Source organism: Bos indicus x Bos taurus, chromosome 2, assembly GCF_003369695.1.
Source record: "Bos indicus x Bos taurus breed Angus x Brahman F1 hybrid chromosome 2, Bos_hybrid_MaternalHap_v2.0, whole genome shotgun sequence".
Classification (NCBI taxonomy): Eukaryota; Metazoa; Chordata; class Mammalia; order Artiodactyla; family Bovidae; genus Bos; species Bos indicus x Bos taurus.
In genome coordinates this window covers 20,571,492-20,639,168 of record NC_040077.1, presented here as the reverse complement: position 1 = coordinate 20,639,168, position 67,677 = coordinate 20,571,492, and the positions used below count along the sequence as shown (strand labels likewise).

The following is a 67,677-nucleotide window of genomic DNA, read 5'->3' as shown; positions in this document are numbered from 1 at the left end:
GGCAGTGGCGGCGCCGGGGGCTACGCTCCCTACTACGCGGCTGCTGCTGCGGCGGCGGCGGCGGCGGCTGCGGCCGAGGAGGCGGCCATGCAGCGCGAGCTGCTCCCGCCCGCGGGCCGCCGGCCGGACGTGCTCTTCAAGGCGCCCGAGCCGGTATGCGCCGCGCCCGGGCCGCCGCACGGCCCTGCGGGCGCCGCCTCCAACTTCTACAGCGCCGTGGGCCGCAACGGCATCCTGCCTCAGGGCTTCGACCAGTTCTACGAGGCTGCGCCCGGGCCCCCGTTCGCCGGGCCGCAGCCCCCTCCGCCGCCCGCGCCGCCGCAGCCCGAGGGCGCAGCCGACAAGAGCGACCCCAAGACGGCGGCCAGTGGCGGCGGGGGAAGTCCCTGCGCCAAGACGACCCCCGGCTCGGAGCCCAAGGGGGCGGCAGAAGGCGGCGACGGCGAGGTGCCCCCGGGGGAGGCGGGGGCTGAGAAGAGTGGAGGCACAGGTAGGCACCGGACGCGGGGTGGGCGGCTGGGCTTGGGGGCCGTGGGCGCGGGGGGGCGGAGGGGGCCTCCCTCTGCTTGCGCCGTTTTATGTGCTACTTTATAAGCGTTCGAAGGGGTTTATACATCCTATAAGATTTCCCTGGCCGTTGTAAAGCGTGTTTACGATAGGAAACCAATTTAGGTGGGCTTAAGGTAGACTTCGAGGGGGACATTAATCGCTGCAGAGAGCTTTCCCCCAGTTTTGTGCGTGTGTGTGGGGGTGTCCTAGAGAGCGTGGAGGGAGGGAGGAAGGGAGGGGAGATTTCAAGCCAATTTGTGAGTGTGGACACTCGAGCCTCCTGCTTTTAAAGGAGTGGGGGGTTGGGGAGAGTTTGATCCTTGAACTGGACTTTATCCAAGCCTCTGCCTGACGCACGCTGCTGGCTGGAGTCGAGTAGATGCCCGGCACGCTCGTGTTTCTCTCCCTTCTGAGTCCAGCTCAGAGCCTGCCTCCCTCTCGCTCTCTGCTTCCCACCTCGATGCCAGGCTGTGTGTGTGTGTGTGTGTGTGTGTGTGTGTGTGTGTGTGTGTGTGTGTGTGTGTCGGGGCGTGAACATAGGTCCACGCCCGCACTCTCTCCTGTGCCCGCCCATATATCATCCCCCACGACGCAGGCAGAGCCTTTCAGCCCTAGCAGGGACGTCCCCAACCGGCCGAGGCCTGGCCCTTGCGCGGCCCGAGCGGACAGCCAGGGGTGGGCAGGCAGTGGCCTCTCTTACCCCTTGGTCTCTTTAACTTGCAGTGGCCCCCCAGCGGTCTCGGAAAAAGCGCTGTCCCTACACCAAGTACCAGATCCGCGAACTGGAACGCGAGTTTTTCTTTAACGTGTACATAAACAAAGAGAAAAGACTCCAACTCTCTCGGATGCTCAACCTTACTGACCGGCAAGTCAAAATCTGGTTCCAGAATCGCAGGATGAAAGAAAAGAAACTGAACAGAGACCGTCTGCAGTATTTCACTGGAAACCCCTTATTTTGAGAGCTCCAGGAGCACCCCTCTCCCCTGAGCCCCACGCACCCACTCTCCTCCCCACCAGCCTGCCCTGAGCAGGCCCAATGTCCTTGGGTTTAATGACGCCTCTTCTCTGTGGAACTCCACGATTCCTTCCCACGGTCAACTCGGGACCTCCCAGCGACCACTGCAGCCTGCGGACGAGGTCGGGGACTTGGCCGAACGGATCCTAATAAGGGGAAAATGGTAAATGCAAACGTCCCTTTACAATTTTACCGCCAATGTGCTGTTGTTGTTCCCTCTCTCTGAGCTCCCGTGGGGACGCTGTGGGATCTGTAGAGAGTTAGGCCGAGGGGCTGGAAGGCACTTGTTTTTGTTCTGAGTTTAAGGGACTGCATCTTTTCCCCTTGGTGAATGCAGATTATTTAAACTCTGGGAAATGTACCTTTGGTCTATCCTATCAAGGCACGAGTCACTGTCTTTTGTGTGAATAAATGGTTTCTAGTAAAATGGAGGTTATAGCTTCAATACACTGTATGAATTTTCCTCTTTGAAGAAGTTTAGAGTCTGATTAGGATATTTTTGTGGCCAGAACCTTCTCCCCCAAGCAACTGAAAATCAAGTGAAAAGCTTTATAATCCCGCTAAGATAAGACTTGTTCTCTCCCATCCCTTCTAAACTACACTGGCATTAAAAATCACTTTAGGGATGACTCGCTGAATTGAAGATGTGACCCAGCCATGCTGGTGCTGCCTTATCCAGGCAATGAGGCTGAGACAGCAGGAACCTAAGAAACAAGTCTCCTTGCCCACCTCACCCTATCCTATACCCAGGGTAGTAAACTTGGAATTCCTTAAAAAAAAAAAAAAAATGGGTAGGAGATACAAATTCACTCTTAATAAGATGTCAAGGAGTCAGGGTCCCTTAAAAGAAGAAATAATAACTAGAACCTTTCATTGAAACAAAACTAATTTTCTAAAGGGACGGTGGAGAGGGCCTGGGTCCTTGCTGCTGTCACAGGGACCTAGAGCAGAGAAGGTCTCCCTCACTGCCCCGCCTTGGAAATAGGGCCCAGGACTGGCAGACCACTTCTCACAGCAAATACCGCTTCAAGTTAAAGAATGTGGTGGAGGCTACACTGCACTTTATGTTGCAGGGCCAGGCCAGGCTGTTTACAAAACCTTGAACTGTCTAGACAACACCATAAAAGCCAAAGTTCTAAATAGCTTAATTGGGTTATATTATACACCTTCTGGTGGGCCCAAAAGAGATTTCCGCAATGTGCAATAAACTGGAAGAGTGAGAAAAGCTTCTCTTTCTCTGAAAAGAGTAAAGTGAATCTTATGACTCTTAACCTCTTATAAGTCCAAAGTCAAAAAATAAATCCATGAGCTATACAGCACCCCATGCATCTTCCAAGGAGGCATGCATTTCCAAATGCAGAATTTTTTTTTAATTATCAAAGCTTTTGGAAGGAAGGAAAAACATAAGTGCATAAGTGTATGCCTTTGAACTTCCAAAATGTCAAGGTCATCACCTTTAACCTTTCTGAATAATTAGGCGCCTTAAGGTTCTTCTGTGATATTCAACTGCCACCCACTCTCACACACACATGCTCACACACATCCAGAGCCCCACACACATTTATGACCACACAGAATCATATCGAGGGCTCACCATAAATCTAAGCAAATTCCTAATTTCAGGATCAATAACCTTAATTTCCCTTCAAACATTTGTGTAATTCAGTACCAATTGACTTCTTTTAAAAATACTGGTTATATTAAAATGTCTACCAGCATGCTTTTACTACAACTAGGAAATGCTGGTTTGTTTGTTTGTTTGTTTTTGCTGGGAGGGAGTCATAGATAGCAGTCCATTAGCTCTAATGAAGAAACGCGATTTTGAAAGTAGGCATTTGAAAAGGACAGTTCTATTACAGACTTACTTCGTTATATTTGGAAAAAAAAAAAGAAGTCACCCTGTCAAATAAGTTACTGTACTTTCTATGATATGGAACAAAAGAAAATATATTGTTTCCAAAAGCGTCCCTCAACGTTTGGTTAAGGATGCGATAGAAACAAAGCCTACAATTGAATAATTTCGTTCAGAAGGGGACTCCTTTGTTTGGAATCCTGGGCATCCGTTACAGTGTCAGTGCCGTAGTAATGCGATCATTCCAGGAGGCTAAAACTGGTTTATTTTCTTCTCTCTCCATCTCTCTCTCTCTTGCTCGCTGGCTTGTTCTTTTTAAAATGCTGCGTCTAAATGCAGCAGCTTGTATGTCCACCACCTTAGTTAAACCGAACCTAGAGATACCATTTCGCGTTTGCATGGCCTTGGAGAGCCACACGGGGGCGTGCTCACGTTCCAGAAGCCTCATTTGTCAGAGAGGCCGCGGTACCGTATCTTTCGGATACTGGATTCTAATATGCAATCTTAACCGGCTAGAAACCGCTAAGGTGTTTGCTTGCTGATTGTTTGTTCTCAGTAGCCGTGAGGTTGGGAAGTTGTATAAAGACAGAGGAATGCGAGCAGATTCCTGAAATAAGAGATCACCTAATCGTTGTCTTATAGATAAAGCTGTTGTAAAGAATACTTCGGTATAACCTGGTGGTGTCGAAGAGAGGTTTTTAAAAGACAAATATGTGCATTTCAAAAAATAAGCCATGCCACTTTAAGTTATTTAAATTATGGAAATCAATTTTCTTGGTTTGCGTGTGGAGAGCGATAGGAAGGTAGGACCACCCCTGCCTAAAACCGCGTCCGCCTTGCACGCTCTCCGACCGCCTGGGGTGATTAAAAGGCTTTTGTTTAAGACAGATCAGGGCGCCGGCAACTTAACTGAGTGTGGTCTCAGAAAAATGAGACGCGTCGAGACCTAGCGGGTCGTTCTGCACCAGGGACCCCCACCCCCACCCCCACCCCCAGTAGTGCCTCACGCTCGGGGCTACCGGTAATGACCGGGAGGCGCAGGCAGGACTGAGTTGGGGCTCCCGGCCATACTGAGCTAGTGTGGCTGCGGGGAGCGGTAGACAGTCCCGGGGAATGTTTATACTTCAAGGTGTCTTGGAATGGTGTATGCATTTGAAGCAAACGGGGCTTTGCGTTTGACAGAACCCTGGCCACCCTTCCAAGCTGTCTGCTGGCTTTGAGCGTGGAGTTTGATTTTGGCACAAGCTCCTGAAAGCAGTTTTCTTTCCGTATGCCCTCCTCAACCCCATTCCCACCCCGAAAGCCCCTAACATTGCGGAGGGCCTGTGCCACCATCCAAGGACCGAAAGAGAAGTTCCAAAATGAAAGGTGCCAGTCCCTTCTTTCCTAAAGTTCACTGTAAAGCACACGCAACCCCGGAATTAGTGAGGACCTCCTCAACTTCGATGTCTTTGCCCCCTCCCTCCAGGCCCCAGACTAAAGATTCTGGGTCCACCCCTGGAAGTTGGCATCGGCTTCAGTGGAGGCTGGGGGCCATGAGTCTCCCCACCCCATGGGAGGCGCCAGCCGGAGGCATTGATGTTCCCCGCGGGCACCCTGGCTCCTGCCTGTCTGACTGTGGGTCCAGCTTAGCTATTGTGAATCGACATTTCCCGGGGCCTAACCTGGGCCTCAGTCCAAGTGGGGTGAGAGTCCTCCTCCCCAAATGTCGTTGTGTTCCTCTTTAGCCAGCTCCAGCGGGGGCGCTTGTGGCCTTGGAGGGCCCCTTGGCCTTGGCTGGCAGCCTCTCCTAGACCACGAGTGCTCAGCAATCTGTGGTCCCTTTCCTCTCGGCAGCGCCCAAGTTGAGTCTAAAAAAGACCAGGGAATTGGGGAATTGGACCAGGACTTCTCCGGGCTGCAGACCTGACCTTTCTGGGATCATTCAGGGCATGTGGGGCTCATGGAGCATGGCCCCAGCATCTTGAGTCACTGAGGTCTCAGAGCTTGAAGTGAAGGGAGATTGGAAGAAGTAGGAGTCTTTTGTGTCTGCAAAGGGAAGAGGTTCCTAGGCTGCTGGTCCTTTTGCAATGTCTCCCTAGACCCGTCTTTGCATTGGTGGCGGCTTCTCTGGCCTCCCCAGTTGCCCTTTTGAGTTCTTTTCACATCGGCTGGGAGGTGCATGGTGCAACCCAGAAGGGTGCTTGGAGGAAGCAGCTTTTAAAATTTGTGCCCATCCATTCTGCCCCCCAAAAGTGGCACATCTCTGAGAGGTCACTCAGGGCCCAAAATCAGTGGATCCCCAGGTCCGCCCAGGCCCAGGGCCGCTGCCCTTCTTCCCTGTGACAGGAAGCGCAGATGCAAGTCACTTCTTGATTACAAATGCTAATTTCTTGCTGAAGCGACCCTTTTAATTTTTCTCTGGAAAGAACTGTGCCAGGGAGAAGGATGTCTTGATACAACTGTGGATATTCATCTCCTTTATGGTGCAATATTGATTTATTATTAATGGTAACTGCTCCAACTGATCTAAAGATGATCGAAAACAGCAGCTATGGAGCTACCTTAAATACTTGGAAGCAAAATAAAGCCTGGCCCTGAAAACCCAGCCTTTTCATTCCATTTGCTTTATCTTAGCCTTAGGGTCTTAGACAAAGTTTCTATCCTCCCAGGCTCAGATCATTCTCTTCCTTGTATTGTTTCTATTTTGCTTGATTTTTATAATAAAATTCCTCCAAAATATTGGCAGTTTCTGGCCTCAAGGAGCTGGTCTGAAGATAAAAATTTGAAAAAGAATAAATAGAATTTTGTGATAATAGATTCAAAATTATATCTGATACACATATTCCACCCCCTCCGGTGAGTGAAGATGACCTATTTAAAACCAAATCCAGTGTGGGAGTGACTGAGCCTGAAGGCGAAGGGAGCTGAAACAGAAAGGCTCCCCAAATTCAGGAGGCAGAGGTCCTGGTTAACGGCAGATATACCCCTTCGGTGAGGAATTGCTGGTTTTTAGCTTGGATGTTTTCTTCATGTATAAATAAAGATTATGAAAGGACATTTGATGGGCATAAAATTTGTGATGAGGTTGAACACTCTTGCCTCTCTTGTGGGATAGGGAGAACTGGACAGCGGAGTTCCGGGCAGCTCCCTTGGTCAACAGGCAAGGGAGGACAGTACTGGAGCGCCAGGCTGGCGTCAGGGCGCCTGCCGAGAGCGTGTGCAGCGGGCACTTTGTCCAGCCCTGGGCACGCTTAGCTGTGGCTGAGATCATGATCTCCGCCTTGAGAGAAGGCAATTTTCGGGGTGCTAGTCCGTGGCTGTTAGCTTTGAACAGGACCTTAGCAGACTTGAGTCAAAAGTTGGGTTTTTTCCCCTGCCTTCCTCACTTCCCCACCCCCAAGCCTAAAAACAGCCACCCCTGCCGAAGGTAATGTTTAAACCTCCGCTTCCTTAGCCGGCATCCCGCAGCCGGAGCAGTTAGAGGCGCCAGGCTTTTAACCTGACAATGATGTTGTATTTGAACAGCTGCGTAAAGGTTTAAAAGGTCTGTCTCATTGCCACCGAGGAGTTTTTTTAAAAGGGGTTATTGTTTGGGCGAGGGCACTGTGAGGGGACAGCCGAAGCAGTCCCAAGGCCGAAAATAATGTCCAACGACTTTTTCCACCAGGCCAGGGGAGATTCCTTTTGGGGAGGGCTGGACAAAGGGTTTGCTGGAAAAGGTTTTTGTGAAGGAGTGAGCGGGCTACTACATCCACCAGTAGGCTGAGCATCGGCTCCCAAAAAAAAAAAAAAAAAGGGCAAGGCAGAAACCCAGTTTGCCCACAAGTTCAGTCTCTGGGCCTGAAATCCAAGGCCAGCCCCCGTGACAGGAGTGTGGGGAGAAGAAAACACGGATGCCTCCCCAGACAGAGAACTGGTTTACGATCAGAGTTTCCGGGGCCCATCTCCTCTCTCAGATGCAGGAAAGGGGATCCAGGAAGCCTGAGAACGGCTCCAGTGCCCTGGCCGGGCCCCTCACCCAAGGCAAACCTTTGGAAATCAAGTTTAAAGCTCCCTGCTGCTGCCCTGAGGCCGCGGCTTCCGAAGGACTGCTCACCGCCTGCAACAGAGAACGAGGGAGGAAGTTGTTGAAGAAGTTTCTCATAAAACTGAGTTTCCATGGTGGTGATGGTGGTTGTTCTTTTAATGAGGTCGACCACAACCCCAGACCAAATCCTTTTTATAGAACTTTCCCTCACCAAAGGAAACAGAAGACTAAGGTTCTCTCACCTCCTTTTTTCCCTCCCTTCCCTTATCCAAACAAAACCTTCTCAAATAATTTTAGGAATTGCCCAAAACTGTAAAACTCAACTTCTGACAAAAGTATAGCTTTTAATATTTGACAATTTGTGTTAAAACAAAAATTGACCTTCTTGGTTAGTAGCAAGGGGGAAAAATCAATAGTATAATTTTCAATAATTCATAAAGCGAACGCCATTATGCTAAATCTTAACTATTAATCTTATCCTTTACAAAGTCTCGATTGATTTGTTAATAAAATATCTTCCCGTGTGTGGCAACAGCGGGTATAACTCTTTAAAAACCTTCAGAAGCAAGAAAATTACCAAGTAGCCCAAGAATGTAGATGAGAATTTTATTGATCGCCCTGATTCTTCTTAATATGTATTAATAAATTCCACAACCTTTTGTACCTTGCACTTGTCAAAAACCAATGCTTTTACAAAATCCATAAAAGGAAAACATATTTTTCTTTGCAGAAGAACCATATGACACCTTTGCATCACTCTCTCCTGCTTGGCCCAGTCAGTTTTCTAAAACTTCTGGAGTCAGAGGGTGAGAGTTTCCCCTTCCTAGAAAACATTCTTTTCTCTCTTCTTCCTTCCTTCCTCTTTGCCCTCTATTTTCAGGGCGTGTGGGGAGGGAAACCTCGGTTTAGTTGGTTTAGTTCTTCCGCTAAGAACCCGGGGGTGGGGGGACGCTTTCGCGGATGCCGCGCTGCTGGCGAGGGACTGTCTCCAGGCTGAAAGCTCCCAGCGGCCCGGCCCGCAGAGGTCGGGGTGTGGTTCCCTGAAGAGCCGAAGGCTCGAGTAGCCCACCGGGGCGCAGAGGCGCCGGGAGCTGGGGCGGGCTGGCGGGCCGAGGCAGAGGACAGTGCCGGGGCCGGGCCGGTCCTCGGGGCTCCGCGGTGCTGGTCAGCTGCGTGGCCTCTCGGCCCTCGCGGCCCTTCTCGACTCCACTCCCCAGGATATCTTGGACGCGTCTAAGGCGCCAGAGCTCTTTCCTGTGGACTCCTGGGGTGGGATGTCTCAGAGTCTGGGGAGTCCAACTCACCTTCCCAGGCTGTCCGAGACAAAATGAACCAGGCTGGGCCCCCACCCACCGCCCTGGCCCCGGCCCTCTCGGGCGCCTTCTGCCTGGGTGTGTGCGGGGAATGCTTCTGTGTGCTGGCGCCACGGCGCCCGGGCTGCCCTCCCCGCGTGTGTCCTCCCGGAGACCCCTCGGGCCGAGCCTTTCCTTCCGCCTGCGGGCCCAGAGGCTGGAGTGGGGGACGCGAGTGGGGCGGGCGGGCAGAGCGAGCCCCGCGAGGCCGGCGGGCGGCGGAGAGCGCTGCGCCGGTTGTCTCCAGCGCGCACTATCGCGGGCGCGTAGTAGATGTCGCTGTTGTCCGCGCTTACGCGGCCGGCTGGCCGGGCTCTGGAGCACGTGACCTGCGAGGAGGCTGCGGCTCAAGGCCATTTTCAAATCTCATTGGCTTGGTTGTCATGTGGTCGGCAGAGGCATCCACAATTACACGGGGAATGTTTTCCTAGAGATGTCAGCCTACAAAGGACACAATCTCTCTTCTTCAAATTCCTCCCCAAAATGTCCTTTCCCAACAGCTCTCCTGCTGCTAATACTTTTTTAGTAGATTCCTTGATCAGTGCCTGCAGGAGTGACAGTTTTTATTCGAGCAGCGCCAGCATGTACATGCCACCACCTAGCGCAGACATGGGGACCTATGGAATGCAAACCTGTGGACTGCTCCCGTCTCTGGCCAAAAGAGAAGTGAACCACCAAAATATGGGTATGAATGTGCATCCTTATATACCTCAAGTAGACAGTTGGACAGACCCGAACAGATCTTGTCGAATAGAGCAACCTGTTACACAGCAAGTCCCCACTTGCTCCTTCACCACCAACATTAAGGAAGAATCCAATTGCTGCATGTATTCTGATAAGCGCAACAAACTCATTTCTGCTGAGGTCCCATCGTACCAGAGGCTGGTCCCTGAGTCCTGTCCCGTTGAGAACCCCGAGGTTCCTGTCCCTGGATATTTTAGACTGAGTCAGACCTACGCCACCGGGAAAACCCAAGAGTACAATAACAGCCCCGAAGGCAGCTCCACAGTCATGCTCCAGCTCAACCCTCGCGGCGCGGCCAAGCCGCAGCTCTCGGCCGCCCAGCTGCAGATGGAAAAGAAGATGAACGAGCCAGCGAGTGGCCAGGAGCCCACCAAAGTCTCCCAGGTGGAGAGCCCCGAAGCCAAGAGCGGCCTTCCGGAAGAGAGGAGCTGCCTGGCAGAGGTCTCCGTGTCCAGTCCCGAAGTACAGGAGAAGGAAAGCAAAGGTCGGTATGAGCAGAGTTGTCACCCCAGCGGGGCGCGCAGCCCTGGAACCGGCAGAGAGAGGGAACACCCGGGTGCCCAGTGCTGAACCGGCAGCCTGGGGCCCCGACTGGCAGGTGCCTCTCCTCCCGTCTTTTAGAAGGGCAGTCTTAATCCCGAGATGGTTTTCTCTTCTGCCGCGCTGCCCTGACCCTCCTGGCTAGTCCTGGCCCCGTGCTGATGGCGCCTGGACAGAGGAAGGGCTTTCCGGGTTTATTTTTCCTGAGCTAGACCTGAAATGCAACAAAAGAGCGCAAATGAGACCTGAGGCTGGTAAACGCGGCCCCAGAACCTCCTTTCTCCCGCTCAGATTTGCAGTCCCAGCCATGCCTTTCACTCAATGATGATTTTAAGGTGGTCCAAAGTACCGTGTTCGTGTTCAAGTGTATGCACCCCGCATCCTGCGAGCTTGGGGACAGCAAGGGGAACGAGATGGCTGGACCAGTTGGTGCTTGGGCTGGAGAACAGGGCTCCCTGCCTCTGCGGGGCTAGGTAACCTTGGCTTTGTCTGGGGAAAGTGCGGAAAGCTTTGCAGTCCTTTTGCAAAGGGAGCAAAGGCATAAGGGAGGGAGAATGGAATGTACATGGCCCACCCGGCAGGGCCAGCCTTAGGGCTGGATAGGGCAAAGAGCCAGGGGCTCTGGATTTTCTGCCCCTGATCCTCTGCCCCAGTGCTCAGAGTTGGGCCACAGCAAGGAGCTACATTTCTCATTTCTGGGAGAATGCTTTTGTGTGGGGGCAAGAAAGCACAAGAATTCAGGAAATTCTGGGGCATAAAACTATGCCCAGGCAGGGCGGAGAAGGTGTACTTGGTTCCTCTGGTATCTTTTGAAAGAGAACTGGTATCTCTAAGCCTGGCTGTGGGGCTCCCCGCCTGCCTGGGAGAAGTGGGGAAGAAGTGGCAGGTTTGGGGATCCGAGGCAGCAGTGGGATTCGTAGGCTTGTCAGACTGTGGTTTGCTTCTTCCACTCTAGCCCTGTTGTGAGATGATCATTTAGAATGTTGCTGGTGAGATTCTGAAAGTTTACTATTGTACTAATATTTTGTGCAGGTCAGAAAGTAGAGAGAGAGAGAGAGAGAGAACGCTGACACAGACGGCAAGAATACCCACCCATTTGTGTCATTTTGGGTACTTTAACTAACCTGGCATCATTTACAAATATCTTTCAGGGCCCACCTCATGTGAGTAATGTTTAATGCAAGCATTTCCCAAAGTGGCCTGGCTGCCAGCGGGGTCATGGCCAAGGGTAAATTTGAACAGATTGAGAGAAAAAAAAAATTCTTGATTTTTTTTCTTCTTCTCCCTTTAATTTTGTTAGAGGAAATCAAGTCTGATACTCCAACCAGCAATTGGCTCACTGCAAAGAGTGGCAGAAAGAAGAGGTGCCCTTACACTAAGCACCAAACGCTGGAATTAGAAAAAGAGTTCTTGTTCAATATGTACCTCACCCGCGAGCGCCGCCTAGAGATCAGTAAGAGCGTTAACCTCACCGACAGGCAGGTCAAGATTTGGTTTCAAAACCGCCGAATGAAACTCAAGAAGATGAGCCGAGAGAACCGGATCCGAGAACTGACCGCCAACCTCACCTTCTCTTAGGTCCGAGGCCCGTCAGAGGCTAGGATCGGAGAGGGGCGTCGAGTTCCAGGGCCGAGTGCTGGAGGACTGGGAAGGCGGAAACAAAACCTTCAATGCTCTTTGTTTTTTGAATTTTTTTTTTTCCTGCTAGAATGTGACTTTGGGGTCATTCTGTTCGTGCTGCAAGTGATCTGTAATCCCTATGAGTATATATATATATATATATATTAAAAAAACTAGCACGTGTAATTTATTATTTTTTTTCATCGTAATGCAGGGTAACTATTACTGCGCATTTTCATTTGGCTCTTAACTTATTGGAACTGTAGAGCATCCATCAATCCACTCGTCCGTCCAGCAATGTGACTTTTTCATGTTTTTCCTAACACAAAAGGTCTCTGTGTGTGGTTAGTCCATGAGCTCATGGCGTTTTGAATACATCCAGTACTTAAAAGTACTTAAATTACATATATATTTAAAAAGATTAAAACCCACAAGCTTTGGGGGGAGGGGGACTAAAAAAGCACATTACAATGTATCTTTTTGCAAATGAGTTTAGCAGTTGTCCTTGGTGAGATGGAATATTGACTGACTTTGCCTTGTAGCCTTTCCCTTGTGGTGCATCTGTGGTTTGGTAGAAGTACAACAGCAACCTGTCCTTTCTGTGCATGTTCTGGTCGCATGTATAATGCAATAAACTCTGGAAACGAGTGCACTCCCTCTGCTTTCTGAAATGGAAATATGTTGTGATGGAGATGAAAGACTTTGGTGAGATTATCTTCCTGTTAAATTGCTTGTTTGGGGCAGTTGCGGGGGTGGTAGAGAGTAGGGGAAGGGATATGGGAGAGAAAAGCTGAAGGGGGCCTTTGGTGCTGAAATTTTTGGCAGTGGTGGGGGAGTGATAATCCAGGCTGTGCCTGCTGTTTTCCTAGTTGGGAAGAAGGAGGGTCCTGTCTTCCCCTCCCCTCATGATAGTAACATAATTAATTTGTCAGTGGTTGTGAACTTTCCTCTAGCCTGAGCCTGGTAAGTAAACCTGTGCCCAAACCGCATTTTCCTCGAAGCTCCCCACTTGTGTGTCTTCCTTTCTTTGGTTTTGGTTGTGTTATTTTAATGCTTTCAGTGGAGTCTTGGTGATTTCTAGCTGTGTACCATCGTCAGGGACTAGGTCGAAATCAGTCTTGCCCACCTGGAAGCCGCGGGGCCTCCATTACAGGAGCAAAGACAAGCAGCAGCTTAGCATTGCATCGGATCCATTTCTGCTCCCCTGTTCTTATCCCTACCCCCATTCCAAGCACAAGATAGCCAGGCCACAGTGAAGCCAAAGATGAGTGAGTTTTCTCATCCCACTTTGCCGTGGTTTCCTTGTAGAAGGATTTTATGTTCAGTGATTACCTTTTGGTGGCCTACATGAAAAAAAAAAATTGAAGGAAGGAAAGCCTTTCACCAGTTAATTCTCCCTCCATTTAATTACAAACTGCTGGTTGGAGCCATTATATCTGGGAGGCAAGAAAATGTACAAAAGGTGACCGAAAGAATTTGCAGATGAACATGACTTCCCATGAAGTCCAATGTTCCAGTTGTTACCATGGCCCAGAAAACTCCAGCTATCTTTCCCCTGTGTATGAGTGTGCATATAGATAGATGGATAGATACATAGATTGACTGATGGATTGCAGGATCCTCAGCCCACGAGAGTCAATACTTTTCTAGTCCTGACAGGGAGAAGAGGAGAGGCCTTGGGGGGATGAGCTAACAGAGAATTCGTTACCCTAGGTTGTGCTGTGGTTTCAAAAGGTCTCCAGTAGACTCAAGCAGCTTCCTTGACAAATCCTTGGATTTATCAAAGGGCAAATGAAAATGACAAATCCTTTTCGTGTCCCCCCCCCCAACTTTTCCGCTAAAAACAATCTCTTTAAGGGGGCCTCAGCCTTAAAACCCTCGACCAAGAGTCCTTGGGAGACTCAGTAATTATTCAGAGTTTTAAACTTCCCTGCCGAAAACAGAGATTATTTTCCAGGTCCAAGACAGAAAGCTTTAGGGGAGCCATTTCCTAGGGTGGAAGATGGCTGGCATCAGTGCCAGGTTGGGAACACTGGAATAGATCTGCCCAGACCTCCATTGGTTGGGCAGGAGAAGGAAGGCAATTTTAGCTTCTCAGTTTACCTCCTGCGATGTGGGGAGCACCATTCGTTGTTGACAAGGGGTCATGTCTCAGAGGAAAATCTGGGCTACAGGCAGAGGCAGCTCCTCTGGAATAAAATCAGAGAGCCTTTGGCAAAGGCAATCAATCAGACCATAAGTAGCCATTTCCCCCTTCCTTTCAGGGGCTCAAGGTGGGCTGGGAGCCCCCCAAGGGTGCTCTGGGCAACTTGTAGAGCGAGGAATATATCCTCCACCCGCCGACGCCCGACTGCTTTTTGTCTCGGCTCCCAGCCGGGCTTCCGAGGCTTTGTACCATGGATTTGGGAGTGACAATGGGCATTTACCTCAGATTCAAGGCTGCCTAGCCTTACCTTTGGAGACTGGGGGAAAAAAAGTGGGGAGGAGGGAGAGGAAGAAAGAAAAGAATTCGTAAGAGTAGCCCAAGGACCAGGGCATTTTTTAGAGATCTCTGGAATTCACTTGGACGCCTCCAAGTGAGAACCAAGGGGAGCGGCCTGGCCCAGGGAAATGCTGTTCCGATGGCCATTCTTGAGGCACGGTCGGGGCGGCAGCGGGGTGCGGGCCTGCGCTGCCATTTGGGTTCTGCCCTATGGCGTGTTCTCTTCCAGGACCTTTCCAGAAGTCCCGGAGAAGACAAGGCACCCCGGCCGCCACGGTCCGCGCGGTGCTGACTGCCAGCTTGCGGACACTTCCGAAGGCAGAATGAGCCCGGGCGGTGGCCGCCGGCCGCGCCCAGCCCAAGGGCCAGGCCGCCCCAGCTCAACCCTCCAGCCTCGGCGTGTGCTCAGCCTCACGTCGAGGGTGTGTGTCTGCGCGGGCGTGTGTGAGTGTGGTAGGGGGAGGGGGGCCTTTCGAGCTGCTCCATCCGTCCGTTTTATTAGGGACACATTAATCTATAATCAAATACACCTCATAAAATTTTTATTGAAAGGCATAATATCATTACAGAGGTCTTCCACCTGTTTTAAACAACACGACAAGCTGTGAGAGAGCGTGTGTGGGTGTGCGTAGGCAGGGGTGGGCTGGGGCCGGGAGAGAAGCACCGGGAGAACTCCCCTCGGGCGCCAGGGGGCCGCCTCGGAAGGCCGGCCTGCCTCTGGCCGCACAGGCTCGCGCTCCCCGCCCCCGGCCGCTCTGGGCTCTGCCAAGTGCTCGGTGCGCCCAGAACTCACGGCCGGGAGCTCGGAGCCCAGACGCTTCAGGAGGCAGCCCCAGTCCGGACTGCAAGACCGAGGGCGGCAAGAAGAGGCGAACAAATAGTCCCCAGCGCCTCCTGCGGCCGCGGTCGGGGCGCGTGGTCCCAGTCGCCACCGGGTTGGCCGAGTCAGGCCGGGCCGAGCTCGGCTCACGGGCCGGGACCCGTGGGCTCTAATTGTTGCTCTTATGTTGATGATGATTTTTTTTTTTTTTTTAAATCACAGCAGCCCCCAGTTTAGCGGACTGATTTACTCCTGGTATTGGTAAATATGATCACGTGGGCCGCGCGACCAATGGTGGAGGCTGCAGCCTGCGAACTAGTCGGCGGCTCGGGCGCCGGCGGGGAGCGGCGCCGCGGCGGGCAGTGTAACCTTGGGTGGGAGCGCGGGGCGCCTCAAAATGTCCTCCAGTGGCACCCTCAGCAACTACTACGTGGACTCGCTCATAGGCCATGAGGGCGACGAGGTGTTCGCCGGGCGCTTCGGACCTCCAGGGCCTGGCGCGCAGGGCAGGCCCGCAGGTGTGGCCGACAGCCCGGCCGCTGCCGCCGCCGAGTTCGCCTCGTGTAGTTTTGCCCCCAAATCGGCCGTGTTCTCCGCCTCGTGGTCCGCGGTGCCCGCCCAGCCCCCGGCGGCGGCGGCGATGAGCGGCCTTTACCACCCATACGTGCCCCCGCCGCCCCTGGCCGCTTCCGCCTCCGAACCCGGCCGCTACATGCGCTCCTGGATGGAGCCGCTGCCCGGCTTCCCGGGCGGTGCGGGCGGCGGCGGCGGCGGCGGCGGCGGCGGCGGTAGCGGCGGTGGCCCGGGCCCCGGTCCCAGCCCCGGCCCCAGCGGCCCACCCAACGGGCGCCACTACGGGATTAAGCCTGAAAGCGGAGCGGCACCGACCCCCGCCGCCGCCTCCACCACCTCCACCTCCTCCACTTCCTCGTCTTCCTCCTCCAAAAGGACTGAGTGCTCCGCGGCCCGAGAGTCCCAGGGGAGCGGCGGTCCCGAGTTCTCGTGCAACTCGTTCCTACGGGACAAGGTGGCAGCGGCGGCGGCTGGGGGAACCGGGCCCGGGGCGGGGATTGGATCCGGGTCCGGGGCAGGCGGCACATCGGAGCCCTCAGCTTGCAGCGACCACCCGAGCCCGGGCTGTCCGCTGAAGGAGGAAGAGAAGCAGCATTCGCAGGCGCCGCAGCAGCAACTTGACCCAAGTAAGTGCAAAAGAAATTGCCCCCTGATTTATTGCTGAAACCTGTAAGGCTCGAATGTGCAAAACTGATAGTTTTACTAACCTATAAAAACGTCTAGACGCCTACCCTAGCCTGGGCGAGCTACACGCGTCCATAAAAAAAGCGTCCCATAACCACCTACCCTGGGCACGCGGTTTGTACGGTAAACAGAGCTCGGGCATTAAGGCTTTTTATGATAATTCCCCCCCAAGTTGTGAAAACCGGCCATCCTTGGTGAAATTAATTTAACGACCTTTTCTCTCCCCCACCCCGTTGTCTCTCCCTGCCTCCCCTCCGCCCCTCGCTCCCCTTCTTCAAACCCCCCTCTTCATAGACAACCCCGCAGCAAACTGGATCCACGCTCGCTCCACCCGGAAAAAGCGCTGTCCCTACACCAAATACCAGACGCTTGAGCTGGAGAAGGAATTCCTCTTCAACATGTACCTCACTCGGGACCGGCGCTATGAGGTGGCAAGGATTCTGAACCTCACAGAGAGACAGGTCAAAATCTGGTTCCAGAATCGTAGGATGAAAATGAAAAAGATGAGCAAGGAGAAATGCCCCAAGGGAGACTGACCCGGCGAGGCGCCAGCAGGACCACTCTGCTTTGCAATGGCAGTGGGGTTTTTTTCTTTGTGGGTGCTTGATTTCCAGAACTTCTCCAGCCATTCGGACATTCCCCCCACCCCATTTTATGTAGAAGTGACTGTGTGGTTGGTTTCTGTGAGGTAATTTGGGGGACTCTGTATTTGCTCGCTTATGTGTTGGAGAAACCAAGTGGCTTTGGGGTTTTGCCCTATCCTGCTCCCCTCTTTTCCTGTTCCGTTGGTTCCTTAGGAAATGCCATATTTTGTGAGTGCACGCTGGTTTGAGAAGTCCTCTCCTGTGTAAATGTCTCCTATATTTCTGAAAAGTGCTGTAGTTTAGCCCCGAGCGCTGCTTAGCGCTGCTCAAGCAGGGGCCAAGCGCACCCAATTTCCGAGAGCGAAGGCAGAGCGACGACGGTGCGGAGGCCCGCCCGGGCCGAGCCGTGGCCGTGTTGCCCACCGGTTAAGAAAGCCCCTTTTCCTCAGGGAGGCCGCGGTCCCTCCACTGAGATCTGGAATGAGGCTGAAAGAGGAGCCCAGGGCCGCCGGTGGGTCAGGGGTTTCTTCTCAGTGCACTGGAGGAGCCGCACTCTCCCTGGGAGGGTTTGGCTCGCGTGGGCGGCCGCGGGTGTAGGCCCTCCCGGTTCCTGCCTGAGGACCAGTTGTAAATGCTACCGCTTCCTACCAATAAATGCTGACCTAATCAAATGGAGCCCAGACGCTGGCCCTGAACACTGTGTGCTTGCTTTCTCTGCCTCTTTGCAAAATATCACCCTTATGGGACTTCTTCCCCATCTTGGGGAAGGATACTCTGCTAAAAATCCATGGCCCTTCCACCTGAGAGGTCTCTGATGTGCCTCTGAGCCTCGCTTTGGTTGGGCAGACTGCAGCATAGAGCACAGCCCCCCCTCCCCTCCCCCGGGGGAGCCCTAGGCGGTCTTGTCCCAGCCTGCTTCCAATGCCTCGGCGAACTCTGTACCGGGACCCAGTGTCAGCATTGCAGCAGAACCGGCAGAGCCGATGGACCCCAGAAACCAAGGGACCTTCTTTCTAGGGCTTTGACATACCGCACCCCATGTCTCCCTCAGCTCACGGAGTCGCAGCCATCAACACCCCCGCTTCCCCCCTCCCCCCTACGCAACCAGGGAAAGGCCAACTCAGCACCCTGGGGCAACTCCAGTTGCGCGGGGCTGGCTGGCTCCGGGAGGGCTGAGCCGGTTAGGCTATGAGCTTCCGCCCCTCCCCACGGGAGCCCCGAAGTGACCTTAGAAGATCAAAATGGTCAAGGCTCTCCTCCGCAGCTATCCCCACCCCGCTCCCCCCTCCCCCACCCAGTTTCTGTGTTTAGCCCCCAGCTCGGCCCTCCGAGGGCCGCTTTCAGAGGCTAAAATGAAGGTCATTGTAAGTGAGGATATGGGCCCAACACGGCCTTTGCAGGCCCGAGAGGCGGCGGCGCCGGGTGGCCTGGGCTGGGCGGAAGGCGGGGGCGATGGCAGAGTTTTGGGGGGATCCGGATGAAAGAGGGGACATGAAGGAAAAGCAGAGGGGGGCAGGGAGGGAAATCCAAGGCCCAGATCCGGCAGAAGGTGCTGCGTACCCCCCGCCCCTGCGGCCAACCCGATACCTTGGGCTCTTTGAAAACAGGAAGAGACAAGGTGTCATAAAGCCATCGAGTCGGCGAGACGTCTGGAGGTAATGAGTTTACAACAGGCCCGGCGCTTCGCTTTGAAAGCATCTCATTTTGATGTTTGTGTTTGTGGGAGGAAAGGAAAAATGCAGACAAAACTGGGTCTTAAAATCTGGACAATAAAATATAAACAGGACTCCGTTGGACTAAGAAGACAGGGGCTGGGGAGCCCCGAATGAGGTGTGAGCACCTAGGAAATAAAAATGGGGGCAGTAGGAAGGAGGAGACAATACAGTTCTGATTTTAAAAATAAGCTGGGTATAGAAGTAGCCAGTGGGTGGCTCTCAATAATATTTGACTATGGCCGCCGTTAGCTCCTTTTTAAAAAAGGAAAATACGTCTGTTATTTGGGGGTTGGGAGAGTTAGTGCTCTTGGGTCGTTTACTTAGGCCGAGCATCTCCCAGCCGCATGGTCGAGGGAAAGAGATGAAGTTACCACTTAAATGACCTTTCACAAAAATATCTAGCCCTCCGCTCCAAACACAGAGCAAAAATATTGTTGGAAATTATTTGTTTGCTTATAGATAAATTAATCGTTACAGCTGAATTGGAGGAAAGCATTTTAGAAAATGAGAAAAAAAAAAAAAAAAAGATCAGCCTCTTAGGAAACACCTAAACTGATTAAAGTCTTCGCTTTTAAAAAAAACTCAAGTGGAATGCTCAGCCAATTCATTTTGCTCTGTGACTTTTGATATACATTTAATATCTCATTTATTGTGCTTAGAAGTTCCAATGAACACACCCCAACGGGGCCTTTCCAGACAGGCATTCAGAGATAAATCAAAAACGTTTTTAATTTGCCTTCTATCCCCACCCCCATTGTCCAGTGAAATGGGCCTGAAGCATTAAAATTACGAAGTAGCTAACATTCAGGATTTAATGCTACATGTAAGAGCTTTAAAAGAAAAAATGAACGAATTTAACTTCTGTAATTTCTTAGCTTTTGAAGTCCGTGGCTCCACTGTTAAAAAAAAAAAAAAAAAAGGCCTATAGCAGTTGATATTTAGAAAGTTATGATCTGGTTGAATCTTGCCCATCCTGTAATTGTGGGCGATTACAGAATGGGGACTTACTATGTCTGGCAAAAGAAGGGCTGGAAGCTTTTGAAAAAGACACTACTGGAAGCTCTCGGGAGCAGAAATATCTTTGGCATTCAGGAGCCTCAGTTTTCTGCACTTGACTTGTCGACAATCAAAGAGATGAAAGCATTATTAGTGTCAGCGATCCAAGCTCCAGTCAAACTAAAGAACAAGATTGGAATTGGTTTGAGTTGAATAAAGAGAAGTTAAGCTCTCTCTGTTAGAGGTGGCATTTGGCCACTAGAGAGCGCCGTTGCTCCATTTTGTGATCGTAAAGCTGGCGTTGCGGTGGAAGAAGGGCTTGATTAAAGATACTTACAATCCTATGTTAGATTCCAAATTAGGATAAATTTAACCAAAAAGAATCAATGTGCACTATTACATTCTCCAGAAGTATTTATTATGTATAAAATTTTGGCTTAGGATTTCAGAAAACTTGGACTGTGGCACAGTTGAAAACGTTACGTTAATGCATTGTATCAAAACAGAAAAGTGTAAAAGAATACATGTTTACGAAGTTAATCGCACTCTGTTCCCATTCAGATTATAAACGGAATGCTTGAAGGAAAAAAAATTAAACTGTTTTGTCCCAAGAGGAAATGTTGTCTTAAAATGTTTTCGTAATTAGGCCAGAATGTGTGTAGAAATGACTTTGTAGTGTTTGTGTTTCTTTCTCGCCCCCTCAGGAATCACAAAGTTCTAGAAAGTGCTTTGTATTATTGACATCTGAACTCTCTCTTCTTTCCCCCCATTCCATTCCAAAATCCACTCTCGAGGGTTTAAACACGCGCGCGCGCGCGCACACACACACACACACACACACTCCAAACAGTGAAATTAAAAGGCATGATTACAAAGTTTGTTTCAAGGCTTTATTGAAAATAATTACTCTTTTAATTGGGTATTTGCAAGATTGGAGTACAAATCGTTAACCGTCCGAATCAGTTCCTTCGCCTAGGGATTTAAAGGAAGTTTTTAACCTGGTGATAACCGGCAGAAAACAACAACAGCAACAAAACCCGGACCCCTCACCACTCACACAGCAATACTAATTTTAAAATAAGACATGCCTTTATAATCTGCAGATTCATTAGCAAACCGTTTACCTTCACTATTTTCAGCTATTCCCTGTACAAATAAACATTATCTTGTTATGCCTTTCCGTCTCGACCTTATTTTCTCCATTTGCAAAATAATAATATTCTGTCCACCCGGACTAACCTCAGGATCTCACCCACGAGCTGGGCCAACCCACAAGGGGCAAGAGGTAGTTGAAATCAGTCGCCTGCTACGCCTTTGGGAGCTGTCTGGGGGTTTTTAGACATTGTGATTTGTCGTGAAAAGCCAGTAAGGTGTGTTTAAGTTCTAGCGGGGGCGTCCTCGGTGGGCTGAGAGAGTGTTTCTGAGGTCGGCTCCCGTGGGCCGGGCGCCCTCAACAACAATGATTATCCCAAGAAAAAGGGTCACCCAAAGACCCACGAAAAAGGGCAGAGTAGGCAAAGGAAAACACACTCAGCAGAGACCTATTACATTTATTGGACACTGAACATCATCAACACAGGAGTAGAGGTGGGGGGAAGAAGAAGGGGAGAGAGAAGGCGAATTGGTGGTGTAACGCCAAGAGGCTTCAGAGCCAGTTTCTAAAATCAGGAATATTTTTCCGATTCACACTCGATTTGCCCACGGGACACGGGACGTTTCTCTTCCTCGTCCTTCATAGAATGAATTTGCTTTCTTTACCTTTGGAAAAATTAGTAACTTTTTAAGTTGAACACGGCGCCTGTTCTCGGCACTAACTTCACAAGCTTGTTGCATGAACTAGAATCGTTAGAAGATGGGCGCCGCCTGCAGCTGCTTGGAACCGGCATGTTCCGAACGCCGGCCCGGAGGCTCCTTGGGGGGCTCCCGAGTGTCGGTTCCCCGACCTCCGCCCGGGGCCACCGCCTGCCGAGGTCCTCTCCATGCAGGGGCTGAGACCCGGAGCCGCGCGTCCTGCCGGAGAAAATACCAGCCTCCCCAGCGTGAGTCCTCCGCGGCTTGGAACATTTCTGTCTGCTTTTCTATTTACTCCCTCAGCAATGCTAATGTTTCCCCTCCCCACATTCTTCAGGCTGCCCCCTGCGCCTGGTACTGACGTCTATCAAGGGTGAAATGATGGAAACTATATTCATGGGCATGATTTCCATTAAATATCAATTAACCTGGGAGCCTCAGCCAGGCGTGCAGTGCGTCAAGGGTAAATGTACATCTCATTTCCACAAGGCCCACTCGGCTGGAAAAGAAGGACTTACTTAGATTCGCTTTGATAATGCACTTTGGTATTGAGGTCACCTTTGTGGCCTTTAATCAAGCCACTTGGATAGGACCTAACTCAAATATTCAGTCCGGATCGTCTACACGGCTTGTCCTCGTTCCTTGGGCTGCGCCCGCGTGTCCAGAGGCGCAAAAGCCACGGCCAACCTCTGAGGGGTTGCTCCAGGGGCCGGGGAGGGAGTCATTTGCTCCACAGTCTCCTGGGAGTGGCCTCCCTGCCTCCCCGCTCCCCCACCCTCAAGTGTAAGGCTCTGCGGTGCCCCCGCCCTGCCGGCCGTGGCCCGCATTCCCTGGGCCCCGGGGGCACGGCGAGCCCTTGGCAGTGCGGTTTTATGGGCCCCCTTTAAGGCTGGCGGAGGCATCTCCGCGCCAGCGTGAGGCGTCCCGTCGGGTGCAGTGATGTCGCCTCCGCGCGGATCCCTCCGCGCGGTTATCTCGCGTCCATCTCGCTCTCTCTCCCTGCAGTGGCGTGGTGCGAAAATGCCTCGCCGGGGCGCACCGGGGCGGCAGCCTCGGCAGCGGCGGCGAGAGCGGTGGGAGGGGGCTGCGGGGGGGGCGAGGTGAGAGGTGGCGGCGGGCAGAGGGTGTTTTTTTTTCCTTTTCCCTCCAGAGCGGGGGTTTGTAAACCGAAGCCAAAGAGTGTCTCCGTGGGCCGGGCGCACTTTTTTTTGTTTGTCCCGGTGCGCTCAGGGCCGCCTGGTGCCTGAGAGGAAAGAGTGGAGGCAGCGGGGCAGGTCACCCGGGGTGTTGGCGAGTTTATTGCGGCCAAGCCGGCGCGCGCCGGGAGAGGCCGGGCGGGCAGTGGAACGCGGGGGCTGGGTGAGGCCCTGCGACCCGCGAGGGAGGCGGCGCGAGGTCGAGGCGGCGGGCGCGAGAGAGGAGCATGAGCGCCCAGTAGCGGAGTGCCCGCGGTTGCGGGGTCTCAGAAGCGGCGGGCGGGCGGGTGGCAGCAGCAACGTAGCCCGGCGGCCCCAGTGGCGCGAGCAGCCGCCCCAGAGGCCCCCGCGGCAGTGCGGTGGCGCTGAGGCGCGCTCCCTGCCTGCTCCGCGCCGCCCGCCCGCCCGGGGCCGCCCTACCTTGGCCCCCGGCCGCTGGCCGCCGCCGCCGCCTCGATGAGTTCGTACTTCGTGAACCCGCTGTACTCCAAGTACAAGGCGGCGGCCGCGGCGGGCGAGGCCATCAATCCCACTTACTACGACTGTCACTTCGCGCCCGAGGTCGGCGGCCGCCACGCCGCTGCCGCCGCCTTGCAGCTCTATGGCAACAGCGCCGCTGGCTTCCCGCACGCGCACCCGCACCCGCACCCATCGCCGCCGCCCGCCGGGCCAGGTTGCAGTAGTGGGGGAGGCCCGGGTCCCGGCCAGGACTACTTCCACCCCGGCGGGGGCAGCCCAGCCGCAGCCTACCAGGCCGCCCCACCTCCTCCGCCGCCGCCTCCCCCCTGCGGTGGGATTGCCTGTCACGGGGAGCCCGCGAAGTTTTACGGATACGATAACTTACAGAGACAGCCGATTTTTACGACCCAGCAAGAGGCCGAGCTGGTACAATATCCTGACTGTAAATCGTCCAGTGGTAATATTGGCGAGGACCCAGACCACTTAAATCAGAGCTCGTCTCCTTCTCAAATGTTTCCCTGGATGAGACCACAAGGTTGGGATGCAATTTTTTTTTTTTTTTTTAAGCGGGGAGAGGGGGAGAAATCTGCTTTCATCTCACGTAATTGCTTTAAAACTCCCCTTTTCTCTCCCTCTCCTTTTTCTTCTGGTGTAGCTTACAGTGACTCTTATTCATGAAGTAGTACAGACTTTTTTTTTCCTTTAAAGTAGAAACCATGAAAAGATGATGGGGGTCATAATAATTGCTAGGACGTTCTCGCTGTCCCTCTTGCCTGCCCGTGCTATATATTATATCAGACCTAAGAAGAGTTGTGTATATTTCACCCCCTTAGACCTGTTTCAGAAACCTCCAGCAACCTGCAGACGCACCATTACATTTTTAATGTTTATTTTCTTCTTTTTTTTTTCTGTTTGTTTTAATCAGCAGCTCCTGGTAGACGAAGGGGAAGACAAACCTACAGTCGTTTCCAAACCTTAGAGTTGGAAAAGGAATTCCTTTTTAACCCTTATCTGACCAGGAAGAGAAGAATCGAGGTTTCCCATGCCTTAGCCCTCACCGAGAGACAGGTAAAAATCTGGTTCCAGAACAGGAGAATGAAATGGAAAAAGGAGAACAACAAGGACAAATTCCCGGTTTCCAGACAGGAGGCGAAAGATGGGGAAACCAAAAAGGAAGCCCAAGAGCTGGAGGAAGACCGAGCCGAAGGCCCGACAAATTAACTTCTACCTTTAAAATTTTACCGCAGACTATTAAAACTAATGATCAGCATATGCTGGTGGACACCACCTGTTTTCTTTTTTGGAAAGGACTTTACCTGTGTTTCAAGCTACCTTCATGTCACTGCTCTTGAGGTTTCTGCGCTTTGAGAGGGATTTGGGTGTTTAAAAAAAATGTTTCTAGTGTCGCATAGAAACAGCCCTTGAGCTGTCCTGTGTAAGAGTAATTTGATACTGACCTTGTAGCTATATTTTTATAATGGTAGTTTTTAATGTCTGAGCTGGTGATTTTGCCTCGACAACGTAAACTTCCTAATGATTAGCACTAAATAATTGAATATAAAATGCTTTATTAATCAAACAAGTGCACTTGAACGTTTTAAATCTTTTCTTTATGGTGAGTAAATTAAAAGAAGTTTATTAATTTTAAAAATTATGCCCGCAGAATATTTACTTTATATTATTTGATTAAAATGTGTTATTTATATTTTTTCTGCTTTTATAATGAATGGTTCGGGTGCCTTTTGTTTACTCCAAAAGGTTTCTTTGAGAATTTTGTAAATGTAGTATCTCTGGGAAAAGTCTGGGCCAAATATTGAGAAAAGCACATGTTAGCTGAAGAGTGTAATGTATAGTCCTGGCTCTGCAGCTTCCTTAAACTTGGGGAAAATGTTCGGCTAGTGACAGAAGTTTCAGGACAATGTCAAAGTTGACATTTAATAATTTTTCTATAGTTTATACAAATTATGGCAGTTTAATCATCTAGAGTGAATGAATACTTGAAAACTCAATTATAACATTTTCACATAGATACTTTTAGTCTGGCAAGTCACCTTGTGGAACACCTCTCCTTTCTGAATCTGCTTTCGTTTTGAACTGTGCTTGGTATCGCCTGCAACTGCTAGGTCTTTGTGCTGTGGCCGCTGCTGTGATTCCGGTTTTTGTGTTTGTGTGTTTTTTTTTTTTTTTCTGAGGAGGTGCCATATTTATTTGTATTCTCTCTGTTTGCATGCCCATTGTGAGCCAACTTGTTGTGTGCATCTCAGATGTCGGTTGGTACGTCCTCTGCTGTTCTCCAGGTTGGCCTCACCTATTTGAAACAAGCCTTGAGAGCAAATGCAGAAAAATCCGAGTGTAAACAACCGCTGCAGAATATAGCTAGCTCCTTAATAAAAGAAATGAATCCTTTTTCTAGAGCTAGTGTCTTTGAGCGCCGCCAATAACCCTTTTCCTGAGTCAGGAACAGTCTCCAGGACTCATGTGAAGGCAGCATCCTGCTAAAGCATCTATTTGATTTTTAAAAGGTGGGAGGGGGGTTACCTGCACCCTTGCTATAAAAATAAATAAATGTGGGGTGGGGGAGCTCTTTTTCATTTCAGAGAGGGTCAGCTAGGCTATTCTAGCTTCATCTTGCTCTAAACAACCTTGATAAGATACTGGGAGAGCTTTGAACTTCGCAAAGGACTGGAGTTGTAGGCCCAGTGGGTAGCAACCCAGAGTCCAGATTATACCACAGCTTATTCCATTGAGCCAGCGCTGATGCTGGGGTTTGGGATCTGTTATTAACAAGATATCCACTTTCCATTTGAGGCTACTCCTGCAGCTGCCATTTTATAAGGGAAGAGGAGGAGGAAGAGGGGCAGGAGGGAAGAGGAGAAATTCAAGTAAACTAACATTTCTCCCCACAAAAGGGAAAGCCCCTTTATCAGGTAGACTTGAAGAATTCTCTTCTTTTTCTCCTGGAGAAGGAAAATGTTTTTAAAGAGGTACATTTTAATTTCCAGAGTGGCTTTTATTGCACAGGTACGAAAATGGAATCCTATACTTTGGGGCCTGTATCACTTGTTCAGGTGATGGTGGACTGTTGCCTGCTGCTTCAAGGACCAGGGAAACATTGGCACAGGTTAGGCCGGAGGCGAAGCACCACCTGGCTTTCTATCCAGGGAAGAGGCCATGGCTGTGGCATTTGCTGACCTGAGCCAGGAAAGAGTTTTAAGTCAAGGGTGGCCTGGGGCTTAAGAAACATTTGCACAAGAAGAGACAGCTGCAAACGTGCCTGCTGGATTTGGAAACTTTTTGCTCTGTGTGTTGCCTGAGACTCTGCTGTTGACTGGTTTAGAGCAAGTGTGCCAAGTGCTTGAAAGCATGGCTAGGAAACAGTCTGGCTGTGGAGAGGGTGGGAATAAGCTGGCTGGAGACTGATGCTGGCTAGACTCCAGCTGCCCTCCATTTAAGGGATTCCTCTATTAGCAAAATTCACTGTCTTCTACACAAGAATTCTCCCTGAAAATCATTTTTAGAGCCATTGATTTGGGCAAGACTCTATATGGTGGGGGACCCGGTGCATGGATTGCTGTGGAAATCAGTTAAGGAAGGGCGGTAAAAATGTTTTTTCCTCCATTTTGTGCTACTCTGAAAGTGTTGTACCTTCTGGCCTTGTGGGACCCCTAACCTATGGTAAATTCGTAGCTCATGTACACAGAAAGACTTGCAAAAATTAGTACACTTGAGAGTATTTGTACATTTACAGATTTGGTATTTTGGGTATATATTTGTTGTACATATATATACATTACTCACGTAGAAAGTGTTGGTAATTAATGTAAGTATACATGCTTCCTTTTGTAGTTCGGGAAAACACAGATTTGTCTTCAAATAAAGTCTGTGGAATTACAATCACACACACTCACCACCTTCTTTCTTGCAGTGGCTAGAAACCCCCATCTGTGTTTCATGCAGACAACTCCCAGTGACGAGTGCAGGAGATGCCCTTCTAATTGGCTCAGATCTGTAAACATCCGAGGGTTGCAGCATATCGAACCAACATTTTTGCTGCAGAAATTTGCATAAGCCTTCAGAGAACCCTTTGGAAACAGTCGACACTTTGGTGCCCTGGACTGCTTAGAGAGGTCTGTAAATCATTTACAGAAAAATAGGACCCTCCAGTGTTAACACTGGATGAAAAAACCAAGGGTCCTAAGTGATTTGGGTTCTCTTCGTAGACCAGAAACACACAAAAGATGGTGTGGGTCTCAACGGTTCCTGGAGAAAAGTCAGTTCAGGGGCTGCCATTTTGTGAGGTTCCACAAAGCCCAGCACATGGCTTATCTCTGCACAGGGGGAAAAAGTACAAATATGGCTGCCTTTTCAAAAGTGCAGTCTTTTCCTAGCCCTCCTTCCAACCAGCTGAAATGGAGGGTCATAAACTCTGCCTTTATTTGGGTAGAGGAAAATTGACAGTTGAGGTTATTTCTCAGAATGTTTCAGAACTAAACAATGTTCTGAATGTATAGACACGTATAGACCAGCATAAAGTGTTACTGTTTGGGAAGGTCCAACAACATGCTCTATTTTGTGTAATTAAAATATTGTTTAATTATTCCTCACTGCAGAAGGTGTTACTCTTTCACATCCAAACTTGTGTCCTCTGCTTTCCCACTGTTTGCTGAATCTGCACGCAGCTGGTGGTGAACAGGGGAAAGAGAACATTGTAATGAACCCGGCTGCTGCTCTGGGTACCTGTAGCAAAGTTGGAGATCACTGACTTTTTCTAGAAAGAATATGACTTTTGCTGACACATGGCAACAGAAGTACTTTAATCAGAAACATCCAAGGTCATCAGAACTTTTTCAAGGGATACACATAGCCTGCTCCAGAGGGTGCTGTGTGCTTCCTACTTAAGTGTATGACCACTTAGGTACTTGGTGTGAGGATGTTAATTGAGAACTTACACATTGAAATCCTAATGCACATATTTATAAATGTATTACTTGAAATCCAAAGCAGTGTCCTTGAAAGGATGGGGTGGGGGTGAGGAGAGGTTACCTCTTACAGGCAGGTTTGAAGCCTGGATGGCCATGCCCATGCATTAATGATGAGGGGAGCTAGCCAAGGATATTTACCTTTAGCTGGGGTTCCCTGGAGTAGCTTCCATGAGAAGAACGAAAGGAATGGCACTCCTGCCTTTGAAGAAAAAGAACTTTTTTTCCAAGCCTGAAACTGGGGAGCTGCTTTTTTCCTGAACAAATGGAGTCCCTCTCCTCTTCAATACTGCACTGAACAGGCTCTTCAATGGACAGACATTTTGGGGGGCAAGGGAAGAGGGGGCTAGAATTCCATAGAAATGCGAATTGCACTTGGGGAGACTTAAACAAGGATTTTCAGAGGGTATTAAAAAAGATTGACTCTTCTCTAACCCAGGACTGTCCCAGGGGGATGTTTCTATCTAGATTAAGTATAGGTATTGGGAGTTCAAACTGTTATTTTGGAGAAGTTGACAAGTACCTAAAACCATTTTCAGCCTTTGAGCTGATTGGCAACTCTGCTACTGCAGAAACCCCAAGAAACAGGAGGGACCCGGTTTATGTTGGAGAGAGCTGGGTAGGGGAGAGCACACATTTTCTTGGCCTGCAGAGCCCCGGTTTTCTGCACAAGGTCAGACTGGGTGGCTTGCCTGAAAATGAGAGGGGCAAAACCCGAAAGCGCTTGACTGCTCTTTCAGAGAGGCCTTTTGGTGAGGGGAGGAGAGGAGAAGCCAAGAGAGGGGAGAGTTGGGAGGGGTGACTGGCAGGATCACCTCCCCAAGCGAGCGCGGCATTCATTCTCCCTGAAACACAGCGCCCAAGGAGCAGAGGTTTCAAGCCAAAGAACCAAAATAAAAAATAAAAGGGAAAGAATTCCTAGAGAAAGGAACCGTGAAGTCTAGAAAGGCAGAGCGAGCGGTGGAGAGGGACACGGAGAAAGAGGAGGAGGGAGGAAGAAAGAGGAGGAGGGGGAGGAAGAAGAGCAGAAAAACGGAGAGAGAAGAGGGGAGAGGACAGAGAGAGAAAGAGAGGAAAAAACATGGCGCTTGCGAGCTGTATGTGCAAAATCCGCAAGGAATTGCAGTAAATTCCTTTTTGTTTGAAGAAAATTTACAACTTGGTAATAGACCTTTTTATGACCTATTTGCGGTCGTCATTGGCTGCGGCTGGTCATGTGCAGGCTCCGCTCGCCTTCACGGCCTTTTTCCTGATTTCCCAGGCGAATTTCCCCCCGCATTCTGCCTTCCTAGAGCCTCACCCCCTCTTTTTCTAACCTTTGTCTCCGCAGAGGTGGGCTCCAGTCGCCGGCTGCGGGATTGCGGGGTCCGCGGCGGCCTCGGCTCGTGCCCGGCGCCCAATTTGGCCCCACGGCCGCTTCGCCCCGGGCCGCGCCGCTGCCGCCTCCGGAGCCGGCGGGGAGCCCGGCGGGCGGGAGAGCCCGGAAGGAGCCCGGGGCGCCCAGGCCCCCACTGGCGCCGGCACCGCCCGCCGGGAGCCGCCGGCCTGCAGCCGGGTGGCCGAGACGCGCGGTTCCGACGCGGCTCCTTCTCCAACATGAGTGGGTCCCAGCCGCGCAGAGCGCGAGTAACTGGGCAGCGCCTAGTGGATTACAGCCGCCGCCGGGGACGACCGCCGCCTCCAGCTCTGCACCTCCGGTAAGAGCGGCCCCCGCCCCGCGCTCCCAGCGCTGCCACCGGGAAGCTCGAGGTGCCCACCCGTTCGGTTAGCTCGGGGAGCCCGACCCGAACCCCCACACTTCCCCGGGGCCTGGGAGTGCCTGTCTGTGTCCCCTGCCTCCAGATCACTCAGGTTCTGAGCGGGCGTCCCCTGGGGCCCTGGGTGGGGGCCGGCTGAGCTCAGAAACAGAAGGGAAGCCCTATTTCCTCTGGAGATGATGAGAGGTGGATAGCGGCATAGATCGAGAGCCACAGGATCCCCGCCCTGGAAGACTGTGCAGATGGTTTCTGGAGCTGTCAGCTTTGCTGGGGGTCACTACAGGCACTCTGAAGTCTAGAGCAGTATTTTGCGGTTGGTCTGTGGTCATAGGTACCTGGGAGGCTAACAGGTGTTTTCTGAGGGTTGGAGCTTGGGGGTGGGGGTGGGGTGGATTCTGTGTATCAGGATGGTGCTACGTTTGTTCATCTAGGCTTTGGTGAGTGATGCTGATTTTTAGAGTTTTTGGTTTATTGGGCCTTGTTTATGGGATGGAATTTTAAATATTAACTGCTTCTCTAGCTCTCAGATGATTTTCGTAACAACTCAAGAAAGGTTCCACACACATCTGTCAGGTGAATCTGGGTTATTCTGTGCCACAAAATGGATGCATGTTTTGAGAGGTAGCAGTAGAGCAGAGGATCAGAAACCCTGGTGCAGGTCTTGGGGAAAAAAACAAGAGACGTTTCAGAAATTCTAAGCATGCTTAATAAGTTCAAGCATCATGTGTGTTTCTTATTTGTCAGAGTAGGAAAAGAGTAGACATTTTGCTCTCTAAATGTACTGTTGTGGTGTGTGTGTGTTGCCTACAAATGAATAGCATAGCAATATTACCAACTCGACTTCAAAACTAGTGAACCAAAATATCTATGAATCGAAAGAAAATTATTTGCAGAAAGAAATGCTATTTTCTCCTACGGATTTTGAAGGGCACTAGAGGATGCAGTTCTCAAATCCCATTGCCTCTTCCCTCATGGACACGTGAAATATTAAAACCTCAGGACAATCTGCCGCATTGCGCATGGGGTTGACCTGTGCGTGGCGGAGCATTGTTTTTTCAGGAGCCAGCGGAAAAGCCTAACTCACTGTTCTCCCAAATATCCTAGTGTGACCATGCTGGCCTTAAACGCATTTCTGAACAATAAATGACATTTTTATAGAAAGGTATTTTTAGTAAGTAACAACGGAATCATGCTCGTTTCAAAATGGAGGGCTACGATTTGTGGCTAGTTGACGTGCGCAATTGTCCTCGATCACTAATTATGATCACTCACAAATGAGAAACTGATTTTTAAGTCCAGAATGTCTGTATTTTGTAAATATCTCTGTTAGAGTACTGCTGAGATCATTCTTTCATATTGGTATCGAGCATTATTACCTACTGAAAAACAGGCCTCTGGACTGGGGCTCCCAAGGCCCTCCCCTGGCGACTTCAGGAGGAGTCCCTAAATTGCCTGGAGTTGTGATGGGGGTAGGGACGAGTTGTGGCCGTGATGGCCAAGCCCTTGTGTTCCGAGTTTCAGTAGCCTCTCCCTGGGTTCAATGACTGAGCGCGCCCAAGTGACTAGGAACCTGGGCGGTCTGCAGGTCCAATTGCACAGCAGAGGGTGATGTCATGGGCAGATATGGAGGACTAAGGGGTTTTTCCTAAGTCCCGTAGTAGCATTAAGAGCTTAAATAGTCAATTGCATCTAAGGGAATAAATACGCTGTCAGTCACATCTGAACTCAGGCCACTTAGTCCAAGAGGAGACTAGTCAATGCTTTTGCCACTACCGGAAATGCCCCCACTGTCCCTGTTAACCCAATTTTTAAAAACTCAAACGAAATTAAAAATATAGTTGGACCCAAAGAGCTCACAAGCCGGGGAGTGTAATTCCCAGAGTCCTCGAACCGAACCTCTAACCATGTATAGATTAGGGAACCAATGGCACGTCCGGGCCTTAGTGTCAGGCAATGAGATGGGCTTGCGGTCTCCCGGAGGACCAGGAAAAAGAGCGAAGCTCGTTGTTATAAACGTGGCCAAGCACCAGGGTTGAAAACCGAACGTATTTTCCTGTCAGATGCTCCTCCAAATAAATATATCTCGCCAGAATTCTGTTTTCCGAGCTCGAGAAGCAGGGGAAATAGGAACAAAGACAGTATTTCACTCTGGGCTGGCAGGCAGCTGCTAGAGGTATTTACGGCCTTGCCGCAGTGCGACCGCCGGGCAGGGCACGCGGGGGCACCGGAAGCTGGGGAGAAGCCACCAAGAACTCGGAATTCCGACTTAAGTCCAATTTAGGGCCAATTTTCCGAAATTAATGCGAAAAGATACCCTCTTTCTAGTAACTGGTCTCTTGGATTTCATAGTAGTGCAGAATGTGGGAGAAGTCGTACTCTCTGGACGTAGGGTGGTTCCCTCTCCCCCTCACCCTCCCCCCACAAGCCTTGATTGATATGAAACTGCTGATCCAAAGGACAGACAACCTTGAGGGTTTACTGGAAACATGGCGATTTTGCTGGTTTGGCGGAACAGGGCTGGCAGATCAGAAAGGACGCGTGAAGCTTTTAACAGGGTTTCCTGCAAAAGTATGTTTCCTGTGTCTCTAAGATGCGGCGTTCAGGCTCTTCTGCAGTTACGCGCTGCAGCAGTGTGCGGTGCTGCACACTGCCCAGCGCTGCGCATACCTCCCGCACAGCTTAGTGCGGGGTTGCGCCTGCCTAGCTCGCTCGCCCAGCGTCCGGCGCATGTGCAATGAAATAACCCAGCCTAGGGATCCAACCAGCAAAGCACGGATAGGGGGAGGGGGCGAGTGGACTCAGAGCTGGAAGATAAAACCCGATCTCTCCACCCCTCCTTGCCTCAGGATTCGCTCCTGATCTTTCCTTTATTCCAGCCTTCAGTCTAAATATAGCCAAACATCTTGCCCTTGACCACGTTATTTTCAATCATCTTGACTCACCACCTCACCCAAATTTAAATCTGTACTTTAGAAACAGTATGCAAATACGAGCTAGTGACCAGAAGAAAACCAAATCTTTCTTTCATGGTGTTAAACATACATACATTTCTAAACACCTTAAACGAAGATTATATATATATATATATATATATATATATGTATGTATGTATATAATCCTCAGGGAAGTGTATAGATTTTTTTCAGCCTGGTGCTTCTGCTTTGGGAAAAGGCCTTTCCTCTTGGCGCCTGTTCAAACCGCCAAACTTCAGGCCAATTCTTCAACCGGACCATTCTCGGATCTTGTTACGCCAGCGCAGCACGTTCGAAGGCTCTGTGGGGACCAGTGGCTCAGCAGAAAGCGGTCAAACAAATAATAAATAAATAAACGCACGAACTGTAGGGTTTTTCCGCCTGGGCTCGCCTAATTAACGGAGGATGCACACTCCTGGGTCGCGAGCCTGCTGTCAGTGCTAGGGGTGGACTGGGGGTAGGGGTGGGGGCGGCCAGAGGGAGTCGAGAGGGCCCTGAGGCCGCCCCCATGGGAAGGGAGGACCAACTCAAGCCTCTGGCTCAGGAAGACCTCTGCCCGCGCTAAGAAGCCGGGGCCTCGGGTTTCCGGGGCTGGAACAGTCCCCCTGCTCCGCTGTCTGGCGCCTTGTCCAGGAGGAGGCGCTGTAGGACAAGCGTCCTGTCGGCTACGGAGGCGCGGGAGATGCCCCGGGCGCTGGCGGGCGGGAGCGTGGGAGGGACACTGACCCCGCCCCCTCCGTCTCTCCGCCCTCCACCCCAGTTCACAAAGTGTTTTCCGCCAACGAGGATAGTGGGCGATGCGGCGCCCTTTCCCGAGACTGGCAGCAGAGGCAGCTCGGGGCCCAGGAACCTGAAGGCAGGTTCCGGGGTGGCGGGCCACCTCACTTCCTCCGCCTTCCCGGAGGGGGCGCGATTTCTGCGCTTTGGGCTCTGAAGAGCAGGAAGAGGGTCTGGTGGGGCAAGCCACGCCCAATCCCTGCCAGCCCCTTCATTTGGCTGCTGTTCTTGCCACTTTCCTTTCTTGCAATTCCTGGTACCTAGAACCGGCAGCCTTGAAAACCCGAGCGTTCAGCGTCGCCTGCCTCAAGCTGATGGGCTCGCTCAGGCTCACTTAGAACAAGGCCTCGGCCCCGGGACTCCCTCGAGGCTCTGAGATCCAGGGTGACTTCTTGCGTGCGACTTGAAAATCCCGCAGTTACTCATCTTTCCCCTTTTTCACACCACCCCCACACTCTTCTTTACCCATTGCACCCATTTCAGGCCTTTGGTGGGCTCCATGGGGGTGTTTCTCGCATCAGCGGTGACATCCCCAACTGGCTGTGATCCAACCTTACTGTTCCTTGTTGTCTCCTTGCAACAGTCTTTTGCTTCCCTCATTTCCCTACGTTAGAGCAGTGATTCTTAATGAAGACCCGCATTCAAGCCTCTTCTTTATAATGCAGGTTCCTTTGTTTCATGCCAGACTTACTGAATCAGGATGTCCAGAACCTACAGTTTATAAACACTCTCCATCATGGCAGTTAAGATGTAGGCTTATGTTTGAGTACTGGTTGAGGGTCTTTCCTGTGTCTTTTATGATTCTGTGGTCTACAGGGGCCAAGTTCTGGCTACCATTTAGCAATGCCCCTCCCCCTAGTTAAGGGAGCTCCCTCCTTCATCCGGTTTTCTAGGGGATCTTCCTGACCCAGGGATCGAACTTGCGTTTCCTGCATTGCAGGTAGACGCTTTACCATCTGAGCCACCAGGGAAAAGTCATAAGCTGACTAGTTGCTACCAAATTGGGAAGGGGAAATTGACCGCTTGCTAACTCAGAGATTTTTTCAAAGAGGTGAATAGGTTCTAGGTACAGACTGCCTCCTATCAAATTTTTTCCACTGAGCTGTTGTGTGAGCTTAGGCAAGTAGGGCAAACTCTCTGGGCTTGTTTCCTCATGTGGAAAGCAGAGATAATTAGAGTACCTTCAAGGGTTGTTATGAGGATTTTTACTTACATAGCACTACTATGTGCCCAGCACTATTCTATTTTACATATATTAACTCACTGATTAGGCACTTAAAATGGGTTTTTGGCACTACCAAACATTCAATACCTGTTTCAATCACATATTGAATAACAAGCATTCAATAGGTGTTTCTTATCATCAGTATCCTTTTTCTGTTTAATAATCAGGCCTAGCCTTTCACAGCTGCGAGAGACCTGGTTCATGCACCCAGTCCCTGAATTGTACAGAGAAGACAGGCTCAGGCTTGGTCACAGGAGAACATGGATCTGGGGCTTCCCCTGTTGCTGTAGTGGGTCTCGTGGGCCCTGCTTCCTTGGGTCTCATTGTCTGGCACCTGCCTACAGGTAGACTTCAGGGCCACATCCAAGAAGAAGGTGCCCCTAGCTCCTCAGTGGGCAGATACCAGGTAGCAGAAGCCTCACACCCACACAGGCACATCCATGACTCTTACAGAAGGCTCAGGTCTTACTAGAGAGCAGGCCACCTTCTGGAGCCACCTTCCTTACCACCACCCAGTCACAGCCTCTTTTACAGCCCCAAGGCAAGTACCCTTTTTTCAGTATCTTGAAAGCTGGGACAGAGTGGAAAAGCCAAAGGCCAGTGGCCAACACAAAGGAGGCAAGGAGTGTTCCACAACCTTAATCTGCTTGTGTTCCAAGATCTGGGCTCCAGGGCCATGGCTGAGCCACAGCTCCCACCTTGGGCCATGGTGATGTCAAGGTGTGTCTTAAAGAGGACTATCCCCCTCAGATCTCCATCAGCCCTTCTATTTTTTGAGATACTTTATATCTTTTAAAAAGAATTATATAAATACTATCTCAGGCTATAACCCACACATATGTACACCCCTCCCATGCAGCCAGGTTCTACCCCTTACCCCTGGCCTCCAAGACTTATGACTACAGACTTTTCCTAAGAGGGCCTCTGCAGCCCTTGGCCAAGCTGCTTCTGCCTAACCAGGAGTCCACCTGGGTCAGATTTTCTGTCCAAACACACCTTGTCTCTCCTGCTATAAACCATGTCTAGCAGAGTTTGGCCCATGAAATTGGGCCCAAATTGGGCCCAATGCTGCAGTTGCCCAGTCACCGCCATCTCCTGATCCATCTAACCTCTGTTCTTGATTCTCAATGGGCTTAGATGGCTATTCCACACCCTGCTTTTCTTGGACCCACTGGAGTTTTTTCCAGGTCTGGCCCCCCATTAGAGGTCCCGCCCCAGAGCCCGTTCTTTTGGATGCCACATCTCACTATTGGAGTTGTTACCTCCGGGGTTACCTCTCCTTCCCAGAAGACACCAAGGCAGAGTTCCAGTGAGCAGACCCTACTGTAGGGGGAGGGGTGGGGGTAGCAGGAGAAGTGTTGTGTTCCTCTTTCAGCGATAGACTATAGTGTGAGGAATATGAAATTATATTTCTCTCATGCTTGGGACTCCCTGTTCAGCCCTTCTCTGGCTCTTCCCCAGTCTGTGTCCCTAAGTGCCAGGCCTGGCGGTTTCCTTCCTACACCTGGTCTAGGGGATTCATCTGAAGTCTCATTCCCACTTATCCTGGTTTGGAGATAGTTTAAGAGAAGAGTTCAGCACCACATCTGGGCAAGAGGCCTCTTGCACGTAAAGGTCAGAATATCCTTTCCTAGGCCATATAGCAAGGAGAAGGCAATGGCACCCCACTCCAGTACTCTTGCCTGGAAAATTCCATGGACGGAGGAGCCTGGTAGGCTGCAGTCCATGGGGTCGCTAGGAGTTGGACATGACTGAGCGACTTTACTTTCACTTTTCACTTTCATGCATTGGAGAAGGAAATGGCAACCCACTCCAGTGTTCTTGCCTGGAGAATCCCAGGGACAGGGGAGCCTGGTGGGCTGCCGCCTATGGAGTTGCACAGAGTCGGACATGACTGAAGTGACTTAGCAGCAGCAGCAGCAGCAGGCCACATAGCAAGGGCCTCTAGGGCAGGCAGAGAACGGACCTCGTTACATTTGGAGTGCAGCTGATGCCTCCTGGGCCCCTTCACTTTCTCTTCCGTCCTGGGAGTGGCTCTGGCATCTGGGTTGGGAGAACCCTGTGGGGGACTCTAGCTCATGGGAGCTCTTTGAGCAGAAACTCCGAGAACTGGCTCTTCCCAGTCAGATGGGGAAGACAGTGCTCAGAATCTCACTGTACCCAGCAACAGGTTTCTAAGAAGGCTTCTACCTCTTCTCCCCACCTCGTCTTCATGACTTACCACCACCACCATTGACAGTCCTTGGAAAAGCCCCAAGAAATCGGCCCAAGCTAGGCTGCTCTTCTCCCTGGTGCTCAGCCTTCTTACTAGACAGAGTTTGCGCTTCCCCATTCCACACTGTCATTCATCTAAAAAAGCCCAAAACTGGGGGCAGGGGCCAAGGGAAGATCCGAGGAAGGTGTACACTCTCCTTAACCATGTTGTCTGACTATCCTAAGATTAGAAAGTGATTGAAGTTGTGTGCCTCAATGTCTTCCTTTCTTTCCTCCTTTCCCCTCAGCAGAGCTAGTTACTTTCCTGTTATCATCTAAATATACAGAGTAGGCTGTATAATTTTATTCTTCTTATGTAAGCCACAGTGAAGACTGTGGGCAAGTCCCAGTCATCATCTTTCATTATCATTCATTCAAAAAATGTCTCTTGAGCCCAGATTAGGTGCCAGATATTGTTTCAAACACCATCTCCTCAGTCTGGTCTTCTCTTTACACCACCCTTGTCCCATAAAAAGCTCATCACAACTGCTTAGAATGTCATATATCCTTTGGTTAACTCAGTTTTATTAAGTTAGGAATTAAGGAAAAATAAAGAAGGCTTTCCCAAGCCCTCAAACTTTTTAAAAAATGGATTATAACAAGGACTTGTTTTGAAGCTGCTCACCTAGTGCTAATAGAGTCAGAAAACAGTCTTTAAAGGATTGATCTTTACTCATATTTTAAAAACAGATACTGCCAACTGTAAAAGAAAAAGGTACTTCTAAGTGGGCTAATGGGATGGGGGTTGGGGGAGAGAAATAAATGCCATACAGTCTGGACTAATAGCTCCCTGCTTCATATCCAATGAATGTGAACTTAGGAAATGGGTTTAGAAAGGCACAGAGAATGGGTGGAAATTAGAATGCAAAGAGATTTTAGTAGAAAGGAATCTCTTTCATGGGTTTGATAGGACTTGCTGATGAGAACTTTCACAACTTAATTGTATTTAGAAATCTTAGATGTATATGTGCTCTACAAAGCTACAGAGAACATCCATTCTTTTAATTGGAATAGTCAAAATCACATGTTTCCACACTATTTGGTAGCAACTCTGGTGGGCTGTGGAAGGATGCTGAGGGGGGCGGTGTCAATTCTCTTTTCATTCACTCCCTTTGGTGGGAGCTGGGGGTATCTTTCCCACCCCCACCTACCCCAAGCACAGAGTCACACTCTCGATGGAGCAGTGCTCAGGCCCAAGCTCTTTTCTTGGTTTTCTCAGCGGGAGAGCAGCTGCCTCCTCCTCTCAGGCTCTCCCTCTGGTGGGAGTGGCAGTGTGCGGGGTGGGGGCGGGGGGAGTGGAGGGGTAATATCGGGGAGAGATAGGATCTTACCCAGATTTGGACCCCAGGCCCTGTGGGACTGGGGACATCTGACTTCCTGGGCTTGGGTTCCTAAGAGCCTCATTTGCTTCCTCACACCCTGTCCCCTTCACACCAGGGCTGTTTTATTGTTTTATAACCTTCTTTAGAGCTTCAGTTGCCAAAGATGCCCGATGAGGCTATTCTCTACTTTCTCACATCACCAAACCCCAAGTCTTGCTGTTTTAAGCAGTTTGGTCACTTGCAAAGGCTTCCCTTCTAGATCTAAGCAAATTACAGAAACCTCTAGGCATGTGGCTACCTTCAACTTTTGCTGAGCCCATTCACAATACAGAGCCAAGTGTTAACTCCAATTGCCACCCCCACCCCCAAGCCCACCCAGCCTCCAACCACTCTTTTCTTATTGAAGCTAAAACAAAATTTGAAATAACTTCTGGTATAAGCCAAAAGAAATGACCTTTGGCTTTCCTCCTTATTTACCACATCTAGAGCTAGAAAATGATTGAAATAAAGGAGTTGATGGTACTCACAGCGGATGCAGCCAAAGAATCATAAGACATGCCCACCAACCAGCCTTTTCCAAATAGCACTATTTCCCCCTCTAAACAGAGTCCCTGAAAAGATGCTGTTTGAAAAGACCAGGGTATTGATATGAATATGACTTCCCCCCTTGAATCCTAGATATTTGGAACTATTTAAATGTGAGGGAACAGTTGCAGTGAACCTTTATTTAGTGAATAAAAGTTTAAAGCCGAAGGTTATTTATGGTTCTGCAGAGATGGGACCTGAGTGGCTATTTACGAGCACGTGATTCCAATAAACTTTGTTTTATGGCTTGAGAGTTGACAAGCCAAAATATAATTCCCACCATAAATTAGGTTAAGAGCATACAAGTGCAGATGCTTGGTTCCTGGAGCAGCAATAGGAAAGTGAGAGGCTCCAGCTAGCACCGGGTTCAGAAGGAGACAGGTCTGCTCCCAGCTCCCCTGCCCACTAGGAGAGAAAACCAGTAAGTCACTTATTACTTTTTCCAGGACAACTCTAGGGGTGGGGGATTTATCTGCCCCATCTTTTCTGCCTGGTGGTGGGGAGAAGTCCCATGGAAGTTAATTTTAGCTTAACCTAAATCAAGAAATAGGATGGGAATCCCCTCTCCCTTCTAGACACAGAAAATTAGGAATTGAGGGTTCTCACCTCACCAGAGGAACTTTCTGTCTCTCACCTGCTCAGAGTGACGTTCTGCTTCAGAAGAGGAATAAAATGGGTAGCCTAGGTAGACAGAAAGTTTAAGAATGGAGATGCTCTGCCTCTGCGATTTCTCAGAGAAGCCCCCTGTCCCAGAATAAAACTAGAGGAAACTGAAAGCTGGACATGAGCCCCTGTGAGGACCACTGCTTTGTAAGATTGCTTTGTGGGTTCTCCAGCAAAAATGCTGATGAAATGATGTCATATCCACAGAACTGGATAACAGTCTAAAGCATTGCCATTTACCTTTAAACCCATCGGTTTTCCTCTTCCTTGGCTATCATTTGGGTCCTCATTCCCCTTGGAAATTGCTCTTTGTTTTGAATTAGAGCTGAAGTGGGACGGCAAGTCCCAGCCTTGCCTGGTCCTTCTTTGGGAAGAAGACAGTTTTGAGGGGGCACTGGTTGGCTGGGGAATTTGAAACCAATCTGAAATTGGAAAGGGGGTGCTGAGTTGCTCCAGCTCGAGACAGACGGGGAGCTGGGGCAAGGGACAGATGCAGCGGCTGCCCCCTCCCCAGTGGACCTGCGCCCACACAGCCGATTTTGCAAAAGGAAACACACAAAGGCCCGTTTTCTCCTCACTTCCCGTTTTCCCACGGGGGAAACCCTATTACAGACCGCCTGAGTCGGGCCAGGCAAAAAGTAAGGTTTTGCCCAAAGAGGTGCATGGCGTGGGGGAGGTGATGGGGGCATACTCTCCTACCGCGGGGTCTGCCCTTGAGCACTGCAGTCTCCCGCTTCGCGGAGAACTTGGCGCAGTTCCTAGGGGCGGGCATCCGAAGCAGGAGGGAGGTCCGGGTTTTGGTGGGGTGTCTGGGCCTTGTCATTTTTCTGTGTATCATCCATCTCTGTTTTATTATCCTGTGGAATTTAAGTGACCCCGTTTTCATTGCAACAGGTTCGGGACCGTGAGACACCACTGCTGTAAGTACCTCCCGGTTTCTTCCGAATCGCGAAGGGGCGGTATTGGTAACTGGGCGGGTGTGGGGAGAAGGGCCGAGCCAGGGGCGGTGGGCGGGTGGAAAAACGGCCCTTGCCTCCCCAGGCCTGGGTAAGCGAGGGGAGCCCGTTTGGAACTGGAGGATCTAAGCTGGACTCCCGGGAAGATTTTCTGGGGCCTAGTTTCCAGTCACCTAACTAAGGGAACGCGCCGCGAGCGCTCGCTCTTGTCTCCTCGGGCCTCCCTGGACCTTCCCGGCCTTCCCAGGCCTCCCCAGCTCGCACAGGTGCAGCTCCGCCTCAGCGGACGCGTCTGTGAAGAGCTTGCAGCTAATTAGCAGCCTGCCCTATTAACAAGTTGTGTCGAGCATCGCCCTCTGCTCGAACCAACCTGCTAAGCACCCAGGCACCGCGATCCCCATTCGCCGCCCAGCCCAGCTTAACCCGGTCCAGCCTGGCCCCGACCTTCTCTCGTTTTGTTTTTTTTTTTTTTAAATAAAAGGAATGTGGAGGTGGGGGACGCAACCCTTTGCGGCTGCGAGTGTGTTGGGTTGGCCCGCTTCCGGGAAGGGCTGAAAATTCTGAGCTTTACGTGAAAGTCCCTCCTACCCTCTCCCCTGGCCCAGCCCCGGCCTCAGCGATTGGGGTCCTGGGTTGGGGACTCGGGCTGAGGAAGGAGGGAGGGATAGGGCCCTTCTGATTCACTCCTGCTCCTCTCTAACTGCAATTCGAGAATTTCTGCACCAGAGCCGCTAGTGTTGCCGGCAGACAAGGGGGAGGGGTGTTTGGGGGTGCTGTTGGGGGCAGAGATTCTTGGGGTGTTGGGCTCAAAAATTTGGCCCTTTCAGAGTTGCTTATGCCGAGGAAGACAGGTACACTTCTGAGGAGGCCTGTGAACTCTCCAGGAAGGCTATCTCATTAAGATGATGGTGGTGGGGAGAGACTCCAGGAAAGACCCTCATGCAAAACGGAGATGGTTTTATTTTAATGAGAGATGGAATGTGTGAAGATGTTAAGAACCAGGCACCCTCCCTTTCTGGTGAGACGTCCTCTTTCTAGGGTCGGAGAAGATAGGGCTTGGCTCTGGGCCAGATTTCTGCCCTCCAGGCTGGGCAACATAATCAACTCCCTAGGGGCTGTGCCCACCCCCTAGGAGTGGAGGATCCACGCAGTACATAGTTCACCTCTACGAATCAGGCTGTCTCAAGTGAAACAGGCCCTGCAGCTCCAGGCCGGAAAATCCAGCGTCCCCAGAACTCCTGGTCTTGCCCTCTTCCTGTAGCTCCCCTGGCTCTGGGTGCTTATCTCTGTGGATGCTCCTTGCTTGCAAACCCAGGACTGGCACCCCGTAGCTGAACACAGCACAAAAAGCCGGAGACATCAAAAGCATTTGTATGGGCAGTTGAGCGGGAGGTGAATATTTAACGCTTTTGTTCATCAATAACTCGTTGGCTTTGACCTGTCTGAAGGAGTGGAGCAATAAGGTGAAATGCAGGTCACAGTGTCTAATAAATATGAAAATGTGTACCCTCAGGTCCCCACTCATCCCAGCAGGCTCCCCCAATTTTTCTGGATAAAGTCTAGACCCAAGGTCCCCAGGAGCTCTTGGCATTAAAGGAAGTTGGGGGAACCCCCTGGGACAAGGGAGTTGGATGTGGGGCAGTTTCAGAAGGTCTTGTTAGAATTGGCACCCGGGAAATCCCTACAAAATAGCCAAAGCACTGGAACCAAAGGATTGGGGGGAGTGTGTGGGGAGTGTGCACAGTGCAGAGAAGTCAGCCAATTTTGCCAGACTAGGGGTGGGGGGAGTGGAGGGAATTCTCCCTGTTCCACCCCACCAGGCCCAAGTTGAGGCTTGAAAACAATTTTTGAATCATGAAGGTAAAATAAAAAACAAAATGAAATCTCTCTAGCTTAGAGTTAAGGATCCAAAATCCCCATCCAAGCCCAGGTAGCCCTCTGTCCCCAAAATCCATCCCAGTCCTGAGCCCTCTTGGTGCTGTGAACTGAGGGCTGAGCCCCAGACTGCGCCGAAGCACTAGGGCGGCACACTGCGTGAACTTCTGTACTCTTGTTTGCTGCTGTTGGCAAAGCAAAAATAATGAAACTTTGTGATATGTTTGTAAATGATTTCGAATGACCCCTCGCCCTGCCCTTCACCATTAGTACACCAGCCCCAGCCCAGGGCAGCTCCGTGCCTGCAAGCAGCGCCTGCCTCGGGGTGGTAAGCAGCAGCCGGACAGAGAGGCCAGCCGGGCTCAGAGCCCTGGAAGGTAAACGTGCGACTTCTTGGAGAACTAGCTTAGCCAGCCAACCTGGCTTGCCCTGGCAGTGGGCAAAAGTAGGGGCAGGGGATATTCCCTCTTGCCTCTTTTTCTTCTGCCACTAAGGGCATTTTCTACTTTCTGGAAAATACCACTTGATGAGGGAGGGGGTGTTATGTGCATCCAGAAAGGGGATAATAAAACAATCGCTATTCTGCGATGGATTATTTTTCTTCTGTTCTTTTCTTTCTTTCTTAAGAAGACTGTCCTGACTCCTTGGCTGCTTGGTAACCCCGGCTCTGGTACAAGGATGGGGAACTCGTTGCTGCAAATTGCCACCAAGCACTTCAGACTACCTGAACTGTCTCTGAAAGTGAGGGTGGCTGCGTCGGGCTGGCGGCTCCAAGGAGGAGAGTCTGGGGCTGGCAACAGTCTGGGTACTTGCTCTGGGTGGAACCTGGAGGCAGTAACGTTGTCTATATATACCCTGTAGAACCGAATTTGTGTGGTATCCACGTAGTCACAGATTCGATTCTAGGGGAATATATGGTCGATGCAAAAACTTCACATTCTCCGCAATAGTCAGAAGTGGAGGCCAGAGGCAGTCGACCGGTCAGTTGCTTCTTTCTGTTTTATTACCTTGGACTCCAGGCAGGAGGATCGTAGGAGCCCAATTATGTAAAGTAGCCTTTTCCTGGAGAAGCTCCTCACCTTCAAACAGGGCCCCCTGTGTAAATCCCTAATTGGTTGCATGAATGCAGGGCCAAAGGGTTAGGTTTGGGGGCACTGGGGAGTGACGTGGGAGTCAGGTAGCCCCAGGATCAGCTCTCCTCTCTAGGGGCATTAAGTTGGAGGGTGCCGAAAGAGGAGGCTTGTTGACCTTTGCTGCCAGGTGGGAAGAAGGCAAGCCGGGAAGAGGGAGTTTAGGGCCCTTTTGGGGATGCTTTTGAGTGAGGTGGGTTTACCTCACAACCTTCCTGGGCTACCCTCCCGCGCGCTGCCCTAGCCAGAGAATCAAGGGAGCTTCTTGCCATACCAGCAAGGCCAGATTTGGCTACAAACACCCTGGCCTTCGAAGAAAGCTTGGCAGTTACTCATTGCCTAATTTGATTCAGGCCAGCCAGATTGTAGTAACTTTTGGGTGACCCTGATGAAGACAAAGCCGGCGGGATTCGGCCTTTGTATGGCAGAGTCCCCATGCTCCCGCGGGCTGGGTGGGCGGGAGTCCTGCCTGCCTGGGGTTCTCTGTCCAACTCAGGAGTCACCTCCTCCACCCACCTTTTGATGCCATGCACCTTGATAAATATGGGAAATTCATTCCCTCTTGAACTGTGCGCATTTTGGGGGGCTGATTGCAGTCCGGGTGCATGGAGAGGGCAGTGGAGGTTAGCAAAGTCAGTGGCAGACAAAAGCTGGGGTTACCAGTGGGGAATGAGGGTGCTGGGATTAGAACTCCACTAACATCTGGTGGGAGCCCTCAAAGGTGCCACGGTGAGTCACTTGATTACACGTATGTTATTTAGTTAAATTTGTGAAAATTATGAGATGCTCACCAGCCCGGTGATAAACTCACTCCCTCGCTATTGGCTGGCCTGGTCACATGGCCGCCAACTTTATTCAGTTGACAGCAAGTAGGAGGGCCCTATGGAAGAAGAAAAAAAGACAACACGAGAAAAATTAGTATTTTCTACCTTCTGAAATTAATGGCCATGAGTTCGTATATGGTGAACTCCAAGTATGTGGACCCCAAGTTTCCTCCGTGCGAGGAGTATTTGCAGGGCGGCTACCTAGGCGAGCAGGGCGCTGACTACTACGGCGGCGGCGGTAGCGCGCAGGGGACTGACTTCCAGCCCCCGGGGCTCTACCCACGGCCCGACTTCGGTGAGCAGACCTTCGGAGGCGGCGGCCCCGGGCCCGGCCCGTCTCTGCCCACGCGGGGTCACGGGCCAGAACCCGGCGGCCCCGGCGGCCACTACGGTGCTCCCGGAGAGCCATGCCCGGCTCCCTCCGCGCCCCCGCCCGCACCCCTGCCCGGCGCCCGGGCCTGTAGCCAGCCGGGAGGCCCCAAGCAGCCGCCCCCCGGGACTGCCCTCAAGCAGCCGGCAGTGGTCTACCCGTGGATGAAGAAGGTGCACGTGAATTCCGGTAAGGACGGGCACAGGACCGCTCAGTCTCCACCCTGGCCCGGCGGCCTGAGCCCCTAGAGGGGGTGCGAGTGGGTGGGGGCGTGTGGGGTTTCAGTGGGCGCCGCAATTACTCTCTCCATAAATTTTTATAGCCGAGGGAGCAAGCTGGGACCATGTGGCTGGCTGCTTGGCTGTGGGCGCAAAAAGGGGTGGAGATGGGGGTGGGGTGGGGGAGGACTCCATTTTCAGAGTGGAGGGAACGCGGTGGAGGAGAGGGGATTTCCAAAATGCCTGGGAATTCTGGAGCTGGCGGCAGGCTGGGGAGAGGGGGGTACGTTTGGGGATCCCTGCCTGCGAGCCCAGGGGAGCAGGTGGGTGGGAGGGGGTGGGAGGGAGGGAGCGTGTGCGCTGGGGAAAGAGGGCGGGCGGGAGGCAGGGAGTAGTGGGCCAGGAGGGAGCGCAGGGAGGGCCCGGCCTCGGGGCGCGCCAGGAAGTGAGTGCCGGTGGCCAGGGGCCTACCCCGAGGTCGGAGCTGACCTTGTGCGATCTGTTTTGTCTCTCAGTGAACCCCAACTACACCGGCGGGGAGCCCAAGAGGTCCCGGACGGCCTACACCCGGCAGCAAGTCCTAGAACTGGAAAAAGAATTTCATTTTAACAGGTATCTGACGCGGCGCCGTCGGATTGAAATCGCTCACACCCTGTGTCTTTCCGAGCGCCAGATCAAGATCTGGTTCCAGAACCGGAGGATGAAGTGGAAAAAAGACCACAAGCTGCCCAACACCAAAGGCAGGTCCTCCTCGTCCTCGTCCTCGTCCTCCTGCTCCTCCTCAACTGCCCCCGGCCAGCATTTGCAGCCGCTGGCCAAGGACCACCACACGGACCTGACGACCTTATAGAAGTGGGGACCCTGGGCCCACCCCTCCCTGAGCTCCTGGCTGAGCCGAAGCTGCGGGGGCAGGCCGGGCCTGCTGTCACCTCCCTGGGCTCTAAGGTACTGTGGGGTGGACCTGGGACACACGCAGGCCTCCCTCGGACTAAGGTTAGCATCCTGCCCGAGGGCAGCCCCCTCCCTGGAGCGGGGATGGGGGTGGGAGGGGGCGGGATTCTCTCTCTAAGTATATTATCAAATGGCAGGAGCTACTGAGAACATAAAACCTTGGCGAGTCATTAAACTCCTGAAAATCTCTGCTGTTGGGTTTTGAATTTGCAAATGAAGGTTGGATGCTTTATCCCAGTGTGAATTTAAACATGCTCCCCCACCCCACCCCTCCAGGGATCTTTGTGGTTTAAAAATGTGCCAGAGTTGAGGCAGAAGCTTGGCCACCTCTGCGCTAGGTGTTTTCAGTAGAAGCAGGAGAGCTGAGCCAGGATTCCTGAACTTTCTGGGTTGTCTGTATTTCCAGTGTGAAAAAATATATATATTTTTTGCTCCCAGTGTCCCTGTGCCCAAAGAAATGAGTCTAAGAAGGAAGCGGAAACGGGTTGTTTTATGTTTATATTTGCTTAAATATTTATTTGTTGGAGAATTGGGGTACAGAAATAACTGACACGGTGTTGCCAAAAAACTTAAATGTGAAAGGGGCTGAGTTTCAGGGAGCGGAATCTGAGGTGCGTGGCCTGACTTCTGGCTGGAACTCCACCCCCTCCCCACTCCCAGGAAATGTATATAGGGGGCCCTTAACCCTTCTAGAGGGAAGGGAAGGATCCACTCAAAGTTGAGTTCTTGAATATATATTTCCACATGTGTGTTTTTCAGCACTGTGCTTACAACTAGTTCTGGGTGATTAGAGGAAAGGGAGAAAAGAAAGAAACAAATGGTCCAACATTTTTCCTTCTGGGGAAAGAAAACAAAACCTCCATGTTCTGGGTCATTAGATAATGACTGAATTTTCTGTTCCAACTGGATTCCGAATGTCCCCAAATACTCCATGTAGCAGTATTTTATAGGAATTGGTGTATGGCTGGTATGGGAGAAGGGATGTGCATTGGAGAGAAAGTGGGAAGGTGAGGAAATCTTGCTTTTAAAAAAATAAAAAACTAACTGAATCTAGAAGTCCACAAAAGTTGGTCTTAGGGTTTTTTCCCCCTAAGTTTTAATTTTTCAAAACAAATCTAAGGAATTTTTCAACCTGTTAATTAGAAGCGGAATTTGTAAAAGTACAAAAGTTTTCAGGCCCTTTCCGCTCCCTTGCCTTGAGAATAGTGGTTTAAAAACAATCGCTCTCAAACAACGGGAGATATGTTCTTTAGTCATTTTTCTCATGCCTTGCCTGCGAAGGATTCAAAGCTCATTTTTCTAAAATGTTGACCCTTAAGGATAAGGGGAAAGAGTCAAAGGTAATGGCCAGGGTTCACAGACTCAAATGAAACAAGGTTTCAGAAGTTTAAACCCCAAAGCCTCGGGCTCCAAAAAGAAACCCCTGGTTGTCCCTTACCAAAAAGTGACAAAAGTGGGGAGGGAGCAGGAGGGAGATTGAAAAGGAGATTCAGAATTGGGGCTATTTTTCAGTGCTTCAGAAGGTTTCAGAGGTAATTTTTAAAATATATTTGAGTGGAGAGGGAAAAAAGACTTCCTCTACGGGCATGTTCTTTGGTTCTGTGTCTCCTGAGAGCTGAGGGCAGGTATTCACTGGGGTCCCTAGGCTGAAATTCCACTTCTCTAAAGTATCTTCCAAGCCTTGGTCTTTTGTATTAGACCCTAGGGACAGCTCTTTGTTCCTCCTTGGGGTGAGCCTGGCTCTCAGACTTGCACATGGCAATACTTGAATATCGCCACGTCGGGATATTAAAGATGGATATTCCTGCATTATTTGCATCATTGTTTCTATGACAAAAAGCACAGAGTTCATACATAGTCAAGACGTCTTTTTTCTGATGCCCTCACGTTGAGAAGCTGAAAAGGTATTTTACTGAAGTTCGGCTAAATTACAGAATCAGGTTCATCCAGAGGACAAATTTTCTATTCGATTAGCTGTATTTCAGCCGGGAGGACTGACCTCTAAACCCTTAACCTTTTGGACTCTAACTACCCTTCTCTTCTTTTTTCCCTCCTCTAACATGAAGAGCAGTCTTTGGATGTAGCATTTGAAAAGAGCTGCTATCTTTAGGCAAGTTGGAAAGTTGCTCAGATTCTTCCCTAAAACCCAAACTTGTTAATACATCGAAACTTCTCCTTGTGTGTGGGGAGGTATATATTTCACAATGTCCAATTATATATGCATTATAAAAATTATTATATAGATTTCTTCCCTTCCTAGAAGTTCAGGTTACTCATCCCAGCTTCAGACCAAATGCCAAACTACTTAACTGCCTTCACTTCTGCCCTAGAGGAAAGCCAAGAGGTATATTTGATGAAGAAAACCCAAGTTCCTTCTTAAAAATAGCTCCACTACTTTGGAAAGTAATTTTATCAGAGAAAAAAATTCTTTGTTTATAAGTCTTAGTTCTCCTTCTCGGTTTCTAGAGATTCCCTTTTGAAATGTTAATGGAGCCTGCAAGGCCCAGAGGGCAGCCCCCAACCCTGAGGTCCCAATCAGACCCTCTCGTCCATTTGGGCCCACAGGAGTGGGGCGGGCAAGAAGCAGGGCCCCCCAGCCGGCCAGGGCAGGGAAGGAAATGAGTTTCCTTTTGGGAACGTGTTCTGGAGACCTAGGTGTAGAAATGCTCAGTGCCCATTTGCTTTTATTTGTTTCCAGTTTGTTCCCCCAACTATGAGCCAGAAGTGTTTGTTTTGAGGGTTTTTAAAAATGGTATGTTGGGATAGTAACTGGGGGGAGTGAAGTGTTTGCTGAGGACACTGCTTCTCAGATTCCCATCTCACTTTGTCCATTGCAGCCTTTTGTTGGGAGATGACATTGTCAGTCAGCCCCATGGTGTCTGTTCACACAAGATGCTTTCTTAATAGAACTGATCAATGTTCTGCTGCCACTGATTAAAGTATTATTTATACTAATTGTTGCCTGTAGTTTTGATGTAATTCATTGATCTATATTTGAAATAATAAAAGGTGTAGCGAAATCTCCCTTCTATTTGGTGCCTCCACAGAAGCATTCTTCATTAGGTCTTCTAAAAGCTAACATCCAGTATAAACAGTGTATTTTATTATTTTCTATAATATCCCTGATGTGTGAGGGTTAAACTGTGTAAGGCATAGAAATTCTACCATTTTCTCCCTCCCCCATACCTACATACTCCCAATTTGGCTGTTAAATTTTGTGTGCATTGGAAAGCCAGAGGCTGGATTCAGGCTGGGGTGGGGGCGGGGTGGGCATTATTATTTTTTTTTTTTAAGGAAAATAAGTAACTTCCTGGGCTAAAAAGAGGCTCCAGTTTGGCTCGGTGCAGGCCCAGGTCAGCCCCAGACCCCCTCGATCTGTGACATGGTGAGTGAGAGATCTCCTGGCTCCCCAACTCTAAGAGTGTCTGGTGCTGGGCTCTGGGCCAACCTGAGGCTGGCCGTGGCTGCTTGGATCTTACCCTTCTGGTCTCCAGTCTTGGGCTCCTTCTACTTCTGTGCTGTTCAGCCCCACTGGGGCCTCCAGCAGCTGCCCCTCCTCCCCCGAGCGCCCCTTCGGCCCTCCAGACGACAATAAACACTCCCCACTATAAAGAGTGGCGCGCGCTATTTTTTTCACGAGGGCTTTTCACGTCTTGGCCTTGCCTTGAAGAGGGGGCCAAGACAGGCGTCCCAAAATAGATGGGGGTGGGGAGCTTACTCTCGACAAGAAATGAGCAGAATGCAAAAAATCAGACGTGTGTCCTTAATATATGTAAGGGCTTGCCTCAGACGCGTGGACATGTGTATTTATAAGTGCGCAGACAGAAGTTTAAATATTCAGACACATTTTATGATTGTCCTCTGCCTGTCTTCTGGCTAATGGCTCCTCCTGTGCCCACCAATACATCAATACGGTCGTGTGTATTGAATCGCGGGCAGGAATGAGGAGGAAGCGAGTGCTCAGCCTAGCCGGTCGGAGTACAGGACTGTAAATCGGGGACCCTAGGCAGTCAGCGCTTCCCGCGCGCCCGCCATGTTGGGGAGCCCTCCCTGCCCCCCGCGCCGGGCTGGGTGGCCGGGGCTCGCCGGCAGCCGGGGGAGGGCCTTTCATAACCCGGAGAATTTTCAAAGTGCGAGGAAGATGATAAGAATAGATTTCTACAAGTCCCGACCACGTGATTGGCGAAATAATTAATTCAGCACGTCCCTTAAGAAACACGGAGTCGTCATTAATCTGCCACGCAAAGGGCTCTCTCCTACTTGTGCAGGGATCCCAAGAATATCACCCACCGAGGGGGGCTGCGCGGCGCCCCCAGCCCTCCACCCTCGGCCCCCGGTGGCGGCGGCGGCCGCGGCGGGCGAGGGAGTGCAGCCGGCAGGTAAATATTTTGTCGACTTTTATTTCTTCGGATTTAAATCCTTAATGAACTTAGCTGTCAGGGCCGCTGACAAATAGTTCCCTTTGCTTCCTGATTTGGAAGCGTGCGCCGTCAAGAAGTTGTTAGTGGCTTGGATGGTGACCTTTGGTTCAGCAAAGCTTTGCACTTATGAAAAATTACTGAGAGCGGCCGAGTGTGTGTGTGTGTGTGAGACAGAGAGAGAGAGAGTGTGTGTGTGTGTGAGGGTGTGCGGGGGGCGAGGGGCGAGGGTGCGCGCGGGCTGCTCAGAGGCGACAGGAGTAGTAAAAACCCGCCCGGCTGGGGGACGCGCCTGGCGCACGCGGGCCGAGGTTGCCCGGTCGCCTGTGTCTACCGGGAACAATGGTCGCTGTCACGGCATCTGCCGCCTATTCTTAAACCGGTGAGAAAAGGCTCCGGCCCTCTTTTCAAGCAAGGGTCGTAAATTTTTCTTTGCGTCATAATGGAAGGCTATAAAATCGAGTTGAAATTTTACCCCAGGCAGATTTTAACCAACAGATAATGATTTCCGAGTTGCTTCTCCCACTCCCCTCCCTCTCACCCCAGCTCTACTGCTTCTGTCACCCCAGCAAGGAGTCTGTCCCTCTTCCCCCTCGATTTTCGTATCTTTAATTTGGGGAAAAGATCTAAAATAAAGACACGGAAATTCTCTGCCACCCAAGGAGTGGGAGACCCTGGGGTGAAGGGAAGCCTCGGGGGAAGGGAAACGGGCGTGTAGAGTCGGGGAGAGACCAGGGATGAGATGCTGGAGACGTCTCTCCCGCTGGCTCGTTTCAGCCTTTTTTCTCGAACTCGCGAGAAGCTAGCTGTCAGGTCCCACGAACCACCCTGCTCCCACCCCACCCCACCCCAGCTTGCCGGAGGTCCATGCTGGGGGCAGCAGCGGCCATTCTCCTCCTCCAGCTGGTCGCTCCGGCCCGATGCCTCCTTCCCTCTAGTTGGCTTTGAGGATGATATCAGGCGAGCTGGGGGCTGGCTGCGTGTGGTGGTTGTTTTGGGATTGTGTGTGTTTTGATTTCTTTTTTGGCGTGTGTATATTTCCCCCATCAGGACAGAGACAAAGTTTCCTCCGTTATGAATTATACATTCAAACAATAACACATTAATTCAATTATTCAAAGATGACAAATGTTTATGTGCTTTGCAAGTGACTTTGGCGCAGATTCTGGGCACTTTCTCTGAGCTGCTTGCATTTTTTCTCAATGAGAATTGGTTGTCACCCTCCCAACCTCACCCCCACCCACCCCACCCCACCCCACCCCACCCCACCTCACCTCACCCCACCTGGACATACCTTGGTAGCTCCAGAAAGGAACCCACAAAAAACCTCCCCAGCCCGGCTGCCAGCCCCGGCAGCCAACAGCCTCCCAAGGCCCGGCTTGGCGGGCACCGGCCCGGGCTATTTTATCAGTGTGACAATTGCCCGCGTTGGTGTGATAAATCATCGTAAGTAATTCCTGAAAGGGTGCGAGGCTGTTGGGGGCCGGGCGAGGACTGTAAATCTTTCCGGTTTATTGCTCTATGAACATATGCTCCGATTGAAGAAGGCTTAGATCCTTTCCTGGAGACAAATTCCCGCAAAGGGGCCCCCCTCTTTGGCTGGAGATTAACACTTGCTGCGGGCCGGCTGCACGGCCCCTGGCGGGAGGCTTGGGGGCGGGGTCCTCCGGGTGAGGGTGGACGGGGGTGGGGGGGGCACCCACTGTCCGGCTCCAAGAGGCGCCCTGAGTGGGCCTCTAGCTAGGGCCAGCCAGGTGAACAGAGGAGGGGCTCGCTGACAGGTCTGGGGGCTCGAGCCTGTGACCTCTTCTCCGGGACTTTCCTGTGCTTCTGGAGTGGGAATGCGGAGGATCTTACCCCCTTCTCCCCGCTCTTCTGCGGCGGCCCTGCCCATGCGCCTACCCCTGTCCGAGACCTCGCAAGTGGCAACAGGGTATCTGCTTCGTGCCCGTGCCCGATGCCGCTGAGAAGCAGAGCTGGTTGTGAAAGCCGGACTTCGGGGATGGAGTGGACACCCCCACATAGTGCGGGATTCCCAGTGCGAGTTGAGCTGGGGTAGGGCGGTGGGGGCTCACTGCAAGCCGGGGAGCTGGAGGCTGGCTGCTCGCCCTGGCCAGGAGCTTTTTTTTTTTTTTTTTGGCCAGGAGTTTTTAAGCTCTTCTTTCCCACATGCAGAGTTGTTACCCTTGTTACCGTAAATTACACCCGACCACTCGGAGTGTGCTGGAAATCTATCCTGGTTTACTATTTCTAAAATAGAAGCTCCCTCTTCTCCCAGCTAAGCCCAGCCGGGACCGATCCCGCATCTCCCTTCGCGTTCTTGGAGACGTCGCAGGAAGCGGGAAGCCGCGGCCTTCTGTCACTGGGCCTGTGGGATCCATGGGCCCTGCCCAGACCCAGAGGCTCACAGCTCGCGGCAAATAGCGGCTCCACGCCTCCGCGGCTCCAGGCCCGGCGGGACCCGGGTGAAGTTCGCCAGATGCAGAGAAGGGAGAACGCCCCCGTCTCGGTCGTTGCTTATGCGCTTTTTCTGGCTCTGAAAGTGTAGGCTCATCGGCTGTGTCCGCGGAACGAGCCAAAGTCCCAGACTATGGTGGTGGTGAAGAGGGACGTTCCTCGGGGTCTGTGAGCTGGAGGCTCTCAACCTTAGGACGGGAGCCTGCGCTGTGCCACAACGTAATTGCCTCCCAGGGGAGGGGAAGAGCGGCGCCTTGCCCGGGTGTTTGAGGATGCGGGACCTTGTACCGGGCGCGGCTGGGGAGCTTGGGGAACCTGGGCCTCTGGTGCTCCGCAGCTGCCTCCGGAGAGGCCTGTAAGAAACGCAGCTTCTAAAATTTCCAGTCCCCGGGCCAGCCTGGTGGAAGGCTGAGCCAAGGTCAGAGGTCGTGGGGGGAGAGACGCTCAGCGCCCCCCATCCCACTGCCAGCGGCCAGGCTGGAGCTAGGTCATTCACAGGCCTCGGGATGGGGGCTTTCCTTCTGCCCCAAACCCACCCTGGTCTGCCCAGGGGAAGGGACCGAGATCCCACGCCTCCTGCCCCTCCTCCCAGCCCCCAGGCCTGGCTGCGCTCCGGGGCTGGATGGCGTGAAAGTTTCAGCCTCAATCAGTACAATCTTCCCTCGGGGTCACGTGAACAAATATGCTCGCATTTGAAGGCAGCGTCTGTATTTCCCGACTATGAGGGGGTTTCCGGGGCTCTCTTCAAATCCAGAAAGGGCCACATTCCGAAAGGAAAACAAACCCCGAGCTCTGGGGGTCCTGGGAGGGCTGGGCAGGAACCCAGAAGTGGGTGGGGGCGCGGGTGGCCGCCGCTCTGGGCCTGGGAGCGGACAGGCAGGCGGTAGACCGGCGGGCGTGCAGCGCAGGCAAAGCCAGCTCGGGGACTGCGAATTCGTTCCTCCTACGTTTATTGGTAGTTGAACCTCAGCCTGGTTCCGTTCTACCGGGAATTCCGTGTGCTCTGGTATATGGCCGCATCTTGGAGCGCGCAGGACCAGGGTTGGGACAGCGTTGTCTGCAGACAAAGGGGGAAGGCTAGCTCTGCCCCCCACTGGCGCCCACTCTGAGGCCGAGGACACCAGGTTTATGATAAATTGGGATCCAGGTAAGCAATTGCATGACAAAATAGAAATCTTTGGGCACAGGGCTGCTTGCTGCCCTGAATGGGATACTAAATATGATTTATTTTGTGTAATCTGTGATCTTGATTATTGCCAATTGGTGAGGCAGCCCGCGTAGACCTAGATACACTTCTACATATACATCCAGGATGGTGATTAATCCTAAGGAGATTCGCTTTGTGGGGATGTTCCCCGCCTACCCAAAGGTTAGGGAGACATACTACCTTGCCAGGTTGGGAGGGTGGCCGGTGGCATAATGGCGGGAGGTCGCAGTTTGAGGAGGGGGCTGGAGAGGGGACTGGGCGCTGGAGGAAGTATTTGTGGGGTAAATGTGCAGTTATGAGAATGGGTGGAAAATGGAATGAATAAAAAGAAACTTTTTTAAAAAAAACACTGTCACTTCCAAAGTAAGATGGAGCATCATATTAATTCCGTGTCTTGAGCTGCCTAGCTGGGCGCAGGCAGGTTGATTTATACGTATTTAAAATAAACTCTGTGAACAGCCAGCTCCCTGCATTGTTCTGGGAGCTAGCTCCACATACGCACGCTTTTTATCCTCTTACTGTTGGCTTAATTTTTTTTTCCTCTGTGAGGTTAACATGCTATTTAAGCTTCTCCCTCAAATTCAAGAGAACCCCCAAGTTACCCAAAAGAATTTGGGGGGCACCTCCATAGTCCTCCTCACTAACCTGGTTTTTGACTGCAATAGTGGCAGAGAAAAGGTTTAGGGCTTCTGGGTCCTTCTTAAAGAAACTGAAATGACAGCTAAATAATATTTTGGTTCCTGCATCCCATCCATCATTTTGTGTATTGTGTCCTGGATGTGGGAGCACAGGACAGTTCATCATGGGTCTTTCCCCAGGACTAAAGCCTGAGAAAGCGGCCCCATGAGTGAGTGGCTCCTAGCTCCTGGAAAACTGCTATAGGGCTAGGCCAGACTGGGCCTCTGTGGGAAAGGGACCCAGAAAGCAAGGAGCACTCCCTTAACCTTAGTTGGGACAGGTCTCAGCCAGAGAGGGACAGACTCCCAGGGTCCTGGCCATCAAAGGAGAGCAGTAAACTTGTTTGGTCAATCGCTGATGCTTCGCTCCATCAGAAGTTAAAGTCACTGGACATTTTTCTTCTCTTGCTGCCTTGGAGCTGCACGCCTGCCAACTTAGTCAGCTGAATCCAATTACTGCGAACAGCATTTCATTTGGCCCCGTGGAGCACTCAGTTATAACTTCCCCGAAAATTTCAATAATCTGCACCAAGGCTCCCTATCCGAAAGGCTTTTCCCCTTTTCCCCGGGTACTGGTAGGGGATGGGATGCCTGGCTAGGTCTGCCGGACCCGCTCTTCCTTGACAGTTCTGAGACGGGGTTCCTTCCTGCTCCCCGTTTCTGGCTGTGAAAGGGGTACTTGAGCTGGTGGCTCAGAGCCAGCCAGATAAAGCCTGCAGAAGGCTGGGCAAGCAGAAGGCTGAAGTTAGTTGGACCCGTGCTGGATGGTGGGTGGGCTGGGGAAAGAGCCTTTGAGAAAACGGTGGGGGCTCTGGGCAGCCCAAATTTGGCCACCTTGGGGTCCTCTTTGCTTTCCCCTTCCCAAGGTGCACCCAGAGCACACCGCACATCCCAAGAACGCCCGGGAGTAACTTACCCTGTTCCTCCGGGGCTGGGAAAACAAAATCTAGCTACAGGCATGGGGGAATCACGGCACTGGGCGGCCTCACAATTTAGATCTTCTGAGGGGAAGTGCATAATCCTGAAGAACGTTTTCCCCCCAAAATAAGAAATAACTAAGGGGCGAAAGTTGTCCACCCACGTGAATGCTTCATATGAAGTGGCTTCAGGACCCGCCGATCCGGTCCGAGGGCTCGAGTATATCGTGTTTCCACCGCTCAGCCCTCCGGGCCGGCTCCGTGGAATGGGCCCTCTGGGTCTGAGACTGGTTGGGGAGCTGAAGCCTGGGCGCGGTGTTAGGAGCCCTACCAGTCCGGGATCTCTCCGAGGCGCTTCCGTTGGGTGTTCATTAAGGGGTGAGTTATTGCTGTGCGAGCCAAAGGTCACTTCAAAGGCTTATGGCTGTGCGGTCTGGTCTTTAGAAGGGCCCTGAACGCTTTGTGTGGGGCTTTCCCCAGCACAGTTTAGTGTTTGCAAACTACTGAGTCGACAAATTGCACAGGGCAGATACAAGAGGAGGGGACTGTGTCTCTCCTTTCACCTGATCAGGGCGGGCACCCGCTGAGCGCAGGCAGTGGTAGGCAGCTTGGTCTGTTTTGGGGTGGGGTGGAAGGGGTGTTTGCTTCTTTGCCAGTTTGCAGCTGGTTTGATCCCCCGACCCAGTTGTGGGCAGCCCAGGCCAGGAATGTGGTGGGTACTGACTGGAATACAATAAACTTAGGGAAATCGTGGTAGATACAACGTACAAACCAAGAAGTAACACCCAGCTCCCTCTTCTCTGTGGCTTCATGTGGGAGCCTTGACTAGGACCCATCCGGCCCATCTACACATTTGCCCTCCTTCTCTGGTGCCCTGAGCTGTAGCCTCCCTCTGTCCCAATCCTGCAGCCCCTCCCTTTTGCTCCTTAGAGGGTGGGCTTGGCCTGGGGGATTGGGGAACATGGGGCTTTTAGGGCTTGGTTGGAATAGGAGGAGAGGGAATGGCTTCCCTGTGCCTCTGACCCACTTGGCTCACTCTCTGCGCAAGGTCTGGTCCTTCCCCACCGCTCTGCCTCCCCTTTCTCACATCCAGTCAAGGATTGTGGTGTTAAAAGCCACCTGCTCCCCAGGAGCCAACCAAGTCTCCTTTCTGCCAGTGAGAAGGTGCCTGGAGTGGCTGCAGACACCATATAAAATAGTGACATTGATTATGACACCCTTAAAGGGAGTAATGTCTCTCCGCATATGTTGGTAAGAAAGAACTAGCCGCTGCTGAGAGTTTTCCATTTTGTTCCAGATCATCTCAACAGAATATCAAAAGGAACTCGAAGAGCCTACAAAGAGTTAGAGACAAAATTTTGAGAACACACACACACACAAATTGTGGTGAGTGGTGTGATTTTTAAAAGTAATTTCCACTACATTTCCATTTGTCCTGCAACTCAAATTAGCCATCTCAGGATTCATACATCAAAACATAAAACAAAGGGCGGCTTTGAAGTGGATCACCTCAGTGTGAACTGCCGCCGGTTACATGATAACCGATCATCGGTCTTCAAATTTATGGTGCCTTAATAGGGTGAGCCCAGTGCCTTAAATGCAGGGTGTATTACATTGAGTTATCTGGGCTAAATAAGAGTGATTTAGAAGGCGCGTCCAGGTCTTCCCATAAGGCAGAAGAGCTCAGGCTGAGAGATCGGGAGAACGTGGGCAGAAAGCTGCTCCAGCTCTACGGTAAATAGAGCCCCTTCTTAGCAAATCGGAAAAATAGTCGTTTCCAATCCCAAAGTAGTAAAGCCAGCAGGGAAGGAAGAATCGATGCCCGGTTCCAGTGAATTAATGGGGATGCCCAGCAAGATTGGTGTCTGCCAAAAAGAGATCTGTGGGTTTCCAAGGCCCTGATTCTGGTAAAGCAGAGAAGCCCAGACCACTTCGAACCTCAGAGGAAATAATAATAATAAAATGAAAGGAATAGAAGCAACCTGCACCCACCCCAACGCCTACCCCTTCTCTTTCAAGTTGCACAGACTAATCCGACCCGTCCTTGATTTTACCACGATCGCAGCTCTAGTCACCACCGGGCGACTGCAGCCGCCTCCCTCCCCAGCCCCCTCAGCCTTTGCGCGGCCACTGAGGGCGGCGGGCGAACGCGCGCGGGGCCGGCCTCCGTGCGTCCGGCGAGCCTCCGGCCTGGCCTCCAAGGCTGTGGCGGGCGGCAGGTCTCCAGTCCCTGGCCAGGCTGCGCCCATCGCGTCCCGCGTCCGGCCGCCGAACAGAGCTGCTCCAGGAGGCCCGCAGAGGCCACTTTATATACTCCCCTTACTCCCCGGGCGCGGGGCCGGGAAAACTGCGAAGCAGGGAATTCTTTTGCTGCGCCTCCTCCTACGCAGAGACTGTTTTCCACTTCTGAAAAGTGCCGGGCCTTGGGAAGTGTTTTTCTTTTCATTCCTTACTGAAGCGTTTACTGCAGCCGTGCTCGCAGTCATAAATTTTGCTACAAACCACAATGACAGGTGCATTGATATGCACCGTGAGAGCTCCAGCTGCTTAATAACTCCGTCCCCCAGCTGCTTTGAGCGCCTTTTATTTATTCGGTATCATATTTAGATATTGATCCCGGGCAGAATTAAGTGCAGTGAGCAAGTATCAGGGTTCGGCTGATTCGGAGGCGCAGAGGGTGCGGCGGGGATCCGGCGGTGGTGGCTCCAAGGAGGCCGCCTCCCTTTCGGCTGAGGACCGTTTGGTCCTGCATTCCCGGCCGGCGGTTGGGCCTCCGAGCTGAACTGGGCAACTTCCCGGGACCACCAGAAAAGAGCCAGCTAGATCCCATTTGGCGCGCCTGCCCTAGGAGGAGCCGAGGATGGCGCCGGCGGGGTTCTGGGGTGCCTGCCTTGGCCGGTGTTCTGGGCCAGGGGTGGGAGCAGGATTTGGGGGTGGAGGAGAGGAAAGGGCAGCTGAGGACTTCGAAGACCACCCCTCCCCCCAGGCGGCTTAGTCTTCACCCCAAGGCATTTGGGTCCCGGGGCCCAAATGAGCAGAGGTACCAAAGGGCGAGAAAAGAAAGCCCTAAAGGAGGGGGGGGGGGGCTCCAAAAGATGAGCCACTGAACAGTTGACCATTGTCCAAGTGATTTATGACCCGTTCCTGCTTCTTAGGTTCAAGCAGAGTTCACAAGGAGCAGCGATTTCTGGAAAGAAATAAGCTGCGGCTTCTTTTTAAACCAGTTTTGTAACAATATTCTCAGGTTCTGTTTTAGGAAAGGTGATTTCTTTGGAGCTTTACATTTTGGGGTGATGGAAGAGGCTACAAAGTCCTTCTCAGTGAGGAGAGAGCTGTTGCCCTTGCTTCTGGGGAAATGGATATTTGGGTGCGGGATCATCAGGGAGTGACCCTTGAAATTCCTTAAGACAATGAAAACAGAAGAGGGAGAACAGACTCTAAGCTTACTCATGGAGCTGCCCAGTATTAGCACTTTTGAGGTCTGTACACAGACCTTTGTCTGGGAATATGCCATAGGAACAAATATATATGTAAAGCCATCTGTTTCAAAGACTTGGTCAGTTACTAAAGAGGCTATTTTACTGTGACTAGTCTACCTATCAAGATAAACTTGGTCACCCTGGGAGGCAAGAGAGGGGATGTTTTGCTTCCAATGCTGTAGATGGAATGACAAGCAGCATCAAGTTCTGGTGGTCTGAGTGTCAAAAGTGACCATTTTGACCTCCAAAGAGCCCAAGGTTTAAGGCTGGAAGCAGGATCCTAGAAAAATCCTAAGATCTAACCAAAGTCAGAGTAGTTTTTTGGCCTGGGGGCAAACACATATAAATATTAGTCACAGAATGAGGATGTAGCTTTCCATTTAATATTCAGTAGCTTTAATAGTCAGATAATGATACAGAAATGAATGAAAGAAAGATTAAGACCAGCTTTGTTTGGTAGATATCCTAACTGCATACGTTTAAGAACAATAATAGAAACTACTCCTAAAACATTACATCTGACTGTTCTTTCATTAAGAAGCACTTCTCTTATCAAGATTAATGGCATGCTCACTTATATTTTAAAACAAAATGAGCAACTATTCTACCAAATAAAGGCTAATGTGAAGAATTTAAGAAATTGAGTTAGGTTGTTTGGTGAAAATGGAAGGGAAATGAGTGAATGGAGTTGTAGTACTAATGGTCAAATCTGTTAGGCCACATAAGTTGTCTAGATAATGTGGTCTGTCATGATGACCATGATGGAAACCAGGGAGTTTTGGGGAAGGAGAGTTGACTGAAAGGTGAGATTAAGAATTCAGATCTAGGAGCTGACCAATGAGTTTTCTTTATCAAGCAGATGAAAGTGGTTGAATAGTGCTGGTTAAACTTTAACTCATTAGGGGCTTTCAGAAGGTAGGTGAGAAGGTAAACCCCCCATCAAGAGTCAAAGGACACAAAAAGGGTAGAATTTTTCTTAGTTTTTTTTTTATTATTATTATTCTAATTCTATGTCCATTCATTATGCCATAAGAGGTCTCTCATTGGTTGTAGGTTGGAGGTGGAGTGGAATGGCTGATCAAGAGCAGAGGTCAATAGTAGTATCTATTCATACAATGGATGCAGGATTAAAATTATAAAGTTAGAACATAAAGCATTTTTTATTCACCCATGCTGTATGCATTCAAATTCTAAATCTCTTATTTCCAATGATATCTATTTAAAAGTAGTGGACTACAAAGTAAAGCATCTAGAAAAATGTAGAAGAGAAGAAACTTCTTTAGCCTCAAAATAACTCTGGGAGTCTTTAAGTCTTCTTCTTGGGTTTTATCTCCTAGTAGATTTCACAGTGCTGACCCATGTGCTAACTGGCCAACTCTGACCCATTCACCGGAGAGTGGACTATCTGGTTCTCTGTGGAAGATGCTGTGATTTTGAAACCAGGTGGGGGAGATACTTTTTTTTTTTTTAGACTGCCAGCTGTTCTGAGGGTTAACAGACTTTTCTTTTGCCCATCACATCCCTGGGATGACCTATGATTAACTGATTGATCCATTCATTCATTCACTCATTCAACATGCATTTACTGCACTTAACTGCATGTGGTGCATTGGGCTGGATGTTAGGAATATGTAGGTGAATAAGACACAGTGCCTACCTGCAGAAAGCTCAAAGTCTAGTGAGAAACTCAGTCATTAAAATGTATAGGCCATAAGTGCTTTTCTATGCAGTTTCAAAGGCTAAACTGACAATCTTGGAGAAAGAAAATTGTATCTGGGAAAAAAAAATTAACCCCTTCCTTTGGGTGAAGGGGAGTCTTTTCTTGTGGTTTATGAGAAATTCCTTCTGACACTTCCAAGGGTTCAAATAAATTGAACTTCATAAAAATCCCAGATCCTCCTACTATGAAGTGGGTGGGAAGCAGAGAGCCTGGGCTAGTCCTTCTGTATTGACTGGTCTTGCCAATGACAGTCCCTCTGGGACCTCTCACTTTTCTTCTTTGCAGGTTATCTGGAGCCTGGGGCTGCCCCAGCTCTCTCAGGATTTGGCAGACATTGGAGGTGGTGGTGAAGGAGACAGTGGTGGTCAATGTTATTTGAGCAGGGTCAGCAGGCCCCGGAGGTTCCTGAGTACACGATGCAGAAGGCTGCTTACTATGAGAACCCAGGACTCTTCGGAGGCTATGGCTACAGCAAAGCTGCTGACACTTACGGCTATAGTGCCCCTCATCAGCCTTATCCACCCCCTGCTGCTGCCAACTCCATGGACACTGATTACCCAGGCTCTGCCTGCTCCATCCAGAGCTCTGCGCCTCTCCGAGCCCCAGCCCATAAGGCGGCTGAACTCAATGGAAGCTGCATGAGGCCTGGCACTGGGAACAGCCAAGGTGGGGGTGGTGGCAGCCAGCCTCCAGGTCTGAACTCAGAGCAGCAGCCACCACAGCCCCCTCCACCGCCACCGCCACCAGCCCTGCCCCCATCCTCTCCCACCAACCCTGGAGGTGGAGTACCTGCCAAGAAGGCCAAAGGTGGGCCCAATGCTTCTGGCTCCTCAGCCACCATCAGCAAGCAGATCTTTCCCTGGATGAAAGAGTCCCGCCAGAACTCCAAGCAGAAGAACAGCTGTGCCACTGCAGGTAGCCCTCTGAGGGGCCTCATCTCTGGGCCTTCCCCCAGATTGACCCCAAGAAGCTAGCTCACCTAGGAATTAAGAGACTCAGGGCTGGACGTACAACTTTGGAGGCCATATGTGTAAACTCGCAATGCAGAAATTGTGGGGGTTTTTTTGGCCATACTGCATGGCTTTGAGGGATCTCAGTGCTCTGACTGGGGGCTGCAGGGATTGAACCCAGGCCATGGCAGTGAAAGTGCTGAATCCTAACCACTGGACCACCAGGGAGCTCCCTGTTCTTTCTTTTTAGTGTCTCTGGTTGTGGTCATATCCTTACAGTGACAGGGTGCTGATGTCCACTCCAGGCTGCTGGCACCGCTGCTGGACATGTCTCATAGTTATTCATAGACAGCTCTTCCTTATACTGCCCTAATATCTGGACTGCTGGTCATAACTCAACTCCTTCCAGCCAATAGATCTTCAAAACTTGAAGATAGGTACTATGATCCCCAAGCCCAGGGGGTGATATAGCCCATATCACATGAATCCCACTTCCTTAAATTAATAAGAACTAAAAGGCTATTGAACACTATGTTAAGAATCATGTTAAGTGCTTTATAAGCACTAATTTTCCAAAGAACGCTTTGAGGTAGGTATTAATAAGACATCCATTTTAACAGATAAGGAAAATGTTAGAGATGATAAGTCACTTGCCCAAGATAACTAAACTACCAAATGGCACACCTGGGGAATTCCCGGGTGGTTCAGTGATTAAAGACTGTGCACTTTGACTGCCGAAGGGCACAGGTTCAATCCCTGGCTGGGGAACTACGATCCTGCAAGCTGAAAGGCACGGCCAACCCTTTCCTGCCCCAACAAAACAAAATAACATGTACAAAAAACAAAACCTCAAATGGCATATCTCAGGCCACTCCCACTCAATTCTCCCCCTCCCCAGGAAATCCCTAATGTGGAGGCTCATATCCTAGGGAAAGAGGCTGTACTCTGAAACAGGAGCAGCCTTGGGTTTTTTCCCTGGAAAGGGAGACTCTGGTGTTGAGAAAAATTTCCCTAGGTCCGTTTAGTCTGTGTGGAAGAAGAAGGGCAGGACCAGCAGCTCTGAGACCTTCTGCCACTCTCTGCTCAGCTTGCTTGATGCCTGAACTTTTCTGGCCTTGTGTTCTCTGATGCACTTTTTATCTTCAGGTAGATGAACTTGCTCCCAGGTCCAGGGCTAGCTTGAGGTGTAGTTAGCTGGGGATGTACTTAGTTTGTTATCAGATCTCTGGTTTGCCTGTTGCTCTTTGGGGCTGCTGCTCCTAGGGGGAAAGAGTCTTTAAGTCTTGTAAGCTCCTTCTCCTGCCCCTCCTTCCCAGCTGCAGGCCTAGGCCCTCCCTCCCAGGAGAAATCCATTTGTCTTCCTAGGGAGGGAGTGGACAAGCTGCTGAGAGGTGGCAGGGGTGGTGGAAACCACTGCTGAAGCTGCTGCTCCCAGCACTGTAATACTCAAAATATGCCCAGCCTGGCCTTGAATGCCCTAAAAATCTGGGGCCATATTTTCATGGTATGTCACCTCCCTGCATTTGAGTACTGGGCACATGGGTGCAATTGAGCTGGAGTGAGCTGCCAAGATTGCCACCTTCATTCCATGCTTGGGGTGCTTTGCCCAGGAGCCAGCCTCTGAGCAAGGTAGTTTGAGGCTGCCTCCAACATTCCCCCCACCTACCTTCCCAGCAGCAGTGGCTGGAAGGAGTGTTCAAAGTGAAGTCTGGCCCTTCTTTGACAGGGTGGGAGGCCTTACCAGCTGCTACTAGTCTCTCATTAAACTCCTCCTCAGCCTTGGGAACGGGATGATGGACTAGGCTGAAGGGGAAGGGGTGGGCTGAATGAGTTGGACTTCAGAAGGCAGATGGGAGTTTCAGGTGCCACTGATAGGTAGGCCTGGGGCCTTTGAGTTCTGGGAATCTCTTGGAATCTCACCGCTCTAACGCCCCTCCCTCGCTCCAGCCAGGATTAAAATGGGGCGGGGGGAGGAAGAGGAAGGAGTCAGGGAAGCACCCCTCTACGGCCCAGGGTGTCCCCACATCTCCTGCTCAGCGACCTCTCTCTCTCCCTCCTGGCCCAGGAGAGAGCTGCGAGGACAAGAGCCCGCCGGGCCCAGCGTCCAAGAGGGTGCGCACGGCGTACACAAGTGCACAGCTGGTGGAGCTGGAAAAGGAATTCCACTTCAACCGCTACTTGTGCCGGCCACGCCGCGTGGAGATGGCCAACCTGCTGAACCTCACCGAGCGGCAGATCAAGATCTGGTTCCAGAACCGGCGCATGAAGTACAAGAAGGACCAGAAGGCCAAGGGCATCCTGCACTCGCCGGCGGGTCAGTCTCCGGAGCGCAGCCCGCCGCTCGGCGGCGCCGCGGGCCACGTGGCCTACTCAGGGCAGCTGCCACCCGTGCCCGGCCTGGCCTACGACGCGCCCTCGCCGCCCGCCTTCGCCAAATCTCAGCCCAACATGTACGGCTTGGCCGCCTACACGGCGCCGCTCAGCAGCTGCTTGCCTCAGCAGAAGCGCTACGCGGCGCCCGAGTTCGAGCCCCACCCCATGGCGAGCAACGGCGGCGGCTTCGCCAGCGCCAACCTGCAGGGCAGCCCGGTGTACGTGGGCGGCAACTTCGTCGACTCCATGGCGCCCGCGTCCGGCCCCGTCTTCAACCTGGGCCACCTCTCGCACCCGTCTTCGGCCAGCGTGGACTACAGTTGCGCCGCGCAGATTCCAGGCAACCACCACCACGGACCGTGTGACCCTCATCCCACCTACACAGATCTCTCGGCCCACCACTCGTCTCAGGGACGCCTGCCCGAGGCCCCCAAACTGACGCATCTGTAGCGGCCGCCACCGGCCCGAACTCGCGGCGCGATTACCTCTTTGGCTTTGGTGGCGGGGGTGGCGGGCGGGGCCCGCGGGGCAGCTCGGTGACCCCCCACTCCCTCGCTCTGGCCCGGTCCGCTGCCTCCCGGTCTCTGGGTCAACAGCGGCCGAGGCGCAGGCGCCTGGGCCTTCTTTCCAGGCGCACCCTGTTTTGGGTGACTCGCCGTAAATCAGCCCTAAGGATTCTCCGCTGTTAAACCTCACAGTGCCACATACTGCGGACCGAGGGACTCTAATCTGGTAATGGTGTCCCGAAGGTAAGTCTGAGATCCATCGGCGGCGCGCCTCGCAGAGGGTCCGGGCCTAGCCCGCGTCTAGTTTAGTTGCGGAGACCTTAATTTATATGCTTCTTCCCGTCCCATAAGAATTGCATCGGACTCAACGATCTGTATTTATTATTTGAAGCGAGTCATTTCGTTTTCCTGATTATTTATCCTCGTCTTAATGTATTTATGTGTATATTCGTAGAGTTCTCCAGCCGAGTTTAGGAACGCGCTCCTAGGCCGCGGGGGGCCACATATCACCTCTTTAGTCCCCTTGGTCTGAACTAGTTGAGAGAGTAGTTTTGAACAGTTGTTAACCGTGGCTGGTGTTTGTAGTTGTAAAGGATTAAGACCGCAAATTGTCCTTCACGGGTAGAGTCAGGCGGCCCTATGGCGTGGCACGACACCCGTTATTCTTTTCCCAACAGCCACAGCCCTCGCCACAGTTTATTGATTTCAAATTGTCTGGTACTATTTGAACAAATATTTAGAATAAAAAATTTCTCAGTCGGAAGTGTATCTGTGTTAATCACGCACACTTGCAAGTAGATCACTCTGCCTTTTTCTTGTGCACAATCCCAGAGGAACCCCGCCCGGCGGCCCCCCCCCCCCCCCCCCCCCATAGGCTAACCCTGTGAAACATTGTTTCCACTTACTTGGAATCCTGTACACAAATTGGTTCTGGGGAATACTTGATTACTTTCTAGCTATTGACTTCAGAGGGTGCGATATCTGAAGATGCAAACCTAGAAATGTTCTGGGTGGGATGATCTGGGTAGGGTGTTTCTCTGCTGCCTGTTTTACTGTTTCTACCGCCCTCTTTCTAGATACAGATCCACCTTTTTAGGTTGCACTTACATTGGGGAGGCCAGAGCTCACTTTTCTGCATTAAGTACTTAACAAAACTTTGAAAGAAAACTGACAATCAAAGAAAAGATACAAGAGAAGTCATAAGAAGAATTGAACAATGAAAAAGCTAAGATGCAGAAAAAGAAACGATCATTTGAAGCCATGCACCTAAGCTTTTTCTGTCGGAAATGCCCTCACAATTTTTTCCTTATAGAAATCAGTGGTTCATTTCTAAAGAAAACAAACGTTCCCCACGATGTAAAGTAATAAAAGTTTCATTAATGGAACATAATAAGTATAAACACTTTGTTTACTCCTGTTTCTTTGTACAAAATGGGCAAAATGTCTTCGAGGATTTATAACCGTTTTGTAAATATTAGCGTGGTTTTAACTGGGGCGGACTGCTTACACGGGCTTGTCTAGGAGGAGGCACTCGGAGAACGCCTTCAGATAAGGTTCGATTCTTTTGTATTTCAGCAAAGTCGGCCCACGCATCTCTATTTGGTTTGACAAATAATGCAACTCCTACTACATCCCCGGTGACATGAGGTGAAATTTCTATTGTGTGGAAATCATTTAACTTCTAATCTTCTGGTGGAACAACAATCGTTTCTATTTGGATGTTTGTGTTTCGCTAAATAATGATGGCTCAAAATAATATTTAGTTTCCTTGTTCCTTTGTGCTGTTTTTAAAATGGCATGTTAGTTTGGGGGCGGGAGGGAATTATCCTTTTTGCTAAATTTCACTTTATCTGAGCAGGTTTAAAGTATACATGTTGTAGAAGTGTATCAAAAGAATAAATGACTTCAACCGAAGGGATATTTTACCCACGTTCAAGGCTTAAAATTGTTTTTCTATGAAATTTGCATCCATAGGCAGAATTTCTAATTGTCTTGTAAGAAATTATTTTTAAAGCTATTAGGGAAATCAAAGGAGAGCTTGCTGCCTTGCAGGGATTACAACCTTTCTTAACTGGCTAAATATTAAATAGATGAATTGTCAGGCTGTTTAGATTCAGCCCGGTTTTCCCCTCATCTCCTCTTCCTACCATAAATAATAATAAAAATACATAATGCATCACGGCTTCAGGCGTTTTCCAGCGCGGTGTGTTACCGCAGGAGTATCTGCTGAGTCTGCGGGTGTCTGCAAGGCCCCAAGTGTCATCTGCGGCTTAGGGTTTCATGGATTAGATTTTAAACGGTGTCTGGCCCAGTTGACATCAGCCTCCTCGCACGCTCAGGCTCCAAAGAATCGCGGGCTTGGGAGCTCCCTCTCCAAGCAGCTGCAGCTGCCCCAAAGCACCCCCTCGCTAGCAGAGTGGGAGTCCTCTCCCACCTCTGGAGAAAGGTTCCCCGAGGCTTCCGGGAGCGACTCGGATGGATGCGTTCCAGCCTCTGGCGTGAGCGTCATGTGATGACCACACTCGGTCGTTCAGGGCGCGAGTGGGGGCGGCGGCCAGTCTGGGAAGGCCCTTCCCGCGCGGCCGACAGCCAGGGCGAGAGCGGAGCCCGCGCACAGCCATTTAAAACTGCATGAATTATAAACAAGCCGCCTTGGCCTTCGCCATAAATTCTGCTCTTTTTGAGCCTGCAATTAGTGTTAGGAAGCACCGGAGTCTAAACACAACCAAACACCCTCTGAAGGGCCCAAGTGCCCGAGGTTGCAAAGCTTTATTTATTTCTCATTGCCACCCCCTCCGCGGCCCGAGGTTTGCGACCACAGTCTCCTCCTCCCCCGTCACCGCCGGCGGTACGCAGCCGGCTGGGTTCCCGCTCCGCGAGGGAAGGTCACAATAGCTGCTCTATCGGCGGAGGCGCCCGCCTCCCCCCTCTCGGGTCTCGGGAAGGCAGAGAAAGGACGGTGGGGGAGGGGAGCTCGGGCCGGCAATGGCGCCCCAGGCCCAGGCAGCTCCTTCTCCCGCGGAGGACCTGCAGCGGGAAGAGGCACGTCTGCAGCGGAAGGACACCGCCACTCCAGACCGAGGCTTCTTCCCGGGAGCGGCGCGCGGGCTCCGTGGGGAGCTCACCACGGTCTCG

At 51.2% G+C, this 67,677-nt stretch overlaps 6 protein-coding genes and 1 long non-coding RNA gene across 9 annotated transcripts in view; all 7 read left to right on the top strand.

The window, feature by feature from the left end:
- The window catches only part of HOXD11 (homeobox D11), a 6,442-nt gene extending 2,985 nt beyond the window's left edge, over positions 1–3,457 (top strand). Inside the window, exons 1-2 of the mRNA XM_027557049.1 lie at positions 1–490; positions 1,273–3,457. The exon at positions 1–490 is cut by the window's left edge and continues 2,985 nt beyond it. Of these exons, the coding sequence (XP_027412850.1) occupies positions 1–490; positions 1,273–1,508 (726 nt within the window). The 3' untranslated portion in view covers positions 1,509–3,457. The remainder of the gene's footprint in view (positions 491–1,272) is intronic.
- Positions 3,458–3,556: 99 nt separating this feature from the next.
- HOXD10 (homeobox D10) lies at positions 3,557–12,329 on the top strand. The gene is made up of 2 exons (XM_027557046.1): positions 3,557–10,005; positions 11,362–12,329. Exons 1-2 carry the CDS (start codon positions 9,051–9,053, stop codon positions 11,637–11,639), a joined length of 1,233 nt encoding a protein of 410 aa, XP_027412847.1. The 5' UTR covers positions 3,557–9,050; the 3' UTR covers positions 11,640–12,329.
- Positions 12,330–15,151: 2,822 nt separating this feature from the next.
- HOXD9 (homeobox D9) lies at positions 15,152–18,727 on the top strand. The gene is made up of 2 exons (XM_027557047.1): positions 15,152–16,182; positions 16,535–18,727. Exons 1-2 carry the CDS (start codon positions 15,381–15,383, stop codon positions 16,774–16,776), a joined length of 1,044 nt encoding a protein of 347 aa, XP_027412848.1. The 5' UTR covers positions 15,152–15,380; the 3' UTR covers positions 16,777–18,727.
- Positions 18,728–22,188: 3,461 nt separating this feature from the next.
- On the top strand, positions 22,189–26,880 carry HOXD8 (homeobox D8). 2 transcript variants are annotated; one of them, XM_027557059.1, is made up of 2 exons: positions 22,189–23,516; positions 23,910–26,880. In XM_027557059.1, the coding sequence occupies exons 1-2, from the start codon at positions 22,979–22,981 to the stop codon at positions 24,200–24,202; spliced, it is 831 nt and encodes a 276-aa protein (XP_027412860.1). In that variant the 5' UTR covers positions 22,189–22,978; the 3' UTR covers positions 24,203–26,880. The 2 variants fall into 2 exon arrangements, with proteins under 2 accessions (XP_027412860.1, XP_027412854.1); XM_027557053.1 differs by having other exon boundaries at positions 22,286–23,516; positions 23,907–26,880.
- A 16,302-nt stretch (positions 26,881–43,182) lies between these two features.
- HOXD4 (homeobox D4) lies at positions 43,183–48,869 on the top strand. Its single transcript, XM_027557067.1, has 2 exons — positions 43,183–44,858; positions 45,403–48,869. Exons 1-2 carry the CDS (start codon positions 44,417–44,419, stop codon positions 45,735–45,737), a joined length of 777 nt encoding a protein of 258 aa, XP_027412868.1. The 5' UTR covers positions 43,183–44,416; the 3' UTR covers positions 45,738–48,869.
- An 11,480-nt stretch (positions 48,870–60,349) lies between these two features.
- On the top strand, positions 60,350–66,718 carry HOXD3 (homeobox D3). Of its 2 annotated transcripts, XR_003513667.1 has the most exons (4): positions 60,350–60,436; positions 60,999–61,628; positions 63,729–64,785; positions 65,619–66,718. XR_003513667.1 is itself a non-coding variant. In XM_027557044.1 (3 exons), the coding sequence occupies exons 2-3, from the start codon at positions 61,082–61,084 to the stop codon at positions 64,484–64,486; spliced, it is 1,305 nt and encodes a 434-aa protein (XP_027412845.1). In that variant the 5' UTR covers positions 60,350–60,436; positions 60,999–61,081; the 3' UTR covers positions 64,487–66,718. The 2 variants fall into 2 exon arrangements, 1 of the variants encoding a protein (XP_027412845.1); XM_027557044.1 differs by having other exon boundaries at positions 63,729–66,718.
- A 677-nt stretch (positions 66,719–67,395) lies between these two features.
- The window catches only part of LOC113902103, a 3,897-nt gene continuing 3,615 nt past the window's right edge, over positions 67,396–67,677 (top strand). The window contains exon 1 of the long non-coding RNA XR_003513671.1: positions 67,396–67,677. This exon is cut by the window's right edge and continues 161 nt beyond it. This is a non-coding gene — a long non-coding RNA (uncharacterized LOC113902103).

Bases quoted from the DNA above. Each gene is read 5' to 3' on its own strand.
- HOXD10 (XM_027557046.1), top strand. From the start codon at position 9,051: ATGTCGCTGTTGTCCGCGCTTACGCGGCCGGCTGGCCGGGCTCTGGAG. The intron at 10,006-11,361 runs GTCGGTATGAGC...TAATTTTGTTAG, and splicing joins ACAGGAGAAGGAAAGCAAAG to AGGAAATCAAGTCTGATACT.
- HOXD9 (XM_027557047.1), top strand. From the start codon at position 15,381: ATGTCCTCCAGTGGCACCCTCAGCAACTACTACGTGGACTCGCTCATA. The intron at 16,183-16,534 runs GTAAGTGCAAAA...CCCTCTTCATAG, and splicing joins GCAGCAGCAACTTGACCCAA to ACAACCCCGCAGCAAACTGG.
- HOXD8 (XM_027557053.1), top strand. From the start codon at position 22,979: ATGAGTTCGTACTTCGTGAACCCGCTGTACTCCAAGTACAAGGCGGCG. The intron at 23,517-23,906 runs GTTGGGATGCAA...TGTTTTAATCAG, and splicing joins TCCCTGGATGAGACCACAAG to CAGCTCCTGGTAGACGAAGG.
- HOXD4 (XM_027557067.1), top strand. From the start codon at position 44,417: ATGGCCATGAGTTCGTATATGGTGAACTCCAAGTATGTGGACCCCAAG. The intron at 44,859-45,402 runs GTAAGGACGGGC...TTTGTCTCTCAG, and splicing joins GAAGGTGCACGTGAATTCCG to TGAACCCCAACTACACCGGC.
- HOXD3 (XM_027557044.1), top strand. From the start codon at position 61,082: ATGTTATTTGAGCAGGGTCAGCAGGCCCCGGAGGTTCCTGAGTACACG. The intron at 61,629-63,728 runs GTAGCCCTCTGA...CTCCTGGCCCAG, and splicing joins GAACAGCTGTGCCACTGCAG to GAGAGAGCTGCGAGGACAAG.